Source organism: Urocitellus parryii, chromosome 8, assembly GCF_045843805.1.
Source record: "Urocitellus parryii isolate mUroPar1 chromosome 8, mUroPar1.hap1, whole genome shotgun sequence".
NCBI classification, from domain to species: domain Eukaryota; kingdom Metazoa; phylum Chordata; class Mammalia; order Rodentia; family Sciuridae; genus Urocitellus; species Urocitellus parryii.
This window is the reverse complement of record NC_135538.1, coordinates 118063670-118135758: the sequence shown is the minus strand read 5'-3', so window position 1 is coordinate 118135758 and position 72089 is coordinate 118063670. Positions and strand designations below refer to the sequence as shown.

Genomic DNA, 72089 nt, shown 5'->3' with positions numbered 1-72089 from the left:
CTCTGTGTGTAAGATTTAGGAAAAAAGTGTTGAATTAAAACATTGGTCTGGCTTATTGAAATGACATTAATTAGCGACAGTCTTGGGAATTTTCAAAGCTTAATTTCAGATATGCATGGTAGTGTGTGGTTCTTTTTAAAATTTTTTAGGCAAATTTAATGTAACTTAATACTACTTTAGAAACTTCAGAACAAAGAAAGTAGCTTAATGATCCTGAAGGAACTTCTTCTGATGGTGGCTTTTATATTATCAAGAAAGATCCTATTTTCAGTTTTGTGTGAGCAAGTTTTTCTAGTGTAGGAAGATATAAAGATAAAATTTTGTAAATTGTATCTTAAACTTTTATCATAATTTTCAACTTCCAAACCTGAAAATTGTAACTTATGGTTAAAATGCCTTAGGCATGAAGTTTCTGCTCAGAATTCCAGTTTTCCCAGGTCCTTCCAGACCTCAGCCAGGACTTAAGTTGATATGCAAATAGAAGAAGCAAGTTGATATGAAAATAGAAGAAGCCTGGAGCACTCCATAGGAGATAGATCTGAGGCCCAAGGGGAAAAAAAAAGTAAAGGTGTCTTTTACCTGAACTCAAACTAGATTAAACCAAAGAGTAAATTGTATGGAATTTACTAATTACTGGCCCGTCAATTTTTTTTTTTTCTAGGACTTTTGCCTTTTCTTAGATTCTATATATATTTTTTTGAGTGCATGATTTTGTTCCTACAGACAAGTTAATTTTTTTTTTCTGATAAGTTCTATTTTTGATCAACTAGAGTTTTTTTTTTAAATAAACATTGCAATGGAGATTTCATCTGCGAAAAGCTATGAGGCCTTTATTATTGTTATGTGTTATATGTCGGTATGTCTGTATGTGTGTATGTCCATATATCCTGCAGTGATATAACAATTGACAGATGAGGAGTGCTCATAAAAAAATTAAAAATAGATCCAAATATCTTTAATTCACGTTATTCAAATGGTTCAATTTAAATTGGGTAAACAGATAAAATGTTGATGTCTGTAAAATAATCTGCTTAAATTAAAAAGTTTACAAGTATTGTTTCAAGATGTGAACAGAAGGAGGTTAACAGATAGGTATGGATTTAATAGAGGGAAAATGTGTTTCTGGATAAGAGAGTCTATGTGATTAAGTAATTAAGAGAGTTTAAGTAAGTGATAAAAAAGGTCTGTGCAAGTTGGTTATAAGTAAGTTTTTGAGCAAGTAATCTTAAAGAAATTAAGCAGCTGGTTAAACAAGTGCTGTTGTTTTAGAGAATTGTGCTATGTTATTTCTTTAAAAGCCAAACTTGGTTAGCATAAAATCATCAATGTAATTGTGATGTTACTAATATGTTCATATCTTCCAGGTATACAAGTCTGTAAGGTAGAAGCTTTACAAGCTGGTGTTCTAAAGTAGTATGGTAATTTTAGGCTCAAAGAAAAAAAAACATGTTGGAGATTCAATTATATCATTTATGTTCTATACCTGGACTTGTTATCAGTAAGATATATAAAGTTCTATGTTGCTTTCTACACTGAGACACAATTTAAATGTATTTTTAAGTTAATGAGAGCCTAATCTGGGTAAAGGTTTTATCGTAAAACACAAAAGTACTTTGCTACTTTCCTACAAGAGGTTAAAAGCTTTCAGCCTTTCTTTAATTCATGTTCTAGATGTGATATTATGTTGTGTTAGCTAATATTCATGTGAACTTGAGCAACAATTTATGTAAGCTTTGTAAAATGATGTCTAAAAAGCAAAGATCAGCTTCAGAACTATAGTATTTAAGATTTATGAAGAGCCCCACCTTACTTGAGATAAGGCTCTATGTTCCATCTCACTGCATATGAAGGCGACTATAAAAAAAAATAGACCAGATTTTAGTGCATTTAAAGTTGTGCCCAAAAGTTGGTTTTTGTCATGATTGCCAGGATATCAAACAGGGGATTATAATGTACAACTCTGCCAAAACTCTAGGTAGCTATTACATAAACTAAATATGTTTTTATCCTAGTTAGTTTTGTTTTGTAGTTTGCTTTTAGATAGTCTAAGGATTGCCTGTTAATGTTTTAAAGAGGTACTGCTTTAAGAACTCACAACCTGGGTTAACTTAAGATAAGGAGTTATCACCTACAGGATAGAGAGATAGGTACTAAAGCTCAGTACCCTTAATATAAGGCTGTTAACTTATTTGCTAGATGTTTAAGATTAAGTTTTAAAATTAAAAATTTGGCTTTTGCCCTCTGAGTCAGTCTGAATCAGGGAATAGGGAACTTTTTCAAAGGGCTCTGCAACTCTAGGCCACATAACTTCCCGAGCAGGGAGATTAATGAGACCAGTGGAGGGCAGAAGGCCAATCAGTGCATTTGCTGTAAAGAGGAGGGTCATCAGAGAAGGGAGACATCCCTGATGCTTCTGAGGGAAGCCGTATGCTCAAGCAAGGCCTGGACCCATCCCAGCGCAAATGGCACTAGCAGAACTAAGAAGCTGCTGTGAAGCTCCCAAGGACTCCCAGGAGACTCAGCTGTTATCAATAGGTAGAAACAGAAGTCAGTTTGACTTGCTTCATCTTAAACACTTAGCAAAGACAGTCAAAGCCAAAGCACAGCTGTTCCTGAACATCTTAAATGATAATAATAGTTAAATGTAACTTCCATAAATAAGTAGACTGGAGGCTACAAAAGAGATTCTTAGACAGAAATGCCTAATAACTGTCAAAGGGACTGCTAGAGTAGTTTTAGTCTAAGGCCTTTATTTCTAACCAACGCAGGTAGGCTTGATGTTTGCTAGTATAGTTATCCAGCCCTGAGTAGCAGAATTAAAGATTTCTCTATTAGACACAGAGGTCATACTAGTAAAAGGATTTTGCAGGATCAGATGGCATTAAATTATTAGACTATATCTTAAGGAAAAAGACATCTGTAACCCTAAATGTTAGTTGTTGTGTTGACATCCCTGAGATTTCTGACAATGTGACAAATATCCTTAAAGATTTACATGCTCAGATAGAAGCCATGTCCTCAGCAACATTGTCGTGGAAACAGTATCTTAACTCCTAGTTCCTGGTACTGCCTGATAGAAAACATTGTTGATCTTTGTCTTGGCCATTATACTCATTGGCATATTTCTGTGCTGTGGCATTTCTTGCTGCATCAATCAGGTTCCAGTACTAATGAATTCTTGTTTCTCTTATAGACCACCTATGACTCGAATGGCCCTCCAGCCTATTACTTCTCAATTGGACTTTTAGCGTGCACCACTTGATAGACACAATATTTTTAAGGGGGACTCCAAACTGCTTGCCCCACACCGTCCCTTTTCAGCCTGAAGAAGCCAGAGAGATCCTCTTCGTCCCCCTTCCTCACAGCAGTAAGGAGTTCCCAAATTAGAGGGGGGAATGAAGCCAGATTTAAAGTTAGGTAGTCAGTGTAGTTAGATAAATCGGGGTCTAATACCGAGTGAAATCTAAAATGGAGGCCATGCTAAAAATGATTCCAGGAAACACAGGACAACCCATGGTAATCAGAAAGCAATATGCTCCACTGACAGAGATGAAAAATGAGACTCCCCAATAGTTATGATTCATCACTTTTAAGATTAAAAGTAGTCAGAAAAAGGAGTGGGGAATGAAAGGGTAAAGTTTCTAAGCTGGGAAGCTTGAATTAAAATGTAAAAGATTAGGTATTATTAAGTTCCTCTGTTACACCCAGATTCCTGAGATAGTTAAGACAACACCCTACTGGCCATTCAGCCTAGGGCCCTGTGCAGTTTGTCACAGGGCTCGAACCAATCAGTTTGAATGCGTATCCCGCTTAGGAGTGACCAATCACCCCCGCCCGACCTGTTCCCACCAATGAATGTGCCAATTACGTCTCAGAGTTGTTGTTCAATTTTCCCGTGCCTCATGATGATTTGTTCTGAAGTATGCAAAGGCCACCGCCCTCTCCATAAAGTTTACTTAAGCTCCGCTTGACCTCTGCTCTGGGCTCCGGGCTGCTCTCCCTTCTTGAGTGAGTACGGGGCCCCAGCGCACTGGAATGGATCCCCAATAAATCCCCTTTTGCCAATTGCATGGAGCCAGTCTCTTGTGTGGTCTCTTTCTCTGACACTCCGCCGGACCCTTACATAATAAGTACATTTTAATAGTTTGATGAGCTCTTTCAACTATGCCTTGTCCCTGTGGATTGTATAGGATTCCCGTTATATGAGTAATGCCAAATGATGAGCAAAATTGTTTAAAATAGGTAGAAGTATAACCAGGGGCATTATCTGTTTTAACTGTTTTGGAATGCCCACAGTGGCAAAATTTTGTAAGCAATGAGCTATAACATCTTTAGTTTTTTCTCCGGCATGAAGGGAGCCCATCAAAAATCAGAAGAAGTATCAACTGTAACATGCAAATATTTTAATTTTCCAAATTCTGGCAAGTGTGTGACGTCCATCTGCCAAATATGGTTAGGTATCAATCCTCTAGGATTGACTCCAAGATTAACTTGTGGTAAAAAGGTCACACAATTTTGACATTGTTTTATTATTTGTCTAGCTTTTTCCTTAGTTATTTTAAAATGCTTTTGTAAAGTATTAGTATTGACATGGAACCTTTTATGAAAATTTATAGCTTCTTCTAGTGTAGAGAACATATGTATGTCATGTGTAGTTTTATCTGCTAAATCATTGCCCAAACTAAGGGCTCCAGGCAATGCTGTATGTGCCCTGATATGTCCTATAAAGAATGGATCTTTTCTGTCCCAGATTAAACTTTGTATAGTGGAAAACAAAGAGAAAACAGTAGATAAGGGGAAATCCTACCAGCATCTTCAAGGGATACTATAGCATTAACTATATACTGACTATCAGAAAATAAATTAAATACAGAATCTTTAAACATCACAAAAGCTTGTAATACTGCATTAAGCTCTACCTTTTGAGCTGATTTTTTGGGTACTAAAAATGTAAAAGTTTGATCAGGTGTAACTATTGCTGCTGTACCATTATTTGACCCATCAGTGAATATATTTGCAGCATTCATGATAGGTGTTTTTCTTGTCATTTTTGGAAAAATTACAGGATGCAATGACCAAAAGGACAATAAAGGATTAGATGGTAAGTGGTTATCAAATGAAACATTAGATTTGCACATGATTATTGCCCAAGTATTTAACTCATTAGCTAATTCATCAATATAAATGTATCCATAATAATGGACCTTCTTGCCAAAATACTCCTGTAGGAATATTTTTTTGTTGGTAGTACAATAAATAATAAAGGCAAACTTATATCAATTCTATCCAAATGCATATTTTCCATATATGTTTCAATGATTTTTAATGCCTTTCTTGCTTCAGGCATTAACATTCGGGGTGAATTTGGATCTGATGGACCTTTTAGGATATCAAATAAAGGTCCCAATTCTCCTGTTGGAATACCTAGATAAGGCCTTATCCAATTTATGTCTCCTAATAACTTTTGAAAGTCATTAAGTGATTTGAGTTGATCTACTCGTATTTGAATTTTTGGTGGATGGACCATGGTTGAGGATAATAGAACTCCTAAATAATTAATTGGAAAACTTAATTGTACTTTATCTATTGCTATCTCTAGATTATAATTTTTTAATAAGTTTGTAAGTGTGGCATAACATTCTAGCAATGTGTTTTTAGCTTTGTGTGCTAATAATACATCATCCATATAGTGAAGTACTTTCCATTCATATCTCTGATCAGGACCTTCATGATTCAGTGCATGGATAGTAAATGCAAAATGTGGACTATCCTCAGGATGAATTGGAATTGAAAAAAAAACAATCTTTAATATCTATAACTAAAACATACCAAGTTTTTGGCAAAGCAGACAATTGAGGAATCCCTGATTGAGCAGGTCCCATAATGACCATTTCATTATTAATGGCTCTTAAATCTTGCAATAATCTCCATTTACCAGATTTATTTTTGATGACAAAAATGGGAGTATTATGGGGAGATACAGAAGGTTGTATATGTCCTTCCGCTAATTGTTGTTTGACCAGATCATGGGCTACTTGTATCTTTTCTTTAGTCAAGGGCCACTGAGGAACCCATACTGGTCTTTCTGATTTTCATGTAATTTTTATTGTCTCAGTGGCCCTTTGTGAAAATCCAACCCATGTCTGTCTGTTCTTTGATCTATTTGTATTGGTGCTGCTATACCTTGTTCTTGTTTTGCTAATCTTTTTCCTTTCCTAAAACCTTGTCTAGCCATAATAGTAGGTGCATTTTGATTGATGTTATTTGTTAATGTCAAACCTAATTGATCTAAGACATCTCATCCCCATAAATTTACAGGAAGATGATCCAATACATATGGCTGCATAGTTCCTTCACATCCTTCAGGATCCTTCCAATCTAATACCATTGCACTTCTATGGGGATTAGTCACCACTCCTAGGCCTTGAAGCGTTTGAGTGGCTTGTTGTAATGGCCAATGTTTTGGCCATTCTTGACGAGAGATGATGCTAAGGTCTGCACCTGTATCCAGTAGCCCATTACATTCATGTCCTTGAATATTTAGTTTTAGCATGGGGCGAGAATCTAAATTTAAAGAAAGCATAGCCCAATCTACACCTGTGGAGACTAATCCCTTGGAACCTCTTTCTACAGCATGACTGGAAAATTTATCATGTAGGCTTGGTATTATTAGTAACTGTGCTATTCTATCTCCTGGTGAAATTACTGATATACCCTTTGGAGAACTGGCTATAATTTTTATTTCACCTTCATAATCGGGATCAATTACCCCAGGACTTATCAAAAGTCCTTTTAGAGTAGAAGAGCTGCGTCTCAATAATAAGCCTACTGTTCCTTTGGGAAGAGGTCCTTTCACCCCTGTGGGAATGATTTGAACTCCCATCTCTGGAGTTAGTACTGATCTGGAGGAGGCGCAGATGTCCAACCCTGCGCTCCCTCTGGTTTGTCTGATGAGGGATCTGATGGACAATGTGTCCTGGGCACTACCCTGATGGGGTTGCTGGGGTTTCTGGGTTCCTCCAGTGCTCCGTATATTTGTGGTTTGGGGCCCCGGAGCATTGGGGCCCCCTGTCCATTTTTTGGCAATGAAACCGGATGCCTTTGTCCACGATATTGTGGATAAACACCTTGTCCTTGTTCGTTTTTTGATAATGGAGTACCCTCTATGGTGGTTTGAGAACAGCATTCATTCTCCCAATGTAATGGAGTACCCTCTATGGTGGTTTGAGAACGGCATTAATTAGCCCAATGTCTCCCTCTACGGCATCGTGGGCAAATACCCGGTATTCTACTCCTTTGATACCTAGTTTTGTTAAACCCTCCTCCTATGGGGCAATTCCTTTTGAAATGTCCTGTTTGTTGACAATTGTAGCATGTTCTTGGCCTGGTATATAAAGCCTGTTTTACTGCAGCTGCCACAATTTGCCCTTGTTCATTAATGTCTCTGGCATCTAAAGCCTGTTTTACTGCAGCTGCCATGACTTGCTCTTGTTCATTAATGTCTCTACATAATTTAATATATGTGTTTAAATCTTCCTGTTTCCATGGTCTAATGATATCTCTGCACCAAGGATTCGCTTGGTCATAAGCCAGTTGTTTTATTAATGGCATTGCTCGTTCTGTATTCCCAAAAATTCTGGTAGCTGTTTGAATAAGCCTATCTACAAATTCAGCCTTAAGGTTCATTTGTTCCTTGTATTACCTTAGATAATTGACCTTGTAAACCTCCATGTCCTTGTAAAGTCTTCCATGCCCTAATCGCCTCTGCAGCAATTTGTGAGTATAGGCCAGGATCATATGCAATTTGTTGCTGCTGATCCTCATAAGGTCCCTTTCCTAACAACATATCTAGATTTCTCTGAGGATAACCAGCTGCTGCATTTCGCCTAGCCGTCTCCTTGCAAAATTCCTCATTGGCAACCTTCCATAACAGGTATTGACCTCCATTTAGCACAGCTTTACACATACTAGCCCAATCTGCTGGCGTCATGTTCAAGTTGTTAATGGATTCAACCAAGCTTACAGTAAAGGGTGCTTGAGGACCATAGGTTGTTACAGCCTCTTTTAGCTCCTTCACTGTTTTGAAAATTAAACCCTGGTAAATTCGCTGCCCTCCTACCTCAAATACAGGGCATGTTAATACTTGAGATCCTGTCTCAGGATCCCAACTATCAACTGCGGGGGTTGGGAGCCTCCTAGCATATGGAGGTGGTGCTGTTGATTGGACACTTATGCCCTCTGGTGATAGAATGCTGTTAGTAGCAGTCTACTGTAGAGGTGGTGCTGTTGGTTGGACACTTACGCTCTCTGATAGAAAGGTGTTATTAGCAGTCTCCTGTTGTAACTTTTCCCCTGATGGCCTTTTCTGCTTTACACTTTCTTCCTCTGCCTGACTAGTTCGAAAGACCTTCTCTTTTACTTGAATCTTTTCCTCTGTCTGACTAACTTGGGAGACCTTCTCTTTTACTTGAATCAATATGTCTTCTCCTTCCTCTACCTTTGTCTGAACTGAAGGCTTTGGACTAAGCAAACCAGATACCAACGTCCATAATGGCAATGTGCCAACTGGCAGAGTCCCTGGGTTGTTCTTTTCTATTCTTTTTAAATCTTCACCATGATGGTCCCACTGTGATATATTTAACAACTCCTCCTTAAAAAGCCATGGGCTACATTTTTGTATTGTATCAACATATGCCCTGACTGCTCTTGATTTTACTGGGATGCCTCCTTCCTCTAACAATTTACTTAACAGTCTTTCAGTTTGTTTTTTACTAATTTCTGATCCTGTATTTCTACTATAATACAATCCAACAAGTTGACGCCAAACAAAACCGAGACAGAATCCAATAAAAATGGAACAACAAAAATTCATTATAGCCTTTCTATCCTCCTGACATGTGCATCCGTCCTTTCTCCCAATCTGTTCCTCAGATGCAAATAGTTTTTCCTCAGATGTGAGAGGTTTTTCTTCCGTCTCACTCATCTCCAGGGACAGGCAAGTTAAAACAAAAATGAAGCAAAACAAAAGAGGAAACTTAGAATGGCTACCCATCCTCTCGCCCTGCCCTCAGGGGTGAGCAGTTTACTTACCCTCAGTCGCTCCCCGTGCGAGCCACCAAATGCCACAGTCTGGCTGGGCACAATTCAGGAGCCACTTGTCAAAAGAAACTAACTTTATTTTTAGAACTACAAATTCCAAACAAAACAGCTCCTCAGGAAAAAACCCTCAGAGCCCAACTGCCACCACTGGCTTCCACAAGCCTCTCACCCACACAAGCCTCTCCACCTCCCACAATCCTCCTGCTCTTGAGGCCAATTGGCTGGGTCACGTTGGCAGAGCCAAAGAAGTCCCCCAATGAGCAGCTCCATGGTCTGAAAGGGCAGGGAAACAGCCCAATGAGCAGCTCCGTGGAGGAGCCATTCAGCTAGATGTTGCTGGAGCCGCTGTGAGCCAATCATCAGCTCACAGTCTGAAGGGCAGGGAAACAGCCCAATGAACATCACCGCAGAGGAGCCAATCAGCTAGATGTTGCTGGCGCCGCTGTGAGCCAATCATCAGCTGGCAGCTGGAAGTTTGCTGGGGCCCCTTTAGCTGTGGCTCTCAACAGTCATTGATTTCCAACTTCATTCCATTATGATCTGATAAAATGCATGGTAGTATCTCTACTCCTTCGTATTTGCTAAGAGTTGCCCTTTGGCATAGTATATGGTCTATTTTTGAGAAGGATCCATGTGGTGCTGAGAAGAAATTGTATCTACTTGATGCTGGTTGGTATATTTCCATATATGTCAGTTAAGTCTAAGTTATTAATTGTGTTATTGAGCTCTATTGTTTCTTTATTAAACTTTTGTTTGGAAGATCTGTCCAGCGGTAAGAGAGGTGTGTTAAAGGCACACATGATTATTGTGTTGTGGTCAATTTGACTCTTGAACTTGAGAAGTTCCCTTGAGTAGTATGTAATGTCCATCTTTATCCCTTTTGATTAATTTTTGCTTGAAGTCTGTTTTATTTGATATGAGTATGGAGATTCCTTCTTGCTTCTGCAGTCCATGTGAGTGGTATAATTTTTCCAAACCTTTCACATTCAGTCTGTGTATGTCTTTTCCTATAAGATGAGTTTCCTGGAGGAGAATATTGTTGGATATTTTTTTAAAAAATACAATCTGCTAGCCTATGTCTTTTGATTAGTGAGTTTAAGCCATTAACATTTAGAGTTACTATTGAGACATGGTTCGTATTTCCAGCCATATTTGTTAATTTTTGTTATTTTACTTGAACTGATTTTCTTCTTTGATTAGTTTTTCCTTTAGGTTACTACCTACCATCTGCTGATTTTCATTGTTGTTTTTCATTTCCCCTTCATGAAATATTTTGCCAAGGATGTTTTACAGTGCCAGGGTTCTAGCTGTAAATTCTTTTGACTTTTGTTTATTGTGGAACGTTTTTATTTCATTTTGAAATCTGAAGCTTAGTTTTACTGGATACAAGATTCTTGGTTGGCACCCATTATCTTTCAGAGCTTGCTATATATTGTTCCAGGATCTTCTAACCTTAAGAATCTGTATTGAAAATCTGCCTTTATCCTAATTGGTTTACGGATATATGTAATCTGTTTCCCTTCTCTTGTGGCTTTTAAAATTCTCTCCTTATTCTCTATAATTCAGAAGTTGGGCATTTTCATTATAATGTGTCTTGGTGTGCATCTGTTTTGATTTTGCACATTTGGCATCCTGTAGGCTTCTTGAATTTGGATTTCCATTTCATTCTTCATGTCTGAAAAGTTTTCTGATATTATTTCATTGAACAGATTGCTCATTTCTTTGGTTTGAACCTCTATGCCTTCCTCTATCCCAATAACTCTTAAATTTTGTCTTTTTATGCTATCCCTTATTTCTTGGATGTTCTGCTTGTGGTTTCTTATTATTTTCACTGTGCTGTCTGCTTTCTTTTCAAGATGTTATACTTTGTCTTCGTTGTCTGATGTCCTGTCTTCTAAGTGGTCTACTCTTCTTGTGATGCTCTCATTTGAGTTTTTAATTTGGTTTATTATTTTTTAAATTTCAAGCATTTCTGTTTGTTTTTCGGTATAACCTCTATCTCCCTGTAGAGGTGACCTTTGCTTCTTGGATCTGTTTATGTAGCTCATTGGCAAAGTGATCTTTCATTTTCTGTATTTGTTATCTAATGTCTTCTTTAAGATTCCAAATCATCTGATTCATGTATATCCTGAAATCTTTCTCTGTCACTTTTTTCTGCTGTACCTGTTAATTTTTTGTGTTGTATTAAATTGTTTGTGGTACTTTCTTCCCTTGTCTTTTCATGTTGTTTGTGCTTCTTTCCAGCTCTGTGGAACTGGGGTGTTTTTGCTCATATTCTATAGACTTGTAGTGTTCTTGTGGAGTTCCAAGATCCCTCCTTTGTGGGAAAGAACAATGTTGACAGTTCCCAATATCAATAGTACATCACCTATGAACAAATTATTGTTATTAAGACATTTATAGTTAGTCTTAATGTCTCGAAATTTTGGATTCAATTATTTAAAATATAATCAGTAGTTTTATAAAAGTTGTATAGTTTTTGGTGGCAGACAGAGAATTGGGGGTTGGGTGTATGACGTTATATTAAGGGGGAAAGATATGAGGGTATGGGATTAATATAATGTAGGAAATTTGGAGGAGAACTCGAATGAAGAGGGTTAGTAGCACGGGAATAGACAGGAGGGTAGACAAGTACATAGAAGTATAGTAGAATGCATAAAAACAAACACATATATGTATTTAGGAAATTACAAGAAGTGAAAATAATAAAAATTAGTAGGTTGAACGAGGAAGCGAAAAGGAAGAAAAATAAAAAGGAAAGAAGGAAAGAGAAAAGAGAGAGAAATAAAAAAGGGGGTTCTTATGAAAATCCTCTATATTATATTATTCTGGTGACTCAATTCTTAAAGTTCTATTTCATGCAATATTCTTGGTTTCACATATGTGGAGGTTGTGAGGACCAGAGTAGGAAAGGTAGAGGAGAAAGAAAGAGGGTAAAATAGAAGAGAAGAAAAAAACAAACATAAAGCAAAAAAAAAAAAAAAAAAAAAGAAGATACAAACAAACAAATAAAAATACTCTTAGAATTCTGTTTTATTCTCTTTTCTTCCAGTAGTTGGAGCTGTCTATTCCAAGCTTGAGTCTCTGCCCTTACGGTGGTGTTGATAACCAGTGTGAGAAGACTTGAGCTCTCCCTCTCTTGCCTGGAGCTTCCCTAATCTTGGTTTCTCTGAGTTGCTCCCAGTTTTTAGACCCCTCCCCTCTATTGCTTATCAGGTCTCAACTGTGGGACTTCTTGCTCTTCACCCTTGGCACTGCACACCTGTTCAACTGAGAGCTGTTTTTGTGTTGGAAAGTAACTGTGCCAAATTATCACAGCTGGTGGGAGGGAGAGTTGGAAACCAGATACCTGTTCAGTTGCATATCCATCCACACTGGTAGCCTTGCCCACCAAAAGATGGCAAGAAATATTTTCCAAGATGAAGCCATGTCTGTTTCCTGCGTAGGGGTGTCTGGTGGGGGTAGCTGGGATGTCCTTGTGCTGTTGCAAGAAAGTTGTCTGGTGACCTGATTTGGAGCACAGTGTAGTCTGGAGTTCTGTAGGTCTGCAGAGGTGCTGATTTGTTGTTTCTACTTCGCCGCTTGAGAGCTGTGCATGTGCTCAAACTGTGAGATTTGGGACCGGAGTCTGGAGTCTTACCAGAAGACAGAGTCTCTGAGTTCTGTGTGGTGTTCACAGCTCTGGTGGATTCCATGAAAATCCACTGTATGTGGTCCTGTCACACACTCTGAGATGCTGTATTCTGTCAAGGTGAGTCCCTATGGAGAAGCTACCCACAGCTGCAGCACACAGCAGCCAGAAACGGTATCTCTTCTACTCCACCATCTTGGATCCTTCGTGTTCCAATTTGTAGAGGGAATGCCTTCAAGTTTTCTCCATTTAGAATGATGTTGGCCTGGGACTTAGCATAGGTAGCCTTTATGATGTTGAGATATGTTTCTGTTATCCCTAGTTTTTATAGAGTTTTTGAACTCTGTATTTTGTCAAATGCTTTTTCTATGTCTATGGAGATGATTCTTTAAGTCTATTGATATAATGAATTACATTTATTGATTTTTGTATGTTTAACTAATCTTATATTCATAGGATGAATCCCACTTGATCATGGTGCATGATCTTTTTGATATGTATTTTGTATTTGGTTTTCCAGAATTTTATTGAGAATTTTTGAATATATGTTCATTAGAGATATTGGTCAGAAGTTTTCTTTTTTTGTTGTGTCTTTGCTTGGTTTTGAAATCAGAGTGATATGTCTTTTTCTGTAAGATGAGTCTTGTAGAGTGAGTTGGGAAATGCTTCCTTTTTTCCTATTTCTGAAATAAATTGAAGAGCACTGGTATTAGTTATTCCTTAAATGTCTTGTAGGACTTGACTGTGTGTATGGTCCTAGGCTTTTCATGGTTGGTAGACTTTTGATGGCATCTGCATTTTGTCACTTGAAATTGATTTGTTTAAATTGTGTATATCATCCTGATTTAATTTGGGCAAATTATATGAATCTAGAAATTTGCCAATGCCTTTGATAGTTTCTATTTTATTGGAGTACAAGATTTCAAAATAATTTCTGTTTATCTTCTGTATTTATGTAGTGTCTGTTGTGATATTTCCTTTTACATCATGTATGTTAGTGATATGAATTTTCTCTCTTCTCCTCTTTGTTAGCATGGCTAAGGGTCTGTCAATACTATTTATTTTTTCAAAGAAACCACTTTTTGTTCTGTCAATTTTTTCAATTGTTTCTTTTGTTTCAATTTTATTGCTTTCAGCTCTGATTTTAATTATTTCCTGTCTTCTGCTGATTTTGGTGTTGATTTGTTTTTCTTTTTCTAGGGCTTTGAGATGTAATGTTAAGTAATTTATTGTTGACCTTTTGTTCTTTTAAGGAATGAAGTACATGCACTGAATTTTCCTTTTAGAACTGCTTTCATAGTGTCCTAGAGATTTTGATATGTTGTGTCTGTTCTCATTCACCTCTAAAAAATTTTTAAATCTCTTCCATAATGTCTTCTGTAATCCATTGTTCATTCAGTACAATATTATTTATTCTCTAGGTGTTGGATTGGATCTACCTTGCTCTTGGATAGGCCAAATTAATATTATCAAAATGACCAGATCTGTTGTAATTTTTTACATTTGATGTCTTGTAAACCTCTTGTATTTGATTTTCCAATTCATTCTTCATGCTTGGAAAATTTTCTGATATTATCTCATTAAAGAGATTGTGCGTTCCTTTGGTTTGAAACTCTGTGCCTTCCTCTATCCCAATAACTCTTAGATTTGGTCTTTTGATGCTGTTCCATGAATCTTGGATGTTCTGTTTATGGTTTCTAAGTTTCTTCACTGTGTGATCAACTTTATTTTCCAGATTGTATACTTTGTCTTCATTATCTGATGTTCTTTCTTCCAAGTGATCTAGTCTGTTGTTTATGCTTCCTATTGAGTTTTTTATTTGATTTATTGTATCCTTCATTTCAAGGATTTCTGACTGTTTTTTTTTTTTCATGGTCTGTATCTCTCTCTTGAAGTAATCTTTTGCTACCTGAATTTGCTCTCTTATCTCATTGTTGGAGTGATCAATTTTTGCCTGTGTTTGCTCATGTAGGTCATTCTGTATTTCACAGATCATTTTAATTATGAACCTTTTGAACTCCTTCTCTGATATTTCATGAACTTTGCTGTCCATGGGTTCTGTTATTATAGTATCCTGGTTTGTTTGGGGCACCTTCCTCTCTTGTTTTTTCATGTTGTCTTATGTGTCTTCCTTTCTTGCAGTGTGGATCTGAGATATTATATTTTCTTCCCTATATTCTTGTAGTACCTGTGAAGATTGTCTTATCTTACCTTGATTTTGGGCTTCCAAACCCTGCTGGTGTTCCTCAATGAATGCAACTGCATCCTGGATCTGAGTCCTGCATATGTTGGAGTGGGTGGATATAGGCACTGGACTTGACACCCCAAGGTTTTCTGCCAGTCAGAAGGGGCATTCCTGCACCTAAGACTAGGCTCTGCCAGTGCCTGCCCCACCTGTGGAGGGGTGGAATGGGCCTACTGAGAGCCTGGATCCCTTGTGGACTGGTGTGGGCAGTCTGGGCTGGCTCTTGGTTCCCATGGTAGTCCACTGGTTAGAAGGAGCAGCTCTGCACCAGAGGCTCAGCTCTGGCAAGTGTCTGCCCCACCAGGAAAGGCATGGACCAGGCCTGCTATCCCCCCACCCCCGGGCCCCACAGATGTTGTTGTTGGTGGATCTGGGCCTCTGGACTTTATCTCCCATGGTAGTCTACTCATAGTCAGTTCTTTATAAGTAATTGGAGGTCTTGGAAATTTTGATAACCTCAATTAAATATCTTGATAACCCAGTTTTCAGGATGGTTGTGTGTCTTTGCCTTGAGAAAAGCATTATTTGGTAGATAAATCTGAACAGTGACCTTTCAGATTTATATCCACTGTTTTGATCCTGGGATGTTAAGCTTTTGGGCTTAGTCTTCATGGGAAAGCTGCAGCAGAATGTGTGAGGGGTGTGTGTGTGTGTGTGTGTGTGTGTATAAAAATATACAGCAGCAGAATATTTTCACATAGCTTTTCCCTTCTCCCTTCCACATTGCTGTGTTTCAGAAGACTTGGTGCTGACCCTGATGTCTAGAGACTCTGCAAATCCCTGATATGACATCTGTGTTCTCTCGGAGATTGATGGAAGGAACAGTTCCCAGCCTATGAGTGACTGTGTGCTTCTAGATGTTCCTCCTGTTGCCCTCATGGCTTCTGGCTTCTCCTTAAGTTCTCTGTGGTGATTCAGATGCTGGCATCAACAACAGTGTTACCATGGAAGAAGTGATGGTCACAACACTGGTAGTGGTTCTCAAGGGTCCTGTCACAAATCTACCCCCCCCCAAATCAGCCTCTGGCTCTTTCTCCTGTTTGAGGACGTGGGCTTGAGTTACAAGACTCATTGCAGGAGGCTTATTACCTCCTCAGCTCAGGCAACTCTGTGGCTGTGAGGTGGTGGGTGGCTGAGTGCTTTTTATTGGGTCAGGAGGGGACTTTGCATGATTGATAACTCTCTCAACAGGTCCTATCACTCTAGATACAGACTCTGCTCACCACAGGCTTTCTGTCTCATGAAAAGATGCATGTGACCTGGAAGGAACCCTGTGTGTACCGTGATGAGAAATGCAGTGTGTTGGCTCTTGAGGGCATCACATCAGGAAGATGTTTCTGGGAAGTGGTTATAGAGAAAGGATGGTTCAGCAGGTGGACTCTGGGAGTCTGAAGCAAAGATGTGAAAAGAATAGGTTGGCAGAAGGAATTACCAGATAGAGGGTTTTAGGTCATGGGGAAGTTTAAGGATAGATATTGTTCCTGGACTGATCCTGTGACTTGGTTATCTCCTAGGCAAGATCCCTGCCAGGGTGAGGGTTTTTCTGGACTACAGTGAAGGGGATGTCTCCTTCTATAACTTGATGGATGGTTTTCATATTTTCTCTTTCCCTCCAGTTTTCTTCTGTGGAACTCTCTTTCCATACTTCATGTTTATGTATGGAACTGTGTCCATGACAATTTGCTCCATGGAGAGTCTGAGGGGCTCCCTATACAGCTTGACAATTCATTTCCTTTGGAGGCAATCCTGAGCATCTCAATGGAGGGGTTCAACTCTGTCTGTGGTGTTGATGGTGCTCCCCCAGAGGCTGAATCTCCATTACTTCCCTGAAACTTTCAGGTTTTGTTCCCACAGGGTCCCTTGTTGTCCTTGATCCCCCACTGTGGCCTTTCCTTTGGCTACAGACTCCCTGTGGCAAAATCTCATGAGATGATACTTGGAAGGCTCACTGGGCTTGTCCTCCGCTCTGTGTTCAGACTTCATATGTATGGTTATGAGAGTTCTATTCATGTCTTATATTCAGATAGCAGAAGAAAAAATTTAACTGTTTTGGAACTGGTTTAGGGAATGTGGAATTTAACTATGAGGAGCCATTTTTTTGGTTAAAATGTATTTAAGACAGGTGTGGCACCACATACCTGTGGTCCTAGCTACCGGGGAGGCTATGGTAGGAGGATCACTTTAGCCCATAAGTTTGAGACCAGCCTGAGCAGCATAGTGGTACCCTATCTCAAGAAAAAATCAAACAAATGGGACTCCACATTACTGGACTTGAATATTTGTAGAGGAAACTTGAGGTTGAGAATGGTCACTTGTTCTATTTCTACAGATGATAGAAAGTTTATCATCCAGAAATTTCCAGAGAAATGAATAATGTGTTAGTCACCGTTTTTTTTTCTCTGTGAGAAAATCAACCTAAAGGAGAAGAGATTTATTATCCTCACAGTCTTAGAGGTTTCAGTTCATAGTCACCTGGCTCCATTGTTTCTGAGGCAGAATGGCATGTGATGACAGGGAACAGGTGAGGGAGCAAGTGTCTCACCTCATGGCAGATAGAAGGCAAGGGTGTGGGGAGGCAAGAGCAAGAGAAACAGGGGGCCCAGGGCAAGACAGTCTTCAAGGACACAGCCACGTCACCTACTTCCTTCCTGTTTCCTAGTCCCCACCTCCTCAAGTTTCTACCACCTCCTAAAAAGATCCTTTGGAGAATATTTCAGTTCCGAACTCCAATGAATGATGGAGTTTTAAGAGAAGAGTCCAACATTCTATATTATCTGCTTCCTATTTCGGATGAATAAAACATACCTCTTATTCCATAACAAGGTAAAATTCTGGTACCATTGAGAATGTTGTGATATGTTAATCCAGGGAATTAAAGAAAAGGCAATAGACCCCCCTCCTTAAAAAAAAGCTATTAGTACATATTCATCATACAAAATATTGGGTTTTATTTTGATATATTCCATGCATGCATATAATGTACTTTGATCATATCTACCCTTCCTGCTACCCTCTTTGACTTTTCTCTCCATTTCCCTTTTGTGTCAATACTACAACTGAGAAAAGAGAAGTATTACTTGAGTGAACATAAATAAAAAAGAGAATTTTCAGATGCAAGATGAATTACAGCAAGCTTTGACCATAAGCTTGGAACTTGTGATACTCCTGCCTCAGGGATTACAGGCATGGGCCACCATAGTGGGCTGTTTTTCTACTTACGGTGACAGGAATTTCAGAAACAGGTGAGTAAATTGAGGAGTCATCTTGTGATTGTCAGTAAGTCATGTGAGCATACTTTTAAGACCAAGGGGTACACTTAATCTGTGGGGTCTCTGCTCATTCCTTCATTGAATTATAGGACACCCAGATATGTGCAGAGTGTTGGAGAATAACCTGGTATGGAAAACTCTAAACATTTGGTGTCAGAAGTGTTCTGGAGTATATTATGAAAGAGGATACCTGGTTAGTTGGAGCATTACAGGTACCTTTCAACCTTCCAGTGGACCATAGTCCCATCTTCCCCATTGAGTTCTGCACCTTAGTCTCACTGGGGACCCTATTGTACATTGTTTCCTTCCTTTGCTACTCTGCCTCATCCCAAGAGGTAGTATCTGCTTTCTATATGCCATTTCTGCATTCTTTGGAGCCTTCTTTTACTTCTTTTAGTAGAAAACCACCTTTAATTGTTAATTCTTTTTACTTTTTCAGTGCTAGGGATTAAACCCAGGGCCTCAGGAATGAATAAGTTTATATTAAGTTTTCCTTATTCAAATGATTTATGTGGTTTCTGGACTTTGATGGAATCATCTAAACCACAATAACTTAGTACCTGTTAAAGGAGGGTGCTGAATTGCTCACAGCATGTGAGAAAGAGTAACTGAGGCATTAATCAATTTAGTAAAATGGTTAACTCCAACAATAAGGAAAGGAGAAGGATGAGGATGGAAGCAATAGTGTTCATCTCTTCACTCCAAAATTTTTGTGCCCACATCTCCCTCTCAGTCTTCTTCAGAATTATATCATCTGATTTAGAATGTGATGACATTAATGCTAGATCATGTTGCTCAGAATTTCTTGGCCATACCATTTTCAGCATGTTTTGCTTGTTTCACTTAACTGCTTAATCTTTCCTCTCAACTTACCTGTTGGTACTTGGAATACAGATTGGCTCATTATGGTGCCAAATGGCAGCATAGGGGTTACAAAATTGAGGTCAACTGAAGTCACATATGAAAGAACCCATGACCAAACTTTGTTTCCACTTGCTTCATTTCCTCATGAATTTTTATAATATGATTTTAGCTGTGATCAATGACTGATTCCAGAGAAACTGTTGTTGGAGTTAATATACACTACAGTGTCATATGATCAACCCAAACTGAGTCATAGAACATACGCAATTTATACAGATCAATTTCAATCAAGGAATTAGATGACAGCATCAAAAGCCTATCAAAAAAAAATCCTGAGACCAGGAAGATTCACAGCTGAGTTGTACAGGACCTACAAGGAAGAATTAATACCAAATACTCCTCAAATTATTCCATGAAATAGAATAGGAAGTAGTCCTTCTGAACTCACTCTACAAAGTCAGTATCATCCTGATACCAAAACCAGACTGAGACACATCAAGGAAAGAAAATTTCAGACCAATATCCCTGATGAATATTGAGGCAATAATTCCCAATGACATTCTGGCAAACTGCATACAAGAGCATATTAAACAAATAGTACACCATGATCAAGTGGGGTTCTTTCCAGGGATGCAAAGTTGGTTCAACATATGGAAATCAAAAAATATAATTGATCACATCAATAGACTTAAAGATAAGAATCATATGATTTTATCAATTGATACAGAGAAAGCATTTGACAAAATATAGCACCCTTCCATGTTCAAAACACTGGAAAAACGTGGAACAGTAGAAACATACTGCAACATTGTAAAAGCTATCTATGCTAAACCCTAGGCCAACATCATTCTAAATGGTGAAAATTTGGAAGCATTGTTTCTAAAAACTGGAACAAGACAGGGATGCCCCCTTTTACCACTTCTATTCAATATAGTCCTTGAAAAACTCTGGCCAGAGCAATTAGACAGATGAAGGAAATTAAAAGGATACAAATAGAAAAAGAAGTCAAATTATTATTTGTTGGTGACATGATTCTATACTTAGAGGGTCTAAAAAACTTCCCCTGGAAAACTTGTGGAATTAATGAATGAATTCAGCAAAGTAGAAGGATATAAAATCAATACCCATATATCAAATGCATTTCTGTACATCAATGATGTACTCTGACAGAGAAATTAGGAAACCTATCCCATTTGCAATGGCCTCAAAAAATATATAAAATCCTTGGGAATGAACTTATCCAAATAGGTGAAAAACCTCTACAATGAAAACTACAGAACACTAAAAAATGAAATTGAAGGAGATCTTAGAAGATGAAAAAAATCTCCCATGCTCTTGGATAGGCAAAATTAATATTGTCAAAGTGGCCACACTACCCAAAACACTATACAGATTCAATGCAATTCCAATTAAATTTCCAATGTCATCCCTTATAGAAATAGAAAAAGCAATTATGAAATTTAGTTGGCAAAATAAGAGACTCAGAATAGCCAAAGCAATCCTTATGAAGAAGAATGAAGCAGGAGGCATCACAATACTAGACCTTAAACTATACTACAAAGCTATAGAATCAAAAACAGCATGGTATTAGCATCTATTCAGACATGTAGACCAATGGTACAGAATAGAGGGCACAGAGACAAACCCAAATAAATACAGTTATCTTATACTAGACAATGGTACCAAAAAGATAGCCTCTTCAACAAATGGTGCTGGGAGAACTGGAAATCCAATTGCAGCAAAATGAAAATAAACCCCCAACTCTCTCCACGCACAAAACTCAAAGTGGATCAAGAACCTAGGAATTAGTCCAGAGACCCTGCGCCTAATAGAGAAAAAAGTAGGCCCAAATCTTAATCAGGTCAGATTAGGCCCTGACTTCCTTAAAAAGGAGTCCTAAAGCACAAGAAATAAAATCGAGAATTAATAAATGGGAAGGACTCAAACTAAAAAGCTTCTTCTCAGTAAAAGAAACAATCAATGAGGTGAAGAGAGCCTGTTTTCGGAGCAAATTTTTGCCATGTACACGTCAGATAGAGCACTAATCTCCAGGATTTATAAAGAACAAAAAATTAAATTACAAAAATTAAATTACAAAAAATTAAAACAAACAAACCAGACAATCCAATCAACAAATGGGCTAAGGAGCTGAATGGATACCTTTCAGAAGAAGATATACATTCAATCAACAAATATATAAAAAATGTTCAACATTTCTAGTAATTAGAGAAATGGGAATCAAAACTACTCTAAGATTTCGTCTCACGCCAGTCAGAATGGCAGTTATCAAGAAACAGACAATAATAAATGTTGGTGAGGATGTGGGGGGGAAGGTACACTCATACATTGCTGGTGGGACTGCAAATTGGTACAACCACTCCACAATAGCTAAACTGTGGAGCCAACCTAGATGCCCTTCATTAGATGAATGGATAAAAATTAAATAAAATTTTACTCAGCAATAAAAGAAAATAAATCATGGCATTTGCAGGTACATGGATGGTGTTGGAGAAGATATTGTTAAGTGAAGTTAGCCAATCCCCCCAAAAAACTAATGCCAAATGTTTTCCCTGATATAAATAGGCTGACTCATAGTGGGGTAGGAAGGGGGAGCATGGAAGGATCAGATGAATTCTAGATAGGGGAGAGGTGTGGGAGAGAAAGAGAGGAGGCAGGGGATTGGCAAGGATGGTGGAATGTGATGGACATCATTATCCAAAGTACATGTATGATGATATGAATTGGGTATCAATCTACTTTATATACAAACAGAGATATTAAAAATGTAGTATATATGTGTAATAAGAATTACAATGCCAAAAAAACAAAGTACATATGTAAAGACATGAATTGGCATGAACATACTTTATATACAAAGATTTAAAAATTGTGATCTATATGTGTAATAAGAATTGTAATGCATTCCACTGTTGTGTACTTAAAAAATAAAATCAATTAAATAAAAAAATTGGTGAAATCAATATGGAAAGCAGTATGGAGATTACTTAGAAAACTTGGAATGAATCCACCATTTGACCCAATGCTTTGTCTATACCCAAAGGATGTAGTAACACAGCCACATCATGTTCATAGCAGCTCAATTCACAATAGCTCAATTGTGGAAGCAACCTAGATGTCCTTCAGTAGATGAATGGATGAATAAACTATGGAATATACACACAATGGACTATTACTCAGCATTAGAAGAGAATAAAATCATGGAATTTGCAGGTAAATGGATGGAGTTGAACAATATCATGCTAAGCGAAATAAGCCAATTCCAAAAATCCAAATGCCGAATGTTCTCTCTGATAAGTGGGTGCTGGTCCAAAATGGGGAGGGAGAGGCATGGGGAAAATGGAGGAAATTTGATTGGGTAAAGGGGAGGGAGGGTGGAGAAAGGCCATGTGGGCAGGAAAGATGGTGGAATGAGATGGAAATCATTACCCTAGGTACATGTAAGACTGCACATAGGGTGTGAGGCTACATAGTGTACAGCAGAGAAATGAAAATTTGTCCTGCAATGTGTATAATGAATCAAAATGAATTTTGCTGTCATATGTACCTAATTAAAAAAAAAGATACATTACAGTGAAAAATTGTGGAGATAGTGACTACTTACATCATCCTGAGAACAATGACCATAGCAGTATATAATTTTGTATTTAACAAGATAGTATTTTTACCATATAAAGTGTTTAAAAAAACAGAAGAATATTACTTGTCATATCCTTCCTTCCATTTAGCCTGTACATTTATGAACTATATTGTTTTTGAAGGAGCTACAGGCACACTTTTTTTTTTGAAACAGAAAAGTTGGTATGCAGATAACATGATATTATCCATACAAAATAGAAATAAATCTTTTAAAAAGTGGACCAGCTCATATGAAACCAACTACTTATAGTACAGCTAAAGTACATACACACAAAAAAGTTACTGGAATGCTCAGAATAAGATTTTTTTTTTTTTTTTGCTGTTGTTGTTTTTGCTTTTTTTACAATGTTTTTTCTCTTTTGAGGTTATAATGAACATGGTCACATCACAAGTAAAGTCAGAATTAGGACAGAGAATGCTCCAAAGGCTGGTTTGGTCATCCGAGATCATTAAAAATGGCTGATCCCTAACAATATGTACAAAATTATAAAATGCGAATAAAAAATATAAACAAGTTTTACTTTTTCAAAGTACTTTTAAGAAAAAAAGCATAACCTTGGAAGTATTGGTTCTGTTTCCCTCGCCTGTTGCAAATTCACGTTGTAATTTTCGTTGGGTGGTGAAGAGCGCATGTCATCTTCTGGTGGCTCTGCCCAAGGTGGGCGAGCCGGTGGGCGGATCTCTCTACTGGAAGGTGACCACGTTTAGATTCTGAGACGGGAAGTGGAGGGTGAACAGGTCATGGTGGCCTTTTATTTTTGGTTTAACTTTTCCTTTTTTGCTGTCCAGTCATCCTCATCGGTCTTCTTCTTCTTGGTATCAATATCATCCTCATCATCGTTAGTTGCCCGTTTGCCCGTAGCTGCCTCAGCTTCCTCATCTTCATCTGCATCCTCTTCCTCACCATCACCTTCCTCCTCCTCCTTTTCCTCACCACCCTCTTCCTCTTCTTCATCTACCTCATTGTCAGCCTACTGCTCCCCATTTTTCTCTTTATCATTCCCATTAGCAGGGGGTCTCTTCCATTCTCTGCCTCCTCCACAACTTCCTTCTCCTTTAAGTCCTTGGTGGTGATTTCAGAGCTAGTGTCCACGGCCACCTCTGACATGGTGGGGCCTGCCAGTGATTCCATACAGTGGGTTAAAAAGGAAACTAGAGTTCAGGGACTGTGGCGATAAAGCTGCCAGAGTCCATGGCTGCAGAGGAGGTGCGCAGAGGTGGTTGTGGCAGTGGGGAGCTGTACCCAGGAACAATGCAAAGATGGCTTTTCAGAGCAGCCAGTTGAGATGAGAGGTTTTGCTCCAGCATGTGCTCCCCCATGATGAGCTGAGTCACCCCAAAGCATCAGGGCAATCCATGTGATCAGTTATATTCACTAAACAAATATTTATTAAATAGCCATGAAATGACAGGCTCAGTAATCCCAGGCTTTGGGAACACATGCACACCACCATGAAATTTATATTCCAGAGGAAATTTGGACATCAATCAAATAATGAAGACTAAAACTGTAAGCTGAAAAAGCTTATGTATGCTTAATGTGTGTTAAAAGGATTTTCCAGGGTTACTTTTATCATACATAAGTTTTACCTGCCTAAAAACTTTGTGTAAGGTGAATAGCTTTTTTTCTCTTACCCTCTCCCAAAAACTCTTTATATATATATATATATATATATATATATATATATATATATATATATATATATCACTGGGAATGTGCCTATGTGATTAAGCACCCGTGGGTTCAATCTCTACTTCAAATATATATATATATATATATATATATATATATATATATATATATAGAGAGAGAGAGAGAGAGAGAGAGAGAGAGAGAGAGAAGAGGAAAAAAAACTTTACACAACGTTTTTAGGTAGGTAGAAATATTTTTCTAGTAGGGATGGAACCCAGGGGTGCTTAATCACTGAGGCACATTCCCAGCCCTTTTTAGTTTTTATTTTGAGACAGAGTCTTGCTCAGTTGTCTAGATCCTTGCTAAATTGCTGCGTCTGGCCTCCAATTTGTAATCCTCTTGTTTCAGCCTCTTGAGCTGCTGGATTTATATGTGTGTGCCATTGTGATCAGCTTTCTCTTTTTCTTGAATGCACTGATCTTTAGTTTCCAGACACAGTTTACATGTGTGTATGCCTGAGGAAGCACCCCAGTTGAAGATATGAAGCTTTCCCTCACCCCAGGAGGCACCCTGCTACCTCTTCTTGTCTTAACTACCTCCTCAGCCTGCCAGAGATCTCCTCATATGACTCTGTCACCACAGCTTCCATCTGTCTATTCTTTAACTTCACATAGTTGGAATCCTACAGCATCTGGCATTTTATTTATGTCTTGTTTCCTTTAATCCCTTCCACATTTTTAAGATTCCTTTTTTTTAACTTGATTTTATTCACATGCTTTTTTTAATGTGGTGCTGAGGATTGAACCTAATGCCTCGCACATGCTAGGTAAGCTCACTACCCCTGAGTCACAACCCTAGCCCCACAGTTTTAAGATTTCTTGTCTGCACCTTCATACCTTCTCTGTCTTCCTTCTGGAAATTGCCTTTCTCTCTTACACATTCTAGCCACAAGGGGGCAGCAGAAGCCGAGGAAACCGGGTGATACTGCCTGGGTGGCCTTTCCATTGGCCCAAGAGTGAACTGGCATCCATGGAGCACCCTCTTGCTGGATGTTGTCATTCCTTCCTCTCTGGGAGGGAGTTTCCAAATGGTTCTGGACATGCCCTCCTTTTTTTTAAAAAAATATTTTTTTATACGTCAATGAACATTTATTTTATTTATTTATTTGTGGGGCTGACAGTTGGACTAGGTGCCTCACACATGCTAGGCAAGTGCTCTACCACTGAACCACAACACCAACCTCATATGCCCTCCTTAAAAGTTATGTATTTTGAAAATGCAGCTAACAAATATGTACACATATTATTCAGTGTATAAGAACAAATAGATATAAGGGTAAAATTTTTATGATAGAACTTCTGATGTACTCTTTTCCTTCCCTTTTGCCCCCCCCCCCAGGTCCCTGGAGCATTCCAAGTGCTGGTGCCCCCAACTCTTTCAGATTTACACTGTGCCTTGGGGCAGACATGCCCCTGTCAGTGTTTGTCCATGTGACCCTGTGACCTTGGATAGCTTCCACTATTGTAGAGACACCATCCTTCAGCTCTAGAATGAGGACAGTGAGAAAGTCCTCATGGTATTGTACTAAATCATCATGGGAATGAGGTATAAAATGTTCAAGGTAAAATGACCCTCAGTGAATGGTGTGCCTAAGTATTTCTTGGTGGTTATTGGAGAGCAGAGGCCCTTTCTGTGCCTGAGAGGAGGAGTCTCTGTGACAGGACAGGACTAGGGAATGTTAGAATGTGCCTCTTGGGGCTAGACAGGGCCTCTCTTGCCCTGGGCCCCCCTCTACTTCTCTGAGGGGCAGAGGTCAACCTTTGAGACCTCTAGGCCTTTTTCCATGATCCAGTTCTGAAATCCCTCCACTGGGACTCACCTGTTTCACACTTGACCATACATGGGCCTGACCTACCTGGGATTGGGAACATCAGTAAATTCTTTCCAGGTCACTGATGGGTCACACATATGGTCAGTGCCTGTGCTGGCTCTCTGCAACTGATCTGACTTGGAGTAACTGGGGAACATGTTTCAGATACTCTGGGCCTATGTGTCCATTCTAGTGTCTCATCTCCTAATAGGCAGACCAAATGCCAGGTCTGACCTTCCAGCCTCCCTTTTCTTAAAAAAAAAATAGTTGTAGATGAACACAATACCTTTATTTCACTTACTTTTATGTGGTGCAGAGGATCGAACCTAGTGCCTCACATGTGCTGGCCAAGGGCTCCACCACTGAGCCACACACTCAGCCCTGCTCCTTTCTTTTTATGGTAGCTTTCTCAGTTGGCTGTCTTTTCCTTTCAATTTTTAGTTATTGTTTGCTTTTCATTAGTCTAATACTTTTCACTCAATTTTCTATAGGCATGTATATTTTTCTCCCTCTGGCCTCACACCCTTACCCTTCTCTATCTCAGGGCTTTAGTGGGAGGGATACTTTATGTCCCTGGAATCTCAGATGAGGAACGGGTGAATCACTCATGCAGAAGGTGGTGGGGCAGGTGCTCCAGCCAGGAGGGCTTAGCAGCTGAATTCAGGGTGGGGCTGGGCCAGGGCCTGGCTCCACTAAGAGAGAGAGGGATAAGGAGGTCTCTCAGATACTGGTGGTTGGACATTTCAGGATGTGTTCAATCCGCAGTATGAACTGAATTGGGGGTATGGGAGACTTAAGTACTTTATATCAACTGTCACATTTTTAGAATCTCAATGAATTTAATACATTTTACATTAACCATTGTTTTATGGCTTTGGCAATTATCCGAAGCTATTTAGAAAACATTTAATATGGGAAAAGATAAGAGGTATTTATTACATGTTGGTCATAAAAGAAAGTTAATATTAACCTCAGTAGTATTAGGATCATTTAGGTTTATACAAGAAAATTATTTGTGGTTTACTGAATAGTGTTTCTTGTCAAAGCAGGTGAATGGCGATCCTGATGAGCTGGGAGAGGACAGTACTGAGGTTCGGCATCCCCTGCCAGTGCTGGTCAAGGATTCTGCCACTGTTCTTTAAGGAGACCTGACCTGCACTTTGTCACCACTTCCACCCCCTCCTCCCCAAATGGAAGGCAAAGTGCACCTTGGGAGGGAGAATGCTCAGGTCAGGGTGAGATAAGCTTTCTGGCCATGTAATTGAGGCTACTGAGAGTCCAAGGTCCCTTTCAGGATCTTGCTCACTTGAGTTACCTGGGGCAGGGGGCTGGGCTGGGCTGGAGATGTGGTGGTGGGAGGCAGTCTCCTGGCATATCTAGCCTCTCCCTTCTCTAGGAAGTTACTAGATTCATGTTATCAGATGGCAGGGCTCATGGCTTTATCTCTGCAATTGTAATAATGAGAACCATAAGTAAAATTTATGTAGCACAGTTCTAGATAATTTGTAGGGATTTGATATAATTTTGTTTTCTTCTTTTTGTATCATGCCCCTAACATTTCCAAGTTAGAGTTCGTCCTTAGGGCAGGGATTGATGGTGGCATTGTTGGGTGGTTGTGGCATTTCACCTCTAAGTGGGTTGTTCTGCAGTGTTCCAGGAAAATTGTGGGCACCCTCTTTTTGCTGCTCTGCTGTGCTGCTTTCTTCCTGATAAAGGGAGCGATGTCCAGAGGGCAGGGCACACTCTGCCCAAGATCCTTTTGCAAGCTTTCGCTTTAGATGGTGGAAGGAGCAGAGAGGGGTTGCTCCTCTAACTGGGAGGGCTTAGTGGGGTCCCCTTGTCAGAGAATCTGCAGAGATCACTGCAACTTATGTCTGGCTCTGCTTTTTTCCCCTATTCCTGGGGACCAATTGCCTTTTGGAAATGAGGAATTTGGGACCCCAGCATTGGACTCAGAAGCAGAGGGTAGGGCTCTAAGTGCAGTTTGGGGCAGCTGCAAATTCTGAGGGCAGCTTTGTGGCCTGCTGGGGTCCTTGTGACTCTGACCTATCTCCAGCTGCTGTGTTTAGAGACTCTCCAGGAAGTCACAGCCTTTCATAGGTGGGAGAACACAGAAGCAGGTAAGTTGGCTTTGAAGATAACTCTGACCTAAGAGGAGGAAACCAGGGAGAAGCTGGTGGCAGAAAGAAGCTGCGGATGAGCTGGTGCAAGAGGCAATGGGAGTGGGTAGGTGAGACAGTCTTGTTCTAGGAAGAACCAGGAGAAGCTTAATGAGGGTTGTTCCTATATTCATTTGTTTTAATGATATTTCTGTAACATTTTCTGGGCCCAGGCCCTGTTTTAATTACATGTAGTGACTACAAATTCACCTCATTTTCATTACAAACTTGGGGGTAGATGTTGTAAGTATGCCCATCATACAGAGAAGGAAATGGAGGCCAAGAAGTTTATTTGGAGAGTGGCTGAGCCTGGAGGGCAGCCTAGAAGTTGGCTCCCAGAATTTGTTCTTCCTAATACCACAGACTGCCTTCTCCCTGCCACTTCCAAACAGTAGGTGATTTGGGGTCTTTTCTCTGACCAGGGCTCTTTAGCTCTATCCTCTGTCTCCAGGAAGGGTCCCTTACCTCTCAGGATGAGATCTTTCTTAAGAAACAGAAGGAAAGGAGAAACCTGTTGGTGGGGATATGTTCGGCCAATGAAGCATCATGTCCTGAGCCCAGAGTGGAAGGGACAGGTGAGATTCAGGTTTAGGTGAACTCCCTATCTAAAAAGTCAGGACAGGGTTCAGGGCTCCTGTGATGGGCACCACAGCCTCCTTGAGGATGTGTGTGTCTCTGACAGTGCCCAGGCCAAACCTGGGCATAACTAGGGGGCAGAACAAGAGAGAAGCAGGAGCTGGATGTCCTTCCTGATGAGAGCCCTGAATCTGGGCCCTCCTTTCTGGGGAGGTCCTGAGTGGTGTGGAATAACAGAGAGAGAGAGAGAAATGGCTTCCACCACAGAGCTCCAGGTATGGGAATGGAAGAGCCTGGTGTTCTGGGATGAGTAGAGCTGCCCTGAGTTGGCCTGGGAAAGAAAGGAACATTTTCTTACCAGGGAATTCTAATGGTTTCCTGATACCACAATCTTCTCAGAAGAGCTGGAAGGATCCTGAGCTCAGCTGTTTGTCAGTGTCAGGGTTGTGGGGGGCCTAGCACCCTGTTAGTATGATGTGCCACTAGGAAATGCTTTTCTCCAGCAGGGGACTGCTGTCCAGTCCTGAGCCCTGCACTCTATGCTGAGGCGCTGGAGCTCTGGGCTGGACCTACCTCCTGCCTGCAGGTCTTGGCCCTCATCCCATCTCTCTCCCCAGCTCTCAAGATATGGAAGGGCACTGCAGTCGCTCCTTGCTCTGCTGTCTCACTTCCCTGCTTCTCCTTGTCCAGCTGTCCATGGGTGAGTGTCCCCATTGGTCTTACTTTGTGGTTTTAAACAGCAGGATATAAACCATTTGAAAGTATATTTTCCCTCAATTTTTGTTTTCTTGCCTTTTTTTGTGTGTGTGCTGCAAGCGTTAATTCTTTCATTTTATTCCTGAAATATTAATGAAATGTTGATTGTTAGGTGGAATTCTATGAAAGAATCAGACAGAAATTCTGTCATAAAGTTTTCCTTCTAGTTGGAGAGAGTGAGTAATAGTAGGTAGAGAGGCCTAAGTTTATTGGAGGAGATGACCAGGATGGGAAATGCAGCAGGGCAGGGTGTGGGCAGTCAGGGACATGGGAGGCAGGTGTGGGCAGGCAGCAGTGTTCAGTGAGGTGGTGTGTAGATGGGAACATAACTCTGGAGAAGGAGGAGTGAGTTGTAGGACCATTTAGAAGAAGGATTCCTGCAGGAGGAGCCCATGCAGAGCTGGCAGTGTGCTGAGGTGTGAGGAAGCACAGAGGCCAGTGTTGTTGGACTAGAGCCCATGGGGAGAGAAGCAGCAGGTGAGTTCAGAGGGGTCTTGGGAAGGAGGGTCCACCTTGTCAGGCTGGGGAGAATTGAGGAGCCATGTGGAGGCTTTGAGCAGAGCAGCAGCATGGATCAGCTCACATATTAAAAGGATTAATGGGGTCAGGAATCCTAGTCATCCTCCAGTTGAGATTTAAAGGTGGCTGAGACCAGAGTGGAGAGACACAGGGTTTGATAGTAGCTCTTTGGAGGCCCATTGCAGCATGTCCTGCAGAGAAGTCATGTGTTAGCCTCAGAAGCTCAAGAGCACCAAGTGGGTGGAGAGTGATGTGAACTTGCTTCTTGAACATGCAGTGATGGGGGTTTCTGTGAATGATGAGAGCAGGATCTTCACAGCAGTAAGTAGCATTTGATTCTGTGTTTTAAAGTGTATATGTATTTCTCTACTCCCTCAGTGGAGGAGAAAAATATAGACTGAAGTAAAAAATTTAGAATTGGAAGAGGGGAATTTCCAGGGTGTGACTGAATGATAAAAGAGTGTTAACCTTTGGTCAGGTGTGCTCTTTGTCAGTTTTGAGGTTTGTCCTGAGACAGGGCAAGTTAGTCCTGGGGTTCCCAATGTGTGTTCCCCAGACCACCCTTGGAACTTCTTGTACGTGCACATTCATTGCCCCCTCCCAGATCTAGTGAAGGAGATGCTCTGGAGTGCGGCCCAGTGATGTGTGCTCTATAAGGCATGAAAGCTTGAGAACCACTGAATTAGAGATTACTTCATGGAAGGGCCTGGGACCAGGAGCTGAAGAAAATGAGGGATTGTCCTTGACATCATTTCTGGCCACATCATTATGATCAGAAGACCTCTTCCAAATCTATCAGACTGGAGGGCTCATCTCATGTGGCCCCTGTCCCAGCTTTCCTAGCCTTCCCACCTGGTGGTGTGTGTTCTCTGTTTTTTGGTCTGTCTCTCTAGCTTCCTTCCCCCTATGTCTGTGTTCACAGAGCAGTTCCAGGTCATTGGCCCTCAGTACCCCATTGTGGCAGTGCTGGGCAAGGAGGCCATTCTGCCCTGCGCCCTACTCCCAGCCATGAATGCAGAGAACATGGAACTGGGGTGGTTCCGCACCACGCTCTCACAGGCAGTGTTCATCTACTGGAACCAACAGGAACAGACTGAGGAGCAGATGGCTGAGTACAGAGGGCGGACCTCACTGGTGAGGGACTTCCTTTCAGAAGGACAGGCTTCTGTGCACATCCACAAGGTCCAGGTTTCTGACAATGGAAAGTACACCTGCTTCTTCAGACATGGAGGCTACTATGAAGAGGCTGATTTGGAAGTGAAGGTGGCAGGTTAGTTTCTTGATGTCTATTCTAGAGACCTTGGGAGTACTGGGTTTGGTAGGAACATCAAGAATCATCCAAATTAAGCCTCACATTTTATAGGTGAAATGAAAGAAAAAAGTGGCTTTCTTTTATTCATTGATTCAATACAAGCACTGTTTAGGGGCATCTAAAATATGTGAGGACTTATCCTGTGCCCAGAGATATATCAGTGTAACAGAGATCCCAGCCATGAGGAGTTTACTTTCAAGAGACAAAGGAAGAAAAACTATAATAAATAACTCAGTATAATATGTTATAAGGTGATAAGTATTTAAGACAAAAGACCAAGTAGAATTAAGAAAGGGGCAAAGGATGTGGGCTGGGAAGTTGGGATAAGCTGTAGTGTTACATAGGGACTCAGGCAGACCTTATTGACAGTCTGAACAAGGCTCAAAGGAAGTAGGTATTTAGCCAGGTGGATATCTGGGGGGGGGGCAGAGTTTAATGCAGAGGGAGCACTTGTTATGAAACCTTTGAAGTAGGAGTATGGTTGATTATTCTGGGTATAATGAGGCCATCATGGTTGGTAGGAGGAGTGAGGGGAGGATGGTTAGAAGTGGCAATACTGGAATAAAGAGATGGTCCTGTATTAACACCACTCACAGGTGTCAGGATGAGGTCATTAGGAGTGGACACCTGGGCTGGCACAAGAGCCTTGGATGTTGATGGGCTGGAAGGTGAAAAGGCAGAGGGCATACAACATTGTGATTGTGGCTACTTGCATTTGACCAAATAGTTCTTGGGATTGATTATGTGGGCCCTGAGGGTCTCAGAAGGTGGAGTTTGGGGACAAGTGTTGGAGAGGAAGGCAGATACCAGATCAGTAAAGGCTTTGTGTGCTGTGTTATGGAGTTTGGATGCAGAGTAGGGGGAATCTTAAACAGAGCCATGCTGGGAATGCTCATGTTGGCAGCTGTGAATGGGAGGATTCGAGGTGAGCAATAAGGAGGCCTGGAGTGCAGTTATGATGTGAAGAAAATGAGTGCCTGACCTGAGGCATGGCAGTGGGATGGGAGAGGAGGGGTCAGACAGGTTTAGAAACTAGAGTCAACTGAGTAGATTTGTGGGCACAGAGTTTGGAAGGGGAGGAGAAGAGTTCAGAGACTTCCAGGATTTTATTTGAACCATTTGTTGTTTTGTGGCAGGACTATTGATAATTATGTGTCAGTTCTACTGCTGTGATAATGCTGTGTAACAAACAGCCACAATCTCAAGTGCATTTGGCAATAAAAATGTATTTAATTCAGGCACTAAGTGAGTTCAACTAATTGGGGCTGAACTTGGCTTATCTCACCTGGGTTTACTCACATCTTTGGTCATATTTCAGAAACATAATTACAACCAGAATATCCCTTCCATGCTAGGAGAAAACACTTTATTACTGAATAAGCATCAAACCAGAGTGTGATTCATAGTGTGGTTATCTGTGAATGGATTACACAACCAGAAAAATAATTTCATCATTCTCTTTAGAGCCAATCATATATAATCTCCTATATATTTGTTTTCAAGATGAACAATGAGTAATCCTCAACTAAGACAGCTCAAAGCACTGTTGTTCCACATAACTCATCCTAAATTTACCTGGTAGTTTGGGAGACCATCTGTGTCATCTAATAGGCTTTATCTGGAAGCAAAATAAACTCCTCCAGCTTTATGACAGGAAGCAGTTTTACTTGTTGGAGCAAGATACCCACATATGTTGGGCTCCTATCTTTCCACAAAAAGGGGGAAAAGTGTTGCTATCTTCCCTGATGTTTACATTTCAAAGAAATAGCTCCCAGGTCCTTGAGAAAGGCATTTCTGAGCCACAAAGCTGGCAGAAAACCTAACCAGTTTTCAAAATCATATATAAACATTTCAAAAGAGGAGAAAGTACCTATTTGTATTTGACATTTCCTAAAGCAAATGGTATAAGAAAAAAGAATAAAATCTTTTATTCAACAGGGAGAATTAAGCTTTTTACTTGTAATTTTTATTTGTTCTTAAGTCAGCTGAAAAGTTCACCAGGTGCATCTTGATTGGGTGTGCTCATGTTTTAGGTGGTCATTTGGCTGAACTAGGGCAGCTGTAGCAGGTTGACCAGGCAATGTTACAGGAGTCCGTTCTCCACTGGGTAGCCCAGGATTGTCCTCCTGTGGAAATGACAGAGAGTAAAACCAAGGTGCAAGTGCTTTTCAAACCTCTGCACTAGTCACATTAGCTAATTTCTCATTGGGTAAATCAAATCCCATTACTGGGCCCAGAGGCAGAAGGTAAAGGCTGTAAAAAGTGTGTGGAAGTGGGAGAACTAGGTATAAAGAAGGGTGAGGAATTAGGGAGATTTTAATTTTTGTTTTATCACAAGTGGTCCAAGTTTATGAATTCAGTTTGGGGTTTTGAGTTTGAGGTGTATGTGAGGAAACCTGGTAAAGATAACTCATGGGAACATGGGTGTAGGAGAAGAGAATTCAGGAGACAAGGTGGTCACTTAATATAATTTTGGACATGATATACAGAGAGGCAGATGTCTCAGGAGAGTGTGTGAGGTGAGAAGGAGGGAGTCCTGGGACCAAATTCTTCCTGTTTACCTTGGCCTCACAGTTGGGGAGAAGAGCCCACTGCCATGTGGGGGTCCCTGTGCTCCTTCCTTTTCTTTCCTCTTCCCATAGAATTCCCAGAATTAAACATGAATCCTTCCCCCTGAAGTTTTGTGATATCTAGGCAACTCTGGGGTCTCAGGGCCCAAGGTGGCCTCCTGGGGCTCCACTGCTTCCTTCCCACAGGGATGGGCTCTGACCCCCAAGTGCACATAGAAGGGCCAGAAGAGGATGGAGTGCGTGTGGTGTGCAAAGCCTCAGGATGGTTCCCAAAGCCCCAGGTGCAGTGGAGAGACCTCAGTGGAAACAAGTTCCCAGCGCTTTCTGAGGCCCACACCCAAGACACTGAGGAGCTGTTTAGTGTGGAGGCCACTCTGGTGGTGAGAGACAGTTCTGTGGGGAATGTGACCTGCTCTGTCCTCAACCCTGTCCTGGACCAGGAGAAGGCCATGGCTATTTACATCCCAGGTCAGTGCTGCTTCCTATTCCCAGCAGAGCTGTGGGGAGGGCTGGCCTCTCTGAGTGTGCTGGCTGTCCTGGGTGTGCCCCTGACCTCTGTCTGCCTGGGCCACAGAGCCCTTCTTCCCTCAGGCTTCTCCCTGGAAGCCAGCATTTGTTGTGATCCTGACCATGCTGGGGCTCCTACTCTTGGGGGCTTGCTATTTAAGCACCAAAGAACATTCCAGAAGGATGCAGGTGAGGCAGGAAAAGCAGCATCTGTGGCGGCTTAAGGAGGAGGAGCAGCAGGCAAAGGAAGAGGCACTGAAGGCCATTGGTAAGACCCCACAGGGCAAGTGCAGACCTGGTGGTGAGTGGGACAGCTGACAAGGGCCAGAGTCTGGGGTCTAGCTCTCCAGGGAGACCCATGGTCCTGGGCCCAGAGGAGGTAACTGAGTAGATCAGAGTGGAGAGCTATAGACTGGTGGGGTTGGGTGGTTTTGTAGTTAGAAATTCTAGTGAACAGAAACATTATTCCTAGGTTTTTCCAGGCACAGTCTTTTCTTTTCTTGGGGATGGGTGTTCATACTTTTTTTCATTTTTTTTTAGATGAACTCGTGGAAGACCTCCGTAAGTTCTTCTTTCTTTTCTGAATTTTCTGTTTCCTTGGTAGCACATGTTCTAGTTCCAAGCTCCCTTCTTTCTTGTTGTTTTTCAGATCATAGGAAAGAAGCATATCTGTCTGGTAAGTGACTCTCCAGATAATGCTTGTTTCCTTATGTTACCTGTGTCCTGGTGTCCCCTCTACTTGTTTCTGTCTAGGCACAGACATGTGGGGCCCCATCCCTGGGAAGCTAGTGGAAGCCAGAACACTGGTCTCTGGACTTTCCTTGAATGGGCTGCTATTTCCTACCTAGTCCTTGGAAACCTGGGTGTGATGGTGACCCGTGGTTTGTCATGTATTCTGCCTCTTATTTCAACCCTGGCTTGCCCATTATTTTGTTTTTTTTTTTTTCCTTCAATGTATCTAGCTGTTGGACTCCACCTAAAAGATTAAAGGCATATAGTATGCTTTTATTAAATGATCTATATAAGTACATGGTGTCATTAAGTTTAGAAGTGTGACCTTCTGTTTGTGTCCCTACAAATTGCCAGTGAGGGATTATGTTTTCTCCAGCTCCTGAAAATGCTAATACAAGGGAGCTGCTCATCACAGGTGGAAATGTGGTGGAGTGAACCATGTACTTCCTAAAAACTGGTTCTTATTGTCTAGAAATATTTACCAAAGTGAAAAATTGGGCAGTTTTACCCCAGAACTCATTGCTGTCTCTAAATCATTCTTCATATTTGGTAATCTCCCAAGTGTCTTTTCAAATTTAAATTTTATTTTTTTCATTTTGTGGTGCTGAGGCATGCACCTGGAGCCTCGTGAATGCTTGACAAGCCCTCTAACACAGTGTACATCCCCACCCCTTTTCAAATATATCTTTGCCAGAAAAATCCTGGATATAATAATAATACCCCTGACAATTGCAGAGTGAATATTTTATTCTCTCAAATATTTTCACACATAGCATAATTTTTTATCCTTAGTGGCAAAACTGAATAAAGACAAATAGAATATGGACTTTTATGAGTTTTGAGGCAGATGGTTTTCTGACAGATAGAAATCAGTGGGGCAATGGCAGCAATTGGCCTGTAAAGCCGCTGTCTTCATCTGTGGTCCAGGGGATTTCCCCCAGCTCTCTGTGGACCCTGCATACTGCATGAGGCCATCTCTTTCTGACTCTCTCCTCCTGTGGGTAGTCTCATCTTTAGAATGGAGGGAGGCCAGGGCAGGTACATTCATGCTGAGCAGGCTTGTTTTAGCTGTGGTCTCACCAATGTGTGTTCCCTTTCAGCCTGGAGGAAGGCTCCCCTGTATGCAGGTAAGTGACTCTGATGTGTCCTTGGCCTTCCTTCCTCCAGACTCCACCTCTGACCTTCCTTATCAGTGTCCTCCACCTCAGGATGGGATGAGGTTTCCTGCTCTCTCTTCTTTAATTTGTTTCCCACCCCTCCCAGTTAACACTTTTAACGTCTCTTGTTTTTTTTTTCTTTCATAATCATCACACATTAATCTGACCTCTGCCCAAACTAACCAAAGCCAAGCACAATAGGAAAGCAAAATTCTCCTAAATGGAGAAAAAAATGATTGTAACTTGCATTGGAAGACCACAGGGACTTCTTCTGTTTGGATCAAAGATGTCACCTCATACTCCTATCTTTTAAACACTCTTCAGTTTTTTAAACATTTTTTTAGTTGTAGATGGACACAATACCTTTATTTTATTTTTATGTGGTGCTGAGGAACAAACCCAGTGCCTTATGCATAGTAGGCGAGCACTCTACTTCTGAGCCACAACCTCAGCCTAAATTATTCTTCATTTTTTGTAATTTCCAAAATGTCTTTTTAAATTTTGATTTTAGTTTTTCAATCACATTTAACTGTTGGTACAGTAACACTGGAGAGTTCAGTTGTGAGCAGAGCCTGGATGGAACAGGGTTGGAACTGGGGATAGAAATTGCTGGTCTCCAAAAAACTTCAGAAATCATATTTGACAGTTTAGGAATTTCATCTTCCTAATGTGGGGCCTTGGTTCTCTATTCCCTTTACCCCAAATTCCCACTGTTTGGGTCCAGGTTTGGTTTTCTTGTGTTTTTTTCTTTTTTTTCTGGTCCTCTGGATATTGATCTTCTCTCAGCCACCTCTTACTCTGACATGCTGTCCTAGCTGGGTTTCTTCAAAGCACCTTGGTCTGTGAGAAATGAGTTTCTGGTGTTCTGAATTTTGGGTCTAGGATGTTTAGGGGATCTGTGAACCATTTGAAATTATATTCAAAATCTGCATTTGTATATAAGGAACACAATGCATTTCATGATGTTCACTATAATTTCTTTGCTTTTAAGAAATTTTTCATTTGTGTGTTGGTCTTTGATTTTTTTAAAATGTGTGAAGATCATAAAAAGAGAAACCTAGAGAGTTTCATATTGTTTACCTGAGAAAGGGTTGGAACAAATCAGAAAAGAAAGGATGAGGTGGGAGGAGAGAGGATTGTGTGTGTGTGTGTGAATTCCATCAAGCCATTTCTAAGTAATCATCTCATTGAATTTGTGATAATGAGACCACTTCCACCTTCTATTAGCAGTCAGGACAAGCATATGCTAAGGCAGTTTCTAAAGCAATGAAAGATAATCCAGAGGACTCTTTAACTCTGGGGGTGAGTTTAGGACCTGTGCTGCTGAGGGCCATTACCAAGTAGGTATGACGCATCGTAATCCTTGCCAGTGTACCCCATGTTAAATGGACTTGCCTTGGAAATTTGCTGCAACCTTGCTTGTGTGTTTGAAAAAGGTGACCCTGCTCAATCACCAGGGTGGATCCAGGATTAGGGTGTATTCCTACAGGAAGTATCTCTGTCCTTGGGTTTAGGGCGTGACAATAGGAGTTTTAGGGAAGTTGAGGTTGAAGATTATTGATGCTGGGATTAGGGTGTTCCTGCTGCTTGTTCCCATTGAGTTCTTGTGAGATTCAAATGGGATTTGAAAAAAGCCTCGTGGAGTAGGATTTGGGATCGGACATATTGGAATTGCCCCTGAACATGTGTGGAGGCTGGTGTGAGATCGGGAATAAAGAATTGCTGTTTGAACCTACAAAGCTGCGTGGTGGCTAGTGATTCTGTGCCAAGCCGAGACATTGGCACTTGGCTTTTGGCACTGTGCCATCTGAATTTGTATAATATGCCCTTTTCCTGCTCTGGATGTTTCTTTTTGGCATCAGGGATATAGACTGTGAGAGACAGAGAAGGATGAGTCATGGTATCAAGGAGGCTTTGGATTAAAATATCTGAGGAGCACTCTTTGAGAATTTTAATGATTTTCCTGGGGACATGTTTATTAAAAAAGAAGGATCGCATAGTCTTTTTTTAACCATCTCCTCATTTTCTGCTGAAATAATGTCTATAATTTTCATGTAACGCTTGCATACTCTTTTATTTTGTAAGGATAAACACCATTGCTATACTAGAATCAACACTGTCATATTGACAGGTACATAGTGTGAGGTGTACAAATCTCTATTTCATCTTGTTCATGAAATTGTAACAATGAGTTATAAATTAAAATTTTCTGTGGGAATTATATGAAGGCTGCATTAAGGTGCATAGCATGGTACTTGACACACTGGAGAGTCTCAAAAGGTTTTCTCTTTCAGTCCTTCTCCTTTTCTCCCTCGTCTGCTTCCTTTTCCTCTCTTTTCTTCTTCTTTGATAATCTTAGTCAGTTATTATATAGAAAATTATAACTGAATTTCAACTAATGTCTTAGTAAAAAATGAGCAAAGTTTACTTTTCTCCAAGGGTCATCTGGGTCTGCTCAGCCATTTTATATGATCTAGTTTCTATCAAGCAACTCAACAAAGATGGAAATACCCATGTAGGTGATTGAACATATATTAGTGGAAATGGGGAGAACAAATTTAAACAAAAATTTTAAGAAATAAAAATATTGTTTAGTTATTATGTTAATCATTCTAATCTTGTTCCTAAGACTCTACCATGTTGGAGGCAAAAGCTTTCCAGTTGAAGACATTTTGGAGTGTATGACATATGTAGACTTTGCTTTGGTCAACTACCTTCCTGACCACTTCCCAAAAGGGAGTGTGGAGGTTTTAGGAGACTTATGTGGCCTTGGGACGGTGGGGGAAGAGGTACCATGTGTTTTCTCTTAGTTTTTTCAGGTCCTCATCATTAGGAGGCTACACTGAACCGGTTCATATGACTCTTGGGTTGGTGTCTCCTGAGAAAAGGCAGGTCTCATCTCATTGCTTGGTCCCCCTTCCCCTGACCCTGAGGTAAAGTCCAGATTCTTGGTTGCCACTGGACTTTTTACTCTGATCTTTAGACCTTTTCTGGTTCACTGGCTCACTGGGCCCCTGTCTTTTCATCATCTAGCAGAGAATGTGAGCTTTTCCTGGTACTCAGCTTCCTAAGTGCGGGAGACAGGGAGGTTCATGGTTTCTGTAAGCACATTTCTCTGCCGGTGCTTTGTTCCACATGGGGTGTGTCATCTATGTGGGCATATTAGTTTTCCATTTGCTGCCAAGTTACTACAAAATTAGCAGCTTGAGTCTGGGGTTGTGGCTCAGTGGTAGAGTGCTCACCTAGCACGTGCGAGGCTCTGGGTTCGATTCACAGCACCACATAAAAAATAAAGGTATTGACAACTACAACTAAAAAATAAATATTAAAAACAGTTAGTAGCTTCAACCAACACAAATATATTATCTTACATGTGTGTAGGTCAGAAGTCCAAGAAGGTGTGGACAAGGCTGTGTTCCTTTCTGGAGGCTGTTGTCTTGTGCGGTTTCTAGAGGCCATCTGTATTCCCCCATTTAGGAGCCTGTTCTTCCATCTTCAAATCCAGCAGCACAGCATGGTTTTGACCTTGTTTCTGTGATTCTATCTGCTTCTCTGATACAGCCAAGAGATCTTTTACAAGGGTTCATGTGATTAGTTTGAACTGGCCCAGAGAATCCAGAATAATCTCCCCTGCTCAAGAACCTGAATCTTAATCACATTGGTAAAGTTGCCTAGTCATATATTTAACATATTCACACACTCTGGAGTTTATAGCTGGAAGTTTTGAAATTCTTCAGGCAATTCTTTTTGAAGGCAAATGAGTAGGTCCCATAATTTTGGGTTTCCCCATATATGTAAGGATGTTTTTCTCTTATTGGTCTTTCCGAAGTGGAAGAAAAGTCACTAGTATTGACCTCTCACTGGATATATTTGTTTCCTGCTTTGAACTTCTTTCTCTCCCATCTTAAAACCCTCTCCATTGCAACCTAACTGGGTAAGACTTCTCTGAGTTCCCTGTACTCATGATTTATTGTCATCCTCCAAGTTCAGCTAAGGTAGATGTAATTCTCTACTCATGGCTTAGAGGTAACCTTACAAGTTCAGCACAGTCAGTTCTTTATAAGTAAATGGAGGTCTTTGAAATTTTATAACCTTAATTGTATCTCAAGATAACCCAGTTTTCAGGATGGTTGTGTGTCTTTGTCTTGAGAAAGCATTATTTGGTAGCTAAATCTGAACAGTGACTTTTCATATTTATATCCTGCATTTTTATCCTGAGGTGTTAAGCTTTAGACTTAGTCTTCATGGGAAGTGTGGTATTGTGTGTGTGTGTGTCTGTGTGTGTGTGTGTGTGTGTGTGTGTGTGTGTAAGAAACAAATACAGCAGCTGAATGTTTTCAAACAGATTTTTCCCTTCTTCCTCCCACATTGCTGTGTTTCAGAAGACTGGGTGCTGACCCTGATGTGTAGAGACTCTGCAAATCCCTGATGTGAGATGTGTGTTCTCTCGTAGATTGGCGGATGGAACGGTTCCAAGCCTGTGAGTGACTGTGTGCTTCTAGATGTTCCTCCTGTTGCCCTCATGGCTTCTGCCTTCTCCTTAAGTTCTCTGTGGTGATTCAGATGCTGGCATCACCAACGGTGTTATTGTGGCAGAAGTGATGGTCCCAACACTGGTACTGGTTCTCAAGGGTCCTGTCACAATTCTACCCTCGAAATCAGCCTCTGGTCCTTCTCCTGGTTGAGGATTTGGGCTTGAGTTACAAGACTCATATTGCAGAAGGCTTATCCCCTCCTCTGCTCAGGCAGCTATATGGCTGTGAGGTGGTGAGTGGCTGTGTGCTTTGTTTTGGGGGCAGGGGAGGACCTTGCATGATTGATAACTCTCTCAACAGGTTCTGTCACTCTGGATCCAGACTCTGTTCACCACGGGCTTTCTGTTTGTCATGAAAAGATACATCTGACCTTGAAGGACCCCTCTGTGTTCCTTGATGAAAAATGCAGTGTGTTGGGTCTTGAGGGCATCACATCAGGAAGATGGTACTGGGAAGTGGAGATAAAGAATGATTTACACAGCAAGTGGACTCTGGGAGTCTGTAGGAAAGATGTGAGGAGAAAAGGCAACTACCCTGAATCATCACAAAGGGGATTTTGGGTCATGGGGAAAGTTAAGAAGAGTTATTTTGCCCTAACTCATCCTGAGACTTGGTTATCTTCTATGCAGGATCTTTTCAGGGTGGGGGTTTTCCTGGACTACAGTAAAGGGGAGGTCTCCTTCTATAACATGATTGATGGGTCCCACATTTTCTCTTTCCCTCCAGCCTCCTTTTCTGGAGCTCTGTTTCCATACTTCATGATTATGTATGGTGATGTATCCATGACCGTCTGCTCCATGGAAAGTGGGTCTGAAGGGCTCCGTGTACCCCTTAACAATTTTCCTCCTTTGGAGGAAACCCTGAGCACCCCAAAGGAGGGGTTCAGCTCAGGTTGTGGTGTTGATGGAGCTCCCCCAGAGGCTGAATCTCTGTTACTTCCCTGACACTCCCAGGTTTTGTCCACATAGGGTCCCTTGCTGTCTGTGATCCCTCACTGTGGCTCTTCTGGGGCTATAGACTCCCTGTGTCAAAAGCCTGTGATATGAGACTTGGACTGTTCAGTGGGCTTGTCCTTCTGCTCTGTGTTAAGACTTTAGATAGATGTGTGGTTATGAGAGTTCAGATCATATCTTATATTCAGATAGCAGCAGATAAAATTTGGCTACTTTGTAACTGGTTTAGAGAATGTGCAGTTTAACTGAGGAGCCCTATTTTTTGGTATTAATAAAAATTTCAAGCAGCTGTGGCAGCATATACCTATAGTCCCATCTCCTGGGGAGGCTAAGGTACGTGGATCAATTTATCCCACAGGTTTCAGACCAGCCTGGCCAGCATAATGATACTATGTTGCCAAAAACAAAACAAAACAAAATAAAAAATTCAAACAAAGGAGAGATTACATTACTGCACCTGCATGTGTGTAGAGAAACCCTGAGGTTGAGCGTGGTCCTCAGTTCTATTTTTGCAGATTTGGACTATCAGATAACAGTTCATTATCCAAAAATTTCTAGTGAAATGGAGAGGTGTGTTATTCATTTTTTTTGTCTCTGTGACAAAATACAGAGAAAATCAACCTAAAGGAGGAGAGATTTATTTTCCTCACAGTTTTGGAGGTTTCAGCCCATAGTCACCTGGCTGCATTGTTTCTGAGGTAGAATGTATGGGAGCAGGTGGTGGAGTGAGTGGCTCACCTTATGGCAGACAGTACGCAAGAGAGGGAGAGAGAGAGGAAGTGATGGGGAGAGAGGGGAGGGAAGGAGAAGGAGCAGAGAAAGAATGAGAGAGGAGAGAGAGAGAGAGAGAGAGAGAGAGAGAGAGAGAGAGAGAGAGAGAGAGAGAGAGAGAAATATAGATAAGGGGCCAAGACATAGTCTTCAAGGACACAGTCACAGTTACCTACTTCCTTCCTCTTTCCTGGTCCCCACCTATTGAACTTTCTACCACCTCCCAAAGGGCCACCAGCTGGGGACCAAACTTTTAACACATGAGCCTTTGGGGGGTATTTCAGTTCCAAACTACAATGAATGATGGAGTTTTAAGAGAAGAGTCCAACATTTTATGTTATCTGCTTCCTATTCTGAGATGAATATAACATGCCTATTTTTCCATAATTCAGTAAATTTCTGGTACCACTGAGAGTGTTGTGATATGTTAATTCAGGATGAGACAATGGGTCCCCTCCTTAAAAAGCTATTAGTACATATTCATTGTATAAAATATTGGTTCTTATTGTGACAATTTCATACATGCATATAGTATACTTTGATCATATCCCACTTCCTGCTACCCTCTTTGACTTTTCCTTACATTCTCACTTTGTGTCTATATGACAACTGTAAGAATAAAGGTGTGTTCACTCTACCAAGTGAAGAATCGTGACCAGTTGTTCTGACTGGGGAAGAGACAACACAGTTTGGGATTTGAAAGATAGATAGAAAGTACATATAACTACATAGTCCTTCTAGAAACAAGGACTTTAATAGCTTTGTGTATTTTCTCTTTGCTTGTGGTATATATGTGTATATTTGTGAATTTTGACCATTTGGTTTCTCTCTTCTTATATTTATGATTTTCTATACAAATTGTTATCTTTTAGGTAACAGTATATTCATTGAGACTGACTGAATCTGAAGAGTAGATAATATAGCAGTGTAGTGTACAGTGACTGGGAGTGCTTCTTTCCTCATGTGGGGGAACAGATGAGAACCTCTTCATTTGTCAGGTGGCTTTGTCATGTAGATTTGTTGTCTTAAAGAAGTTCAAATGTTTGTAATTTGGTGTAAAATGTATGCAAACATAAAGAATAAAGTCAAAGGTATGACAGAATCCAGTATCATTTCATTGCATTTGTGTTCCAAATCCACTCCATGGTGGTTTTCTTTGTGTTCTTGGAACTGGACCTTGTAAACACTTCTTTGTCATGTGACACAATGTGAGATTGTTGGTACAATGCACTGGAAGGGCCATTGCAAGGCAAGTTAATTCTGTTTCTTTCTTTCTTTTTTCTTTTCTTTCCTTCCCTTCCCTTCCCTTTCCTTCCCTTTTTTCCCTTCTCTTTCCTTTCCTTTTTTTCTTTTTTGTAACCAGGGATTGAATCCAGGGATGCTTAATCACTTAGCAACAATCCTAAACTATATTGTTTAAAAATAGTTTTCTTTAGTAGTGGATGAACACAATACCTTTATTTAGTTTATTTCTTAATGTGGTGCTGAGGATTAAAGCCCGTTCTGCACACTTGCATCAACAGTGAGGTACAATCCCAGCACCCAACCCCTGCCTTTAAAAATTTGAGACAATCTTATCCTACATTTCCTATGTTGCTTAGGGCATGGATAAGTTGCTGAGGCTGGCTTTGAACTTGTGATACTCCTGCCTCAGCCTCGAAAATGCTGGGATTGCAGGCATGGGTCACTATACTGGGCTGTTTTCCCTTTTTGTTGCAACTTCCAGTAGTGTACAGAAGGCCCACCTTTTGGTGACATAGTAAGAAATGTCTATATTGATGTATTAATCTGTATTTTTAGTCTCTGTCCTAGGTTCCTAAAAAGTGATTTCTCTCCATGATTCCTGAAAACATCTCTTAAAAACCTTGGAATTTTCTGTTTAGATGAAGGGAGAGTCTATTGTTTATAATAACAAGCCCCTTTCAGCCATCTGAGTTTATGTTAATAAGACAATTTTCAGAAAGCCCCTGGGTCACCTCAGGATGGGGGCAGGTTACCAAAGGAATAAATTTTATGAATAAAAAATGAAAGAGGGGACAAAATAGAGCTAAAGGTTGAGTTAATTAATTCCAAGCAGTCAATGATTTGATCAATCTTAATGACACAGTGAAATATCCATAAAATATTGAGGGAGCTTCTGAGTTGATGAACAACAATGTATTCATGTTTATGGGGGTGCTGCCTCTCAATCTCCACCACAGGACAGGTATTCCTGTGCTCCAGGCTACAATTTTCAGAAAGCCCCTGGGTCACCTCAGGATGGGGGCAGGTTACCAAAGGAATAAATTTTATGAATAAAAAATGAAAGAGGGGACAAAATAGAGCTAAAGGTTGAGTTAATTAATTCCAAGCAGTCAATGATTTGATCAATCTTAATGACACAGTGAAATATCCATAAAATATTGAGGGAGCTTCTGAGTTGATGAACAACAATGTATTCATGTTTATGGGGGTGCTGCCTCTCAATCTCCACCACAGGACAGGTATTCCTGTGCTCCAGGCTACAATTTTCAGAAAGCCCCTGGGTCACCTCAGGATGGGGGCAGGTTACCAAAGGAATAAATTTTATGAATAAAAAATGAAAGAGGGGACAAAATAGAGCTAAAGGTTGAGTTAATTAATTCCAAGCAGTCAATGATTTGATCAATCTTAATGACACAGTGAAATATCCATAAAATATTGAGGGAGCTTCTGAGTTGATGAACAACAATGTATTCATGTTTATGGGGGTGCTGCCTCTCAATCTCCACCACAGGACAGGTATTCCTGTGCTCCAGGCTTTTCTAGGCCTCACCCTATGTGCATGTTCATCTGGCTATTCAGTGTATCCTTTACAAGATCTTTTATAATAAATTGGTTAGTAAACAAAGTTGTTTCTGTTGATTTTCTGAGCCTTTCTAGAAAATGGCTGTAGAAAATCACCCAATCTAAGAATGGATCTTGGGAATGGAAGATGGTTATTTGGAATGAGATAGAAATTTAGGATACTACAAAAAGACTCTAAAGGAGAAATGTGCCTGTTGGGATGTGGAACAATAACTTGTGAACTGCTCCTGACCTGGACAAAGAATATTAAGGGACAGAAAGAGACCAACGGTAAAAATGTACCAAACAATCTCAAAAATTACTTTGTAAGTTTTCAGTTCTGTATAAATTTTCTGGAATGCAGCAAAGCAGGAAGAAGATTTCAAAAGAAAGACACTACTAACCTCATGAAGCTAGGGGCTAACATTTGATTGGATCAAATACCTGATCAAATATCAGATGAAAACAACATAGCAGACTAGATTTCCTAATGGGAAAACATGTTACTCAATATTTCCCAGTCTCCAAGGAAGTCCTGTCCCTTTGGATCATATATTCTACCTTTGTACCCTATAAAATAACCTGACCTTAATCCCTGGTGGTGTGGTTCTTCTTGCTCTTGAGATTGCCCACATTATTCTCTGAGGGTTTCTATATTCACTTTTCACTTTCTAATGATGCTCTTCCTCTCTTTACTAAAGCCAGACACATCCTTACATTCTTTTCTGTGGTATGGGCAAGGGCCTGAAAGTCCTGAGTAGAGGTTTTCTTTGCCACTGGAGAGACTACATTGGACCTCCTTACAGTGAGAGGAACTTCAGAAACAGATGGGTAACCTGAGGAGCCATCTTGTGATTGTCTTCTGAAGACATGGGGACATACTTTTAAGACTGTGGGGTCCACTTAACCTGTAGGACTCTCTGGTAATTCCTTAATTGAATTATAGGACACCATGATATATGCAGAGAATTGGTGTGGAAACCTCCAAACATTTGGTGTCAGAAATGTTGGAGCGGGGGTATTATGAAAGAGGACACCTGGTGAGTTGGAGCATTACAAATCCATTTCAACCTTCCAGTGGGCCACAGTTCCACCTTCCTCAATGAATTCTGCACCTCAGTCTCATTGGCTATTCTGCCTCAATCCAGAGGTACTACTATCTTTTCCCTTAATATGCCATTTCTGCATTCTTTTGAGGCTTCTTTTACTTCTTTTAGTAGTTAACTCATTTTTTTTATTTGATTCTTTTTCTTTTTTCTCAGTGCTGGGGACTAAATTCAGGGCCTCAGCCATGAATAGGTCTATGTTAAGTTTTCCTTGTTCAAATGATTTATGTGGTTTCTAGACTTTGAGAGAAGCATCTAAACTACAATAACTTAGTACTTGTTAAAGGAGTGTGCTGAATTGCTCACAGCATGTCAGAAAGAGTAATTGAGAAATTAATCAACTTAGTAAATGCTTAACTCTAACAATAATGCTATATAAATATGTTGATTTTTGGTGGTTTTTAAGTATTTTCTACATGTAAATATATTACTTGTCAGATTGCTTCAGAATTATATTGTCTGACTTAGAATGTGATGACATTAATGCTAGATCATGTTGCTCAGAATTGCTTGGCCACACCATTGTCACTGTATTTTTCTTATTTCATTTAACTGCTTCATGTTCCTTTTCAACTAACCTGTTACTACTTGGAATACAGATTGGTTCATTATCGTGCCAAATGGCAATATGGGGGTGTTTGTTTCAACAGAAATACAAAATTGAGGGCATCTGAAGTTGTTCATGAAAGAAGACTTGATCAAGCTTGGCTTTCTTTTGGGAGCTACCATTTAGGAATTGAGTGCCCCTTGACCTTGAATGATGAGAATGTGGAGATATGGCAAGCCAGCCATGGGCTATGTGTGTGTGAACTATGAGCACTGAGCACACAAAGTGGACTGAACCAACATTGCCCAGCTGTTTGGGCTGGCCTTGCTCTAGTCTTTTTGCTTGCTCTGCCATGATCCCTATACAGCTCATGAGATGGGCATGACCTGCCCAGATGTCAATCAACCTGCTGACAGCAGACATCATGTAGGTAGACTCAATCCCTGAAATCTGACCCCTTGCCTCATTTGAATGGCTTCTTCCCAATAAAAGTGTTAAGCATGTTCTCTCTCTCTCTCTCTCTCTCTCTCTCTCTCTCTCTCCATGGACCCCCTAAGGTTGGAGGAGCTGTCACAAGACCTAAGGTATTTCTCTGTCTCTGTGTGATTATTTCATGTAGCCCAGTTCACCTGGAGTGACCCTAAGTGTTTAGTCATGAAATGCAACAGTTTCCATTTGTTTTGTTTCTTTATGTATCTTGAAAGTATGATGTTTAGCTTTGATAAATGTCTGAAGGCAGAGAAGCTGTGGTTGGAGTTAAGATACACAACAATGGCATATGATCAACCCAAACTGAGTCAAGAGGACATACACAATTTATACAGATCAATTTCAAGCAGGGAAATAGAAGACACCATCAAAAGCCAACTAACCAAAAAAATCCCAGGACCAGATTGATTCACAGTGGAGTTCTACAAGACCTACAAGGAATAATTAACACCAACACTCCTCAAATAATTCCACGAAATAGAAAAAGAAGGAACTCTTTCAAACTCATTCTACAAAGGTGGTAGCATCCTGTTACCAAAACCAGGCAGAGACACATCAAGGAAAGAAAGCTTCAGATCAATATCTTTTAAGAATATTGGTGCAAAAATTCTCAAAAATGGGACCGGTATTATGATTCAGTGGTAGAGCACTTGCCTAGCATGTGTGATGTACTGGGTTTGAACCCTGGCACCATATAAAAATAGACAAATAAAAAATAAAGGTATTGTGTCCATCAACACTAAAAAGCATTTTAAAAATTTCAATAAAATTTTGCAAACTGCATACAAAAACATATTTAAAAAATAGTACACCATGATCAAGTGGAGTTTATTCCAGGATCGCAAAGTTGTTTCAACATATGGAAATCAATAAATATAATTCATCACATCAATACACTTAAAGATAAGAATCATATGATTATATCAATTGACGCTGAGAAAACATTTGACAAAATACAGCACACTTTCATGTTCAAAACCCTAGAAAAATAAGGAATAGTAGGAACATACTTCAACATTGTAAAAGCTATCTATGCTAAACTGAAGACCAACATCATTCTAAATGGCAAAAAGTTGGAACAAAAAACTGGAACAAGACAGGAATGCCCTCTTTCACCACTTCTATTCAGTATAGTCCTTGAAAAACTCTGCCAAGAGCAATTAGACAGATGAAAGGAATTAAAAGGATACAAATGGAAAATGAAGAACTCAATTATTATTTATTGGTGACATGATTTTATACTTAGAGAATCCAAAAACTCCACCAGAAAACTTGTAGAATTAATTAATTAATTGAGCAAAGTAGCAGGATATAAAATCAATACCATAAATCAAATGCATTTCTATATATCAGTGATGAATCCTGACAGAGAAATTAGGAAAACTACCCTATTCACAATAGCCTCAAAAAATATATATGCTTGGGATTTAACTTAACAAAAGGTGAAAGACCTCTACAATGAAAACTACAGAACACTAAAGAAAGAAATTGAAGAAGATTTTAGAAGATGGAAAGATCTTCTATGCTCTTGGATAGGCAAAATTAATATTGTCAAAATGACCATACTTCCCAAAGAGCTATACAGATACAATGCAATTCCAATTAAAATCCCAACATCATTTCTTATAGACATAGAGAAAGCAATCATAAAATTCATTTGGAAAAAATAAGAGACCCAGAATTGACAAAGCAATCCTTATCAAGAAGAGTGAAGCAGGAGGCATCACAATAACAGACCTTAAACTATACTACAAAGCTATAGTAACAAAAATGGGATGGCATTGGCACCAAAATGGACATGTAGACCAATGGCAAAGAATAGAAGACACAGAGACCAACCCATAAAAATACAGTTATTTTATACTAGACAAAAGTATCATAAAAATTGGATAAAAGATAAACTCTTCAACAAATGGTACTGGAGAACTGGAATTTCATATGCAGCAAAATGAAAATAAACTCCTGTCTCTCACCATGCACAAAACTCAACTCAAAGTGGATCAAGGACCTAGGAATTAGTCCAGTAATCCTGTGCCTAATGGAGAAAAAAGTAGACCCAAATCTTAATCAGGTTGGATTAGGCTCTGACTTCCTTAAAAAGAGTCCTAAAGTGCAAAAAAAAAAAAAAATAAAATCAAGAATTAATAAATGAGATGAACTCAAATGAAAAACCTTCTTCTCAGAAAAAGAAATAATCAATGAGGTGAACAAAGAGCTTTCAATTTGGAACAAAATTATTCCCACACACATGTCAGATAGAACACTAATCTCCAGGATACATAAAGAACTCAAAAAACTTAATACAAAAAAAACAAAACAAAAAAACAAACATCCAAAAAACGAAATCAACAAATGGGCTGGAGCTTAACAGACACTTCTCAGAAGAAGATATACCTTCAATGAACAAATATGTAAAAAAATGTTCAACATCTGTAGTAATTAGAGAAATGAAAATCAAAATTACTCTAAGATTTCATTTCACACCAGTCAGAGTGGCAGTTGTCAAGTATACAGACTACAATAAATGTTGATGAGGATGTGGGGGGAAAGGCACACTCATACATTGCTGGTGGGACTGCAAATTAGTGCAACCACTATGGGAAGCAGTGTGTAGATTCCTTAGAAAACATGGAATGGAACCATCGTTTGACCCAGCTATGCCACTTCTCAGTCTATACCCCAAAGACTTAAAATCAGCACACGACAGTGACACAGCCATATCAATGTTCATTAGCAGCTCAATTTATAACTAAACTATGGATGAAACCTAGATGCCCTTCAATAGATGAATGGATGAATAAACTGTGGTATATACACACAATGGAATATCACTCAGGATTAAAAGGGAATAAAATCATACATTTGAAGTAAATGGATGGAGTTGGAGAATATCGTGCTAAGTGAAGTAAGCCAGTCCCTAAAAACCAAAGGCCAAATGTTCTCTCTGATAAGTGGATGCTAATCCAAAAAGAGGAGGGGGTAGGCATGGGGAGAATGGCAAAATTTGATTGGGCAAAGGGAAGGGAGGGTGGGGAGGGGTTATGGAGGCAGGAAAGTTGGTGGAATGAGATGGACATCATTAACCTAGGTACATGTAAGACTGCACTTAGGGTGTGACGCTACATTGTGTACAACCAGAGAAATGAAAAGTTGTGCTGCAATGTGTACAATGAGTCAAAATGCATTTTGCTGTCATATACCTAATCAAAATTAAGAAAAGGATACACTACAGTGAAAAATTGAGGAGTCAGTGACTACCTACATCACCCTGAGAACCATGACCATAGCAGTATATAATTTAGTATTTGAACAAGATAGTATTTTTACCATGTAAAGTATTTAAAAAACGACAGAAAATATATTACTTGTCATATCCCCCTTCCATTTAGCCTTTATCTTTATGAACTACATTATTTTTGAATGAGCTACAGACACACTTCCTTTGAAACAGAAAGGATGGTATGCAGATAACATGATTTTATCCATACAAAATAAAAGTAATCTTTCTAACAAGAGGACCAGCTGCCCAATCCCAGAGAGAGTGCTTAACATCCTCACTATTGGTAAAGCTTTGTTAACATTGCTCTGATTTACAAGTTACCTAGGTAGACATCTTGCAATGAGTTTCTCTTGGAAAGTTATAGTGATCAAGGTTGCAAAGTGTTTTTCTGAGCTTTTTAGTTTTGTTTTAGGGACATGTTTGATTTTACAGAGGAAGACTTTTTTTTCCCTACATTTATCACATCCAAATCCATGGTGTAGATCCTTGAAACCCTGTTCTCTTTGTTTTAAAGCAGAGATCACTTCTCCAGAAGATTCTTGGTGCTTCTCTACAGACCCAGGTTCTTCAAAGACCCCAGACTTCAGAAGGGAGTGTGAACCCCACAGGCCAGCTCCACTTCACTGTCCACATAGATTGGCTGCTGTAGGTCCTTGTTTGACAGTTCTACTCAGTCTCTGGTTGTTTTTGTCATGGTTTATTCCTATCTTAGTACTATCTCAGTATTATTCAAGGTATCCATTCTTTATGTTGTCAAGGAAAATTATTTAAAACATAATAAGTTTAATAAGTTGGGTTTTATGTCCTTTCAGTGTAATACTGGAGCATTAATACGGCTATATGTATTACCTGTATGTATGTGTACATATGTTGTGTTTATGTTGTGTGTTTGTTCATATATTTTCTTTATCTATACATCCATCCATGGACACCTAGGTTGATTTGCCGCAGTCTGGCTGGGCACAAATAACTGAGCCGCCACAAAGCCTTGTAGATTCAAACAGCAACTCTTTATTCCCCAACTCTCACTGGCACTCCTCACACCACACGGGACCACACTCCCTCCACCAGGCTCTGTCCAATCTCTCTGAACCCCGGTGAGAACTCCATGGGAACTCCAAAATAGCGGGCGATGGAGGCAGTAAAGGTCAAATATACAATACAATCAATCCAGCATCACAGAAATAATATATAGCTTAACTTAAATCATCATCTCAACGGTTTGCTGGCATCACCTTTCAACCATTCCCTCTGGCAAATGCCAGGCATCATTCTGACTGGGCTGTGGCTCTCAACATTGATTCCATATCTTAGCAATTGTGAATAGTATCACAATGAATAGAAGTTCAGATATCTCTTTGCCACACTAATTTCCATTCCTTTGGATATATTACTAGTCATAGGATTGCTGGATCATACCATCTTTAATTTAAATTGTATTTCTTGTTGCACAATAACAATTTGTTCCTTAAAATACTCTGTGAATCAGCCTAGAGTAATACTGATTCTAATACTGATTAATTAATTAATTAATTTCTTTGATTTCTATACTTATTTATTTAATATTTTAGTATTAGAAAAGATTTATTAAAAATTACTTGCCCCTAACTAGTATAGTATGTGATACTGAATGACCATTCATTAAAACTGGAGGGAAAAAGAAAGAAAAATATGTAAATGAGTAAATGTGGTTTGATTGAGGAATAAAATACATATATAAATAATTTTCTTTTTTCCCATTTATATTGGTGCATTATAATTATACATAATAGTGGGATTCATTGTTACATATTCACAAATACATGTGATATAACTTGGTCAGTATTGTTCCTCAGTAAGAAAGATATTTATGACTATGAGAACTATACAGTATTTTATTGCTTTCAATAGATTGATTTTATAAACTTTTATACTAGTTGTAAGTTGAATATTTTTATATTAGGGGTTTTATGATAAACACTTTACAAAATATCTTTTTATTAATTTGTAAATATCAAACATTGAGTTATGAGTTGCAATATACCCAAATATTTTTTTCTGCTGCAGAATTGACAAGAAGAGTAAAGAGAGGAAGAGACTTTTCTGGATCATCCCCACAGGACTGGAACTCAGATCCTCTATTCTAACTTGAAAGCTGCTCATCTCATAACTGTGGACCCCCTTCTCATTCCCTTACCTTGGTCTTCCCCATAGCTGAGTAACTTCCCATTTCCACTTCATCACAAGGTCCTTGGCTAGTGTTTTCTTTGCCTCATTCTCTGTATGAACATTTGCTTGTTGTCCGTCACCTTTGCCACTCGCCTTTCTGACTCTCTCTCTGCCTCAGTGAGGGGGACATGTGATGGAAAGCAGAGTGCTTTAGCCAGAGGGAGGGGGAATCTCAGAATGGCCAAGGGATGTTTGGGAGAGTTAGTTTCTCTTCTGAAGAGTCATCCTCCCCAAATGGCTTTTTTTCCCTTCTTTGGCACCTCCTATGTGTCCTCCCACCACACAAAGCTCTGGAGAAACATCAGAGTCTCTTGGGTGAATCCCAGACCAGGATATTTCAACACCGGTTCTGAGGGAGTTCATTAATCTTTCACTTCCACTGTGTCCTTTATTTTTTCTTCTTTCTTTCCTCTACTGTTCTTTTTTAAGTTGATTTAATTTTTGAATACATGACGGTGGAATGCATTACAATTCTTATTACACATATGGAGCAAAATTTTTCATATCTTTGTATATAAAGTGTGTTCATGCCAATTCATGTGTTTATATATGTACTTTGTTTTTTAATTATAATTCCTATTACACATATATACCAAGTTTTTCATATCTTTGTTTATATATAAAGTATGTTGACACCCAATTTGAGTCTTCATATATGTACTTTGTATAATGATGTCCATCACATTCAACCATCTTTTTTAATCCCCTGCCCCGTCCTTTTTCCCTCCCACTCCTTTTCCCTATCTAGAATTCATCTATCCCTCCAAGCTCTCCCTCCCTACCCCACTATGAATCAGCCTCCTTTTATCAGAGAAAGCATTCAGCATTTGATTTTTGGGATTAGCTAACTTCACTTATTATCTTCCCCATTGCCATCCATTTACCTGCAAATGCCATGATTTTATTCTCTTTTATTGCTGAGTAAAATTCATTTGTATATATATATATGCCACATTTTTTTATCCATTTCTCCACCGAAGGGTATCTAGGTTGGCTCCACAGTTTAGCTACTGTGAATTTTGCTGCTATAAACATTGATGTGGCTGCGTCCCTGTAGTATGCTGTTTTTAAATCCTTTGGGTGTAGACCAAAGAGAGGCATAGCTGGGTCAAATGGTGGTTCCATCCCAGATTTCCATGGAGTCTCCATACTGCTTTCCATATTGGCTGCACCAATTTGTAGTCCCACCAGCAATGTCTGAGTGTACCTTTCCCCCCACATCCTCCCCAACACTTATTATTGTTTCCTTTACTGTTCTACATTGACTAGCCACATGGCTTTTCCAGTGGGGTCGGAGGGATGCTCTAAGAATCCTATTATGATCCAGACTATTCTCTCCAGTACCACAGGATATTTTAACAAAGTTTCTCTGAGCCGAGCACCATGAGGAAGGGCACACAGCCCACCTGTTACTTTATCAACTTACCTATGAAGGAGCAAGGACAGCAGAAAGTTAGGCCCCTGCTGCACTTATTCTCATTTTCCCTGGAGATTGCTCCTTTGACCTTGACTTTGGCATTTTGCCCTGGTCCACACCAGGAAGTGTTACAAGGATGATCTGACTGGACTCATTGTTGAGTGTATTGTGGGGATTTTGCTTGCTCTATTAAGTGCTGTGTCTTTTTTAGTGAGGGACGACAGGGGTGGAATCTCTCTGTTCTTACTACCAGGAAACAATGGAGTAGTACCATGCTACTATGGTTTGGGTCTTAAATGTCTGCACTTTTAAATGTTTGGCTCCCAGCTTGGTGCAATGGGAGGTGGTGGAGCCTTTAGGAGGTGGGGCCTAGGAGGAGGTCTTTAGGTCATTGGGGGTGTGCCCTTGAAGGAGATTTTAGGACACTTTTCTCTTAGTCTTTCTCTCTTCTTAGCCATGAGATGAGAGGTTTTGCTCCTGCATATGCTCCCACCATGATGAGCTGAGTCACCCCAAAGCATCAGGGCAATCCATGTGATCAGTTATAGTCACTGAACAAATATTTATTAAGTAGCCATGATATGACAGGCTCATATCATGTAATCCCAGGCTTTGGGAACACATGCACACCACCATGAAATTTATATTCTAGAGGAAACTTGGGCTTCAATCAAATAATGAAGACTAACTGTAAACTGAAAAAGCTTATGTATGCTTGATGTGTTTTATAAGGGTTATTTTGACCATACTTAAGTTTTACCTGCCTAAAAACATTGTGTAAGGTAAATAGTTTTTTTCTCTTCCCCTCTCCCATAATCTATTTCCATATGTATGTGTGTGTGTGTGTGTGTGTGTGTATATATATATATATATATATATATATATATATATATATATATTTTTTTTTTTTTTTCCGTAGAGATGGAACCCAGAGGTGCTTACTCCCTGAGGCACATTCCCAGCCATTTTTATTTTGAGAAAGAGTCTTGCTCAGTTGCTTAGATCCTCACTAAATTGCTGAGTCTTGCCTCCAATTTGTAATCCTCTTGGCTCAGCCTCCTGAGTTGCTGGGTTTATATGTGTGTTCCACTGTGCTCAGCCTTTTCTTATTTTTTTTTAATGTTGAAAGTGAATGAATGCACTGACCTTTAGTTTCCAATTACACAGTTTACATGTGTGTATACCTGAGGAAGCACCCCAGATTAAGATATGAAGCCTTCTCTCACCCCAGGAGGCACCCTGCTGTCTCTTCTTGTCTTAACTACTTCCTCAGATTGCCCTGGAGCTTCTCATATGACTTCTGTCACCACAGCATTCATCTGTCTATTCTTTAACTTCATATATTTGCAATCCTACAACATCTGGCATTTTATGTCTGGTTTCCTTTTATGTCTTCCACATTTTTAAGATTCCTTTCTTTATGTGGTGAGAAGGATCAAACCCAGTGCCTTGCACATGCTAGATAAGCTCTCTACTGCTGAGCAAAAACCCCAGCTCCCCTCAGTTTTAAGATTTCTTGTCTGCACCTCCATACCCTTTCTCTGTCTTCCTTATGGAACTGCCTTTTCTCTCTGCCACATTCTAGCCACAAGGGGGAAGCAGCAGAGGCCGAGGAAACCTGGTAAGACTGCCTGGGTGGCCTTTCCATTGGCCCAAGAGTGCTCTGGCATCCATGGAGCACCCTCTTGTTGGGTGCTTGTGTTTCCTTCCTCACTGGGAGGGAGTTTCCAAATGGTTCCGGACATACCCTCCTTTTTTAAAAAATAATATTTTTTAGTTGTCAATGAACTTTTATTTTATTTATTTATATGTGGTGCTGAGAATTGAACCAGGTGCCTCACACATGCTAGTCAAGCATTCTACCACTGAGCCACAACCCCAGACCCGCATGCCCTCCTTTAAAGTTATGTATTTTAAAATGCAGCTAACAAATATGTCTACATATTATTCAGCTTATAAAAACAAATAGATGACGGGCTGGGAATTTGGCTCAGGCGGTAGCGCGCTCGTCCGGCATGCGTGCGGCCCGGGTTCAATCCTCAGCACCACATACCAACAAGGATGTTGTGTCCGCCGAGAATTAAGAAATAAATATTAAAAATTCTCTCTCTCTCTCTCTCTCTCTCTCTCTCTCTCTCTCTCTCTCCTCTCTCACTCTCTCTTAAAAAAATAAAAAAAAATAAAAACAAATAGATGTAAGAATAAAATTTTTATGATAGAAGTTCTGATGTACTCTTTTTCTTCCCTTTTGCCCTCCAGGTCCCTGGAGCACCCATAGCGCTGGTGCCCCCAACTCTTTTAGATTTAGATTTTGCCTTGGGGCAGACCTCCCCCTGTCAGTGTTTGTCCTCATGATCCTATGACCTTGGATAGTTTCCACATATTGTAGAGGCTCCATCCCTCAGCTCTAGAATGAGGACAGTGAGAACCACTTCATGGTATTGTACTAAATCATCATGGTTATGAGGTATGAAATGTTCAAGGTAAAATGACTCTCAGTGAATGGTGGGCCTAAGTATTTCTTGGTGGTTATTAGAGAGCAGAGGCCCTGGCTGTGCCTGGGGAGAGGAGTCTCTGTGACAGGAGAGGAACAGAGTGTGTAGCATCCCAAGGACTATTAGAATGTGCTTCTTGGGGCTGGACAGGGCCTCTCCTGCCCTATGCACCCCTCTATTTTTCTGAGGAGAAGAGGTCCAACTTTGAGACCTCTAGGCCTTTTTCCATGACCTAGTTTTGAAATCCCTCCACTAGGACTCACCTGTTTCACCCTTGACCATACATGGGCCTGACCTACCTGGGATTGGGAGGGTCAGTAAATTTTTCCTGGGTCACTGATGGGTCACACATATGGTCAGTGCCTGTGCTGGCTCTCTGCAACTGATCTGACATTGCAGTAACTGGGGAACATGTTTCAGATGCTCTGGGCCTATGTGTCCATTCTGGTGTCTCATCTCCTAATAGGCAGACCAAATGTCAGGCCGTTCTAGCCTCCTGTGATGGGCACCACAGCCTCCTTGAGAATGAGTCTGCCTCTGACACTGCCCAGGCCAAACCTGGGCATAATTAGAGGGAAGAACAAGAGAGAAGCAGGAGGTGAATGTCCTTCCTGATAGGGACCATGAATCTGGGCCCTCCTTTCTGGGGGAGTCATGAGTGGTGAATAACAGAGAGAGAGAGAGGTATAGGGAAAGAGAGCTCTAGGTATGGGGAAAGGAAAGGCCAAGTAGAGCTGCCCTGTGGTTGAGGTGGGAAAGAAAGGAACAGTTTATTACCAGGTAATTCTATTGTTTCCTGATACCACAGTCTTTCCAGAAGAGCTGAAAGGAGCCTGGGCTCAGCTGTTTGTCAGTGTCAGGGTTGTGGGGGGCCTAGCACCCTGTTAGTATGATGTGCCATAGGAAATGCTTTGCTACAGCAGGGTCCTGCTGTCCAGCCCTGAGCCCTGCTCTCTATGCTGAGGTGCTGGAGCTCTGGGCTGCACCTGCCTCCTGCCTGCAGGTCTTGGCCCTCATCCCCATCTCTCTCCCCAGCTCTAAAGATATGGAAGGGCACTGCAGTCGCTCCTTGCTCTGCTGTCTCACTTCCCTGCTTCTCCTTGTCCAGCTGTCCATGGGTGAGTGTCCCCATCTGTCTCCCTTTGTGGTTTTAAAAAGCAAGATAGAAAAACATTTGAAAATATATTTTCCCTCATTTTTTTGTTTTCTTGCCTTTTCTTGTGTGTGTGATGCATGCATTCCATTCATTCATTCATTTTATTCCTGAAATATTAATGAAATGTTGATTGCTAGGTGCTATTCTATGAAAGAATCAGACAGAAATCTTGTCATAAAGTTTACCTTCTGGCAGGAGAAAGTGATAATAATTGCAAGTAGGAAGAGAGGCTTAAGTGGAGGAGATGAATGTGATGGGAAATGCAGCAGGGCAGGGTGTGAGCAGTCAGGGGCATGGGAGGCAGGTGTGGGTAGGCAGCAGTGTTCAGTGAGGTGGTGTGTAGTTGGGAGCATAACCCTGGAGAAGGAGGAGTGAGCTGTAGGACCATTTGGAAGGAGGGTTCCTGCAAGGGAAGGAGCCTGTGCAGAGCTGGCAGTGTGCTGAGGTGTGAGGAAGCACAGAGGCCAGGGTTTGCTGGGCTAGAGCCCATGGGGAGAGAAGCAGTAGGTGAGTTCAGAGAGGTCTTGGGAAATGTGTCCACCTTCTCAGGCCTGGGGAGAAGTGGGGAGCCATGTGAAGGCTTTGAGCAGAGCAGCAACATGGCTTAGCTCACCTGTTAAAAGGATCACTGAGGTCAGGAATCCCAGTCATCCTCCAGTTGAGATTTAACGGTGTCTGAGACCAGATTGGAGAGGCACAAGGTTTGAGAATAGCTCTTTGGAGGTGTTGCAGCGTGTTCTGCAGAGGAGTCATGTGTTAGCCTCAGAAGTCCAAGAGAACCAAGGGGGTGTAGAGTGATGTGAACTTGCTTCTTGAACATGCAGTGATGGGGGTTTCCATGAATGACAGAGAACAGGATTTTCACAGCAGTAAGTAGCATTTGACTCTGTGTTTTAAAGTGCATATGTATTTCTCTCCTCCCTCAGTCGAGGATAAAAATATAGACTGAAGTAAAAAAATTTAGAATTGGAAGAGGGAAATTTCCTGGGTGTGGCTGAATGACCAGAGTCTGATCTCACCGTAGGTGTGCACTTTGTCTGTTTTCAGGTTTGACCTGAGACAGGGCAATTTAGGCCTGGTGTTCCCAAGGTGTGCTCCCCAAACCAACCTTGGAACTCCTTGTAAATGCACATTCATTAGCCCACCCCAGATCTAGTGAATGAGACACTCTGGAGTGGAGTCCAGTGATGTGTGCTCTATAAGGCAGCCTAGTGGTTCAGGTGCATGAAAGCTTGAGAACCACTGAATTAGAGATTACTTCATGGAAGGGCCTGGGACCAGGAGCAGATGCCAGTGAGGGCGTGTCTTTGGCATCATTTTGGGGCCATATCATATAGTCAGAAGATCTCTTCCAAATCTATCAAACCTCAGGGCTCATCTCATCTGGCCCCTGTCCCAGCTTTCCTGGCATTTCCACCTGATGGTATATATTCTCTGTTTTTAGTCTGTGTCTCTCTAGCTTTTTTCCCCATGTTGTGTCCACAGAGCAGTTCCAGGTTATTAGCCCTTACCACCCCATTGTGGCAGTGCTGGGCAAGGATGACATACTACCCTACGCCCTAGTCCCTGGCATCAATGCAGAGAACATGGAACTGAGGTGGTTCTGCATCAATTCTCACAAGCAGTGTTCATATACTGGAACCAACGGGAACAGACTGAGGAGCAGATGGCTGATTATAGAGGGTGGAACTCACTGGTGAGCAGTTCCTCACCCAGGGGCAGCCTGCTGTGCACATCCACAAGGTCCAGGTTTCTGACAATGGAACATATACCTGCTTCTTCAGACATGGAGGCTTCTCTGAAAAGGCTGATTTGGAACTAAAGGTGGCAGGTTAGTTAATCGACATCTATTCTGGAGATCTTGGGAGTACTGGGTTTGGTGGGAATATCAGGGATCATCTAATTTAGCCTCACATTCAATAGGTGAAATAGAGGAAAAAATGATTCATTCAGTTTTTCATTGATCAATACAAACACTGTATATTGGGCATCTCAAATATGGGAGGACTTATTCTGTGCACCAGAGATATATCAGTATAGCATAGACTTCAGCAGTGAGTTTACCTCCTAGAGACAAAGGAAAAATAATTATAATAAATAATTCTGTACAACATGTGATATGGTGTTAAGTACTTAAGACAAAAGACCAAGTAGAATTAAAAAACAGGAACAGGATGTGGGCTGGTAAGTTAGGACAAGCTGCAGTGTTACATAGAGGCCAAGGCAGAGCCTTACTGACAATCTGAGCAAGGTTCAAAGGAAGTAGATATTTAGCCAGGGGGCTATCTGGGTGGGCCAGAATTTAACACTGAGGGAGCACCTGGTTTGAAACCTTTGAGTTAGAAATATTGTTGATTATTCAGGGTATAATGAAACCATCCTGGATTGTAGGAGGAGTGAGGGGGAGGATGGAAAGAAGTAGCAATGCTGGAATAAGGAGATGGTCCTATATTAACACCACTGACAGGTGTCAGGATGAAGTCATTAGGAGTGGACACCTGGGCTGGCACAAAAGCCCTGGGTGTTGATGGGCTGGAAGTTAAAAAGGCAGAAGGCATACAATATCGTGATATTGGCTACTTGCACTTAACCAGATAGTTCTTAGGGTTGAGTGTATGGGCCCTGAGGGTCTCAGGTGGTGGAGTTCGGGGAGAAGTGTTGGAGAGGAAGGCAGTTACCAGATCAGTAAAGGCTTTGTGTGCTGTGTTATGGAGTTTGGATGCAGAATAGGGGGAATCCTAAACAGAGCCATGCTGGGAATGCTCATGTTGTTAGCTGTGAATGGATGGATGGGAGGTGAGCAAGAGGGAGGCCTGGAGTGCAGTTATGATGTGGAGAGAATGAGTGTGTGACCTGAGGCATGGCAGTGGGGTGGGAGAGGAGGGGTCAGACAGGTTTAGAAACCAGATTCAACTGAATAGACTTGTGTGCACAAAATTTGGAGGGGGAAGAAAATACTTGAGAGACTTCCAGAATTTTATTTAAAACATTTGTTGTTTCATGGCAGGACTATTGATAAGTATGTGTCACTTCTACTGCTGTAATATTGATGTGTAACAAGCAGCCACTATTTCAGGTGTGTTTGGCAATAAAAATGTATTTAATTTAGGCACTAACCAAATTCAACTAATTGGGACTGATCTTGGCTAATAATCACCTGGGTTTAGTTATGCATACTTGGTTATATTTCATAAATATAATTAAAAACAAAATCTCTCATACTAGGAGAAAATACACTAAATAATTAATAAGCATCAAACCAGAATGATACATATCATGCATGATCTCCTAAGGAATTACATGACCAGAAAGGAATTTCATCTTTCTTTCTATAGCCTGTATACTTGTTTTCAAGATGAACAATAAGTAATTCTCTATTAAGAGGGCTCAAAGCAATTTGTTCTGCATATGTCATTCTAAATTTACCTGATAGTTTGGGAGACCATCTGTATCATATAACAGGTTTTATCTGGAAGAAGAATAAACTCCTCCAGCTTTATGACATGAGGTGGTTTTACAACTTGGAACAAGGTGCCCACAGAAGTTTGACTCCTACATTTACACAGAAAAGGTGCCAAAGGGTTGGTATCTTCCCTGATGTTTACATTTCAAATAAATGATTCCCAGCTCCTTGAGAAAGAAATTCCTGAGCTACAAAGCTGGCAAAATCCTAGCCAATTTTCAAAATCATGTGTCAACATTTCAAAAGAGGAGAAAGTGCCATTGTGTAATTGCAGTTTCTCAAAGTAAATGCTAGAAGAAAAAGAGAAGAATCTTCTTTTATTCAACAGGAAGAATTGAGATTTTCACTTTTAATTTTCACTTGTTCTTAAGTCAGCTGAAACATTCACCAGGTGCACCTTGGTTAAGTGTGCTCATGTTTCAGGTGGTCATTTGACTGAACTAGGGCAGATGAAGCAGGTGGACCAGGCAATGTCACAGGACCCATCCTCCACTGGGTAGCCCAGGATTGTCCTCCTGTGGAAATGGCAAGGTTCAAGTGCTTTTCAAACCTCTGCAGTCACATTAGCTAATTTTTCATTGCCAATTTGAATCCCATGACTGGTCCCAGAGGCAAAAGGTAAAGGCAGTAAAAGTGGAAGTGGAAGAACTGGCTATAAATAAGGGTGAAGAATTGGGATTTTTAATAATCATTTTATCACAAGTGGTCCAAATTATGAAGCCAGTTTTGTAGTTTTGAGTTTGAAATGTTTGTGAGGAAACCTGGTAAAGATAACTCATGGGAACATGGGTGTAGGGGTAGAGAATTCAGGAAACTAAGTAGTCATGCAATACAATTTTGGAAGTGATATACACAGAGAGGCAGATGTCCCAGGAGAGTGTGTGAGGTGAGAAGACTGAGGTTCATGGAGGGAGCCTTGGGACCAAATTCTTCCTGTTGCCTCTGGCCTCACAGTTCGCTAGAAGAGCCCACTGCCCAGTGTGGGTCATGCTCCTTCCTTTAATTCCCTCTGGTAGGTGACCCTTCTGATAGAACCCCCAGAATTCAACATGGAAAACCTTCCCCCTGAAGTTGTGTAACTCATAGGCAACTCTGGGGTCTCAGGGCCCAAGGAGGCCTCTTGGGGTTCCACAGCTTCCATCCCACAGGGATGGGCTCTGACCCCCAAGTGCACATAGAAGGGCCAGAAGAGGATGGAGTGCGCTTGGTGTGCAAAGCCTCAAGATGGTTCCCAAAGCCCCAGGTGCAGTGGAGAGACCTCAGTGGAAACAAGTTCCCAGCGCTTTCTGAGGCCCACACCCAAGACACTGAGGAGCTGTTTAGTGTGGAGGCCACTCTGGTGGTGAGAGACAGTTCTGTGGGGAATGTGACCTGCTCTGTCCTCAACCCTGTCCTGGGCCAGGAGAAGGCCATGGCTATTTACATCCCAGGTCAGTGCTGCTTCCCACTCCCAGCAGAGCTGTGGGGAGGGGCTGGCCTCTCTGAGTGTGCTGGCTCTCCTGGGTGTGCCCCTGACCTCTGTCTGCCTGGGCCACAGAGCCCTTCTTCCCTCAGGCTTCTCCCTGGAAGCCAGCATTTGCTGTGATCCTGACCATGCTGGGGCTCCTACTCTTGGTGCCTAGCTGTTTTATCAGAAAAGTACATTCCAGAAGGATGCAGGTGAGGCAGGAAAAGGAGCACCTGTGGCAGCTTAAGGCAGAGAAACAGCAGGCAAAGGAACAGGCACTGAAGGCCATTGGTAAGACCCCACAGGGCAAGTGCAGACCTGGTGGTGATTGGGACAGCTGACAGGGGCCAGAGTCTGGGGTCCAGCTCTCTAGGGAGATCCAGGGTCCTGGGCCTAGAGAAGGTGACTGAGGAGATCAAAGAGGACAGCTAGAGTCAGTGTGGTTGGGTGGGTTTGTAGATAGAAATTCAATAAACAGAAATGTTTTTCTGGGGTTTTTCAGGCACACAGTCTTTCCATTTCTTGGGGATGGGCGTTCATGCTGTTTTTCATTTTCTTTCAGATGAACTCCAGGCAGATCTCAGCAAATTCTGCTTTCCTGCCTGAATTTTGTATGTTTCTTTGTTAGCAGACATTCTAGTTCCTAGCTCCCCTATTTCTTGTGTTTTTTTGTCAGATCAGAGTAAAGCTGCTTTTCTGTCTGGTACGTGACTCTCCCGGTATCTCCTGTTTCCGTATCCTACCTGGTGTCCCTTCTCCTTCTTTCTATCTAGGCACAGACATGTGGGTCCCCATCCATGGGAAGCTAGTTGGAAGCTAGTGGAAGCCAGAACCCTGCTCCCTGAGCTTTCCTAGATCTTGGCTGCTATTTCCTACCTAGATCTTGGAAACATGGGTATGATGGTGGCCCCTTGTTTGTCATGTATTCTGCATCTCCTTTCAACCTTGGCTTTCCCACTTTATATTATGCGGGATGCCATCCATGAATTATTTGAGGGTCTTTTTTAGTTTTGGCAGCCAGGAAGGTTTTAGGATTAACCTTGGAAACTATCTGTGGCTCTCCCATGCAATAGATTTCTCAAGACACATAACCTTTATCCACAACCTACTAGATAACCTCATAGTAGCTGAGGAGGTGGGTGTAACCCATTGGGAACTGGACAGCCCACATATGACTTTTTTTGGTGAAGGACATTCTATGGAAGGCCTTTGATGTTCCCTGATATAAAAAAAAGCAAACATGGGGTCCATTTTGCAGGTTTAGAATAGAAGCTCAATCTGTATGATCGACTACCCTGTCCCACCCCTGCTTTCTAAAAATATTTTCTGTGCCCTGTGGTTTTTTTCATCATTTTATTTTTCTTAGGTTTCATTTTGCAGCCAGCATATTCCACTGATGGGAACCACATTACCATCACCTGTGTGGGTCTCATGTGAGAATATGAATTTTTAGCTTTCAGTGCATCTAGCTGTTGGTTTGCACTTAGAAGCTTAAAGGCAAATACTAAAAGTTTGTTAAGTGATCTGTATAAGTAAACGGAGTCATTAAGTTTAGGAGTGTGACCTTCTGTTCTACTCCCAACAAATCACCATTGAGAAATTATGTTTTCTCCAGCTCCCAAAGGTGCTAATCCAAGTAGGCTGCTCACTACAAGTGAGCATGTGGTGGTGTGAACCAAGTACTTCTTGAAATATTGGTTATTATTCTCTAGAAAAATTTCACCTGTGAAAAGTTGGGTTTTTAAAATTTATTTTTATTTTTTAGTTGTAATTGGACATAATACTTTTATTTTATTTATTTATTTTTATGTGGTACTGATGATCAAACCCAGGACCCTGCATGTATGAGGTGAATGCTGAACCACTGAGCCACAATCCCAGCCCCCAAAGTTGGGTATTTTTACAGAAGAACTCACCTTACATTCCTATATTTAAATCATTCTTCATTTTTGGTAATTTCCCAAATGTTTTTTCATTTTTATTTTTTTATTTTTTGCTAATGAACTGTGAATCTGGTGCCTTCTGCATGCTAGGAAAGCCCTCTTCCACGGGCTACATTCTCACCCCTTTCCCAAATATATCTTTGCCAGAGAAAGCCTGGATATAGTAATATCTCTGAAAATTGTTGAGTAAATTATATTTTATCCTCTCAAATATTTACACACATAGTATAACTTTTATCCTTAGTAGCAAAACTGAATAAAGACAAATAGAATATGGACTTTTACAAGTTTTCAGACAGATGGTTTTCTGACAGAGAGAAAGCAGTGGGACTGTGGTAGAAGTTGGCCTGTAAAGCAGCCGTCTTGATCTGTGGTCCAGGGAATTTCCCACAATACCCTGCGGTCCCTGCATACTGCAAGAGGCCATCTCCTTTCTGGCTCCCTCCTCCTGTGGGTAGTCTCATGTTTAGAATGGAGGAAGGCCAGGGCAGGTACATTCATGCTGAGCAGGCTTGCTTTAGCTGTGGTCTCACCACCGTGTGTTCCCTTTCAGCCTGGAGGAAGGCCCCCCTGTATGCAGGTGAGTGACTCTGATGTTTCCTTGGCCTTCTCTCCTCCTGGCTCCTCCTCTGCCTTCTGTATCAGTGGCCTCCACCCAGGATGGGATGGGTTTTCCTGCTCTCTCTTCTTTAATTTGTTTCCCACCCCTCCCAGTAAACACTTTTAACTTCTCTTGGTTTTTTCTTTCATAATCGTCACACATCAATCTGCCCCATCTCTAAACTAACCAAGAGCCAAGAAAAATAGGAAAGCAAAATTCTCCTGAAAGGAGAGAAAAATGATTATAACTTGCACTGGAAGATCACAGGGACTTCTCCTTGGGTTTGGACCACAGAACTCATCTCACATTTCTGTATTTTAATCATGCCTCATTTATTTTATTTTATTTTTTAACTTTTAGGTAGACACAATATCTTAATTTTATTTTTATGTGGTGCTGAGGTTCAAACCCAGTGCCTCTCATATGCTAGATGAACACTCTACCTCTGAGCCACAACCTCAGTCATAAATAATTCTTCATTTTTGGTAATTTCCAAAATGTCTTTTTAAATTTTGATTTTAGTTTTTCATGTTCTGGAGCTGAGGAATGCACATATTCTAGGCCCACCATCTACTGCAGGCTAGTATTAGTTATAGATCTTGAAGACATCACATTCAACTGGTATTTGTTGTTGGTGCAGTGACACTGGAGAGTTCAGTTGTGAGCAGAGCCTGGATGGAGCAGGGTTGGAACTGTGGATAGGAATTGCTGGTCTCCATAAAATTTCAGAAATCATATTTGACAGCTTAGGACTTACATCTTTCTAATGTGGGGCCTTGGTTCTGTATTCTCTTTACCCCAGATTCATACTGTTTAGGTCCAGGTTTGGTTTTCTTCTTTCTTCCTGATCCTTTGGATATTGGTCTCCTCTCAGCCACCTCATGCTTTGACTTGCTGTCACAGCTGGGTTTCTTATGAGCACCTTAATTGTTGAGAAATTAGTTTTTGGTGTTCTGAGTTTGGTGTCCAGGATGCTTAGGGGGTCTGGAACCACGTGAAAGTATATGCAATGTTCTGTGTTTGTGTTTCTGTTATAGGAAGAAAATGATATTAATAATGTTCACAAAAATTTCTCTGCTTTTAATAGAATTTTGCTTTGCTTGTTGGGCTTGTTCTTGGATATATATATATATATATATATATATATATATACACCCACCTTTATTTTATTATATATTTGTTATAGATTATATACAATATAATATATAATATATGATATATAAATATATAATGTATTTATATTTATTATAAATTATATATATATATATATATATATATATATATATAGATTTATGAAAATCATAAAAGGAAGAATCTGGAGATGTTAAAATTGTTTACCTGAGAAAGGATATGGAACAAATGAGAGAAGAAAAGATGATGTGGGAAGAGTGAGGAGGTGAGAAGGAAAGTAGAGTGCTCAAGAGTCACGTAGAAATTTTAGGTGTGCTGAAGCAGTGAGAGATGGAAAATCACATCCTAGGTGGTTTGAATTGAGTGTGAAGAGGATTTGCAGGTTAATTGTGTGCATGAAATATAACCAACTCCTTGACATATCTTTGAGAGATTTCACTGAATGCATTGTGTTTGTGTGTGTGTGTGTGTGTGTGAGCATGTGTATGTGAATTCCATTAAGCTGTTTCCAAGTGATTATCTCATTGAGTTTTCCTGCAATAATGAGACCACTTCTGCCTTCCAGAGCAGTTATGACAGTCATATGCTAAGGCAGTTTCCAATGCAATGAAAGATTGTCCAGAAGACTCTTCAGCTCTGGAGGTGAGTTTAGGATCTGTGTCATCTGAATTTGTCTAATATGCCCTTTCTTCTTTGGTTGTATCTTTTTTACATCAGGGATATAGACTGTGAGAGACAGAGAAGGGTGAGCCATGGCATCAAGGAGGCTTTGGAATCAGATGTATGAGGAACACTCTGAGAATCTTAATGATTTTTTCTGGGGACATGTTCATTAAAAAAAGGATCAAATAGTCTTTTTAACTATCTCCCAATTACCTGTTGAATTAATGTCTATTTATTTTCATGTATAACTTGGATACTCTTTTATTTTGTAATATAAACACCATTACCATATTTTGTAAGGATAAACACCGTTGATATTCTAGAATCCACATTTTCATATTGACAGGTCCGTAGTGTGAGGTGGACAAATGTCTGATCTCATCTTGCTCATGAAATTGTAACAATGAGTTATAAATTAAAATTTCCTGTGGGAATTATGTGAAGAGTGCATTATAAGGCACACAGCATAGTACTTGATACATTGGGAAGTCTCAAAGTTTTTTTTCTTTCAGTCCTTTTTTTCTCCGCTGTCTGCTTCCTTGAACTCAATTTGCTTCTCCTTTGATAATCTCAGTCAGTTATTATATATAAAATTATACTTGGATTCCAACTAATGTGTTGGTGAAAAATGAGCAAAATTTACTTTTATCCAAAAATCATTTGGGTCTGCTCAGCCATTTAGTATTATCTAGTTTCTATCAAGCAACTCAACAAAGATGGAAATAGCAATGTATGTGATTGAACCTGTATTAGTGGAAATGGAGGGCACAAATTTAAACACAAATCTTTAAGAAAGAAAAGATCCTGTTCATTTATTATTTCCATCATTCTAATCTTGTTGCTGAGGCTTTGGGATCTCTGCCCTGTTGGAGGCAAAAGCTTTTCAAATGAAGACATTTTGAAGTGTACGACATATGTAGAATTTGCTTTGGTCAATGAACTTCCTATCTTCTTCCCAAAAGGGAGTATGGAAATTGGAGGAGATTTATTTGGCCTTGGGACAGTGGTGAAAGAGGGACCATGTGTTTTCTCTTAGTTATTTCAGGTCCTTATCATCAGGATGCTAGTGTGAACTGGTTCATAAGACCATTGGTTTGGTGTCTCCTGAGAAAAGGCAGGTCTCACCTCATTGCTTGGTCTCCTTTCTCCTGACCCTGAGGTAAAGTCCAAGGTCTGTGAAAACTTATTCCTGGTTGCCATTAGGCTTTTTCCTATGACCTTCAGTCGTTTTCTGGTTCACTGACTCACTGGGCACCTATATGTCTCTTCATTATCTAGCAGAGCATATTATATTTTATGGGTCCTCAGCTTCCTGTGTGCAGGAAACAGGGAGTTTCATGTTTTCTGAAAGCACATTTCTCTGCCAGTGCTTTGTTCCATATTGGGTGTGTCACTTATGTAGGCATATTAGTTTTCTATTTGCTGCCAAATTACTACAAAATTAGTGACTTAAACCAACACAAATATATTATCTTACATGTTTGTAGGACAGAGGTCCAAGAAGGTGTGGACAAGGCTGTGTTCCTTTCTGGAGGCTGTTGTCTTGTGCGGTTTCTAGAGGCCATCTGTACTCCCTCATTTGGGGGCCTGTTCTTCCATCTTCAAAGCCAGCAGCACAGCATGTTTTTGACCTTGTTTCTGTGATTCTATCCTTCTCCGACACAGCCAAGAAAGGTGTGTTTTACAAGGGTTCATGAGATTCCTTTGGATTGATCCAGAGAATCCAGAATAATCTCCCTTTACTCAAGAACCTGAATCTTAATCACATTGATAAAGTTGCCTAGTCATGTATTTAACATATTTACACACTCTGGAGTGTAGGAGTATGGGTTCTATCATAGCTGGAAGCTTTAAAACTCTTCAGGAAATTCTTATGGTAGGCAAATGATTAGGTCCAATATTTTTGGGTTCCCCCATATCTGTATGGATGTTTTTCTCCTATTGGTCTGTGAGAAGTGGAAGAAAAGTCACTAGTGTTGACCTCTCACTGGATATGTTTCTTTCTTGTTTTTAACTGCTTTTGCTTCCATCTTAAACCCCTCTCCACTGCCACCTAAATGGGTAAGATTTCTCTGAGTTCCCTACACTCACGATTTATTGTCATCCTCCAAATTCAGCTAAGCTAGATGTAATTCTCTACTCATGGCTTAGAACTAACCTTACAAGTTCAGCACAGTCAGTTCTTTATAAGTAAATGGAGGTCTTAGAAATTTTGACAACCTCAATTGTATCACAAGATAACCTAGTTGTTAGGATGGTTGTGTGTCTGTGTCTTGAGAACATATTATAAATGTGAACAGTGACCTTTCAGATTGACATCCAGCATTTTATTCCTGGGGTGTTAAGCTTTTTGGCTTAGTATTCATGGAAGGCTGCAGCAGGATGTGTGAGTTGTGTGTGTGTCTGTGTGTGTTTGTGTGCATGTATGTGTGTGTGGGGGGGTGGGTGGATATGTATATGTTTGTGTGTAAGAAATAAATAGAGCAGCTGAATGTTTTCACACAGATTTTCCCTTCTTCCTCCCACATTGCTGTTTCAGAAGACTGCATGCTGACCCTGATGTGTAGAGACTCTGCAAATCCCTGATATGAGATGTGTGTTCTCTTGTAGACTGGCGGAAGGAACGGTTCCAAGCCTGTGAGTGACTGTGTGCTTCTAGATGTTTCTCCTGTTGCCCTCATGGCTTCTGGCTTCTCCTTAAGTTCTCTGTGGTGATTCAGGTGCTGGCATCACCAATGGTGTTGCTGTGGCAGAAATGATGGTCACAACACTGGTACTGGTTCTCAAGGGACCTGTCACAGGTCTAACCCCCAAATAAGCCTCTGGCTCCTTCTCCTGGTAGAGGATGTGGGCTTGAATTATAAGACTTGTATCTCAGGAGGCTTATCCCCTCCTCAGCTCAGGCAGTGATGTGGCTCTGAGGTGATGGGTGGCTGTGTGCTTTGTCTTTGGGCAGGTGAGGACCTTGCATGATTCATAACTCTCTCAACAGGTTCTGTCACACAGGATTCAGACTCTGCTCACCACAGGCTTTCTGTTTGTCATGAAAAGACGTGCCTGACCTGGAAGGACCCCTGTGTGTACCGTGATGAAAAATGCAGTGTGTTGGGTCTTGAGGGCATCACACCAGGAAGATGGTACTGGGAAGTGGAGATAGAGAATGAATTCTTAAGCAAGTGGACTCTGGGAGTCTATAGGAAAGATATGAGCAGAACATGCTGGCACAAGGAAGTACCAGATAGGGGGTTTGGGTCATGGGGAAGTTTAACAATAGATATTTTGCCTGGAGTGGCCCTATGTTTTTGTAATCTCCTAGGCAGGATCTTTGCAGAGTGGGTGTTTTCCTGGACTACAGTGAAGGGGGTGTCTCCTACTATAACATGATTGATGGTTCTCACATTTTCTCTTTCCCTCCAACTTCCTTCTCTGGAGCTCTCTTTCCATACTTCATGTTTATGTATGGAGATGTGTCCATGACCATCTCCTCTATGCCAAGTGAGTCTGAGGGGCTCCCTATACCCCTTCACAATTCACCTCTTTTGGAGGAGGTCCTGAGCACCCCAACAGAGAGGATCAGCTTGGGCTGTAGTGTTGATGGTGTTCTCCCAGAGGCTGAATCTCCATTACTTCCCTGACATTCCAAGGTTTTATCTTCATAGTGTCCCTTGCTGTCTATGATCCTTTACTGTGGCTGTTCCTTTGGCTACAGACTCCTTGTGGCAAAATCCCCTGAGATGATGCTTAGGAGGCTCAGTGGGCTTTTCCTCCTGTTCTTTGTTCAGACTTCAGATGTGTTAGAGTTCTGTTCATATCTTACATTCAGCTACCAGGAGATAAATGTTGACTGTTTTGTAACTGGTTTAGGGAATATGGAATTTAACTATGAGAATATATATATATATATATATATATATATATATATGTATTTCAGACAGGTGTGGCAGCACATTCATGTAGTCCCATCTCCTGGGGAGGCTAAGGCAAGAGTATCACTTTAGAACATATGTTTGAGACAAGGTTGGGCACATAGTGCTAACCTATCTCAAAAAACAACAACACACAAAACAAAACAAAAAATAAACAAACAACAACAACAAAAAAAACCCAAAAGCGATACCCCAATACTGGAATTGAATGTTTGTAGAGGAATCTTGAGGTTGAGTATGGTCCCCTGTTCTATTTTTGCAGATTTGTACTCTCAGATGATAGAAGTTTATTATCCAGAAATTTCCAAGGAAATGAATAGTCTGTTAGTCACCTTTTGTTCTCTGAGAAAATCAACCTATAAGGAGGAGAGATTTATTTTCTTCACAGTCTTAGAGGCTTAAGTCTATAGTCACCTGGCTTCATTGTTTCTGAGGCAGAATGTCAGTCATATCATGACAGGGAGCACGTGGCAGAATGAGTGGTTTACCTCATGGCAGACCAGAAGGTGAGAGAGAGAGAGAGAGGGAGGGAGGAGAGAGGAGAGAGGAGCGAGGAGAGAGGAGAGAGGAGCGAGGAGAGAGGAGAGAGAGAGAGAG

General features: G+C 40.7%; 1 protein-coding gene and 2 pseudogenes across 1 annotated transcript; all 3 read left to right on the top strand.

The window, feature by feature from the left end:
- The first annotated feature begins 18916 nt into the window (after nucleotides 1–18916).
- On the top strand, nucleotides 18917–19294 carry LOC113177655 (protein cornichon homolog 4-like; annotated as a pseudogene).
- An 11890-nt stretch (nucleotides 19295–31184) lies between these two features.
- On the top strand, nucleotides 31185–42035 carry LOC113178226 (butyrophilin subfamily 1 member A1-like). Its single transcript, XM_077801505.1, has 6 exons — nucleotides 31185–31548; nucleotides 34347–34628; nucleotides 34735–34968; nucleotides 35208–35228; nucleotides 36500–36526; nucleotides 41392–42035. Exons 1-6 carry the CDS (start codon nucleotides 31185–31187, stop codon nucleotides 42033–42035), a joined length of 1572 nt encoding a protein of 523 aa, XP_077657631.1.
- Nucleotides 42036–59144: 17109 nt separating this feature from the next.
- LOC113175617 (butyrophilin subfamily 3 member A2-like) lies at nucleotides 59145–71201 on the top strand (annotated as a pseudogene).
- Nucleotides 71202–72089: the final 888 nt, after the last annotated feature.

Excerpts from the sequence above, each read along its gene's own strand:
- LOC113178226 (XM_077801505.1), top strand. The coding sequence starts at position 31,185 with ATGTCTGTGTTCACAGAGCAGTTCCAGGTCATTGGCCCTCAGTACCCC. Across the intron at positions 31,549-34,346 it reads TTTGGAAGTGAAGGTGGCAG|GGATGGGCTCTGACCCCCAA; the intron begins GTTAGTTTCTTG and ends TCCTTCCCACAG. Across the intron at positions 34,629-34,734 it reads CATGGCTATTTACATCCCAG|AGCCCTTCTTCCCTCAGGCT; the intron begins GTCAGTGCTGCT and ends CCTGGGCCACAG.